This window comes from Tyto alba, unplaced genomic scaffold (assembly GCF_018691265.1).
Source record: "Tyto alba isolate M040663 unplaced genomic scaffold, T.alba_DEE_v4.0 Super-Scaffold_6, whole genome shotgun sequence".
Lineage (NCBI taxonomy): Eukaryota > Metazoa > Chordata > Aves > Strigiformes > Tytonidae > Tyto > Tyto alba.
In genome coordinates this window covers 25,814,778-25,886,376 of record NW_024881327.1, presented here as the reverse complement: position 1 = coordinate 25,886,376, position 71,599 = coordinate 25,814,778, and the positions used below count along the sequence as shown (strand labels likewise).

Genomic DNA, 71,599 nt, shown 5'->3' with positions numbered 1-71,599 from the left:
TAGAAGTACTCAATGATAGAGAAAATTCAAGCTGGTTTTATGCTCTGAGTGCTTCCAGTCTTCTCAAGATGGCATGAAGTTTAGGCCAGAATGTGGTACGTGCAGAAGATGCAAATAGCATTGAGCCAAGAGGTATACTTGACATAAGACACGTGCAATGCATTTGAACAAAAACTTGGTATTCCAGTTTTTCTTCAGTATGTTTAGATTTTAACTAACCTCCCACCATTATCCTATTCTTCCAGAACAGTTGTCAGAGCAGTCATGGCCTCATGTTCTCAGCGTTGCTACAGAAAAGCAAGCAGACATCCCCGGTTTAGGTACCGTAAAGGAGGGATACATTGCTTTTTGTTTCAGTTCCCCTGAAATACCAGTCCTGGCTTTTGATTCATATTCTGAAGTGGATAGACAGGGATCCTATGCTGACTTTCATTAAATTAGTAATAGTAAAGATATCACAAAGTCTTTAGACATGTGAGATGTGACTCAGCTGAATACAGGAGAACAGTGTTGGTGAATCAATCTTGCTTGTGTAAAAACTGCAATACCTCTGAGGGGGAGCTGGGATAATAGCAGGAAAAATTTCTACTCAATATCAACAGCATCAATTTTCATGTTTCTCTCATCATTTTTTCCTGATCCCATAGTTTGTATTTGAGATTGTGTATTCTTTTTATTCAGTCAAATGAAAGATGGACTTTATCAAGTTCCTGAACAACCATCAGGAGGTGTTTTGTTTTGTTTTGTTTTTTTTTTTTTTTTGTTTTTTTTTTTTTTTTAGCAAGACCTGTCAATTTTTCACAGACAAAAGATACCAGCTCTAAAATCATATTAAAATGCTGCTGCCAATAATAAAAGATCACAAGACAGAGGTTTTTTATTGCCTGTTTTCTCTTAATAAAAACATTTTTCAAGATCTGATTTGTCTTTTGTAATTAATGCAAGACTAAGTGAGCTTAAGCAATGAACATTTTAATAGATTGTGGCAGTTCAGTCCACTGGGTTTTCAGCAAGAGTTGTCAAATTGCAGTAAAGTTGTCAAAGTTTTTTTCTCTTTCCCAATTGCTATTAAATGTAAGTGATTGAATGCATAGAAAGTAGAGCTCAAATTTTTGTTTTTTCTTAGGCATAGATAAAATTCAGTGGGTTCCAAATGCACAGTGCATCTACACTAGGCTGCCTCAGCAATGGATTGCCTCTCCAGGCGGTCTCCCACTTTGTGATAAAGATCTTTTTATCTTCAGAATAGTTTCAGAATGAGTTTAAGATAGAAATTTGCTTTAGGGAAACAACTCAAACCTTGCAGGATAGCTGCTATTATAGGTGAGCATGAGACAAAAGAAGAAAAAAAGAAAAATGTTGAAGACCTTTTACAGAACAGTCACTGAGTCCTTCAAACACATGGATTCAGGACTTGATGCTTTTGGAAGTATTTGTGAACAAGACTGAGATTGTCACTCTGATACTTGCAGGGCTTCTTTAGTGCATATACTATCAGTATAGGTAACAGGGGCAGCAGATGCACGTCTCCACAGGGTAGGAGAGCATGCGTCCCCTGCCACGGTGCTGACCTTGGCAGCTGCACTGGTGCTGCTGAGATTGAAGCAGCAGTGCTGGAGCTCACCATCATGAGGGCACTGGCCATTAGAAAAGCAAAGGAGGTGATGTTACTTTTTGCATTGAAAGTAAATGAAAGTGAATCCTGAGAAGCACAGGCTGCCAGGATGATGTGTATTAGCCTTGTTTTTGCTGGAGTCTCATGAAAGAAACCGGTGTTGTCACTGAAAAACATGGCCTTTGCCTCCTGTCATTCCCTGCCTCTTGTTCTCTGGGCTGTCCCATCCTTTGCACTTGTTTCTTTCCTATGGAAACTTCTGCCCTTGCCTTCGTCCCATTTTTTGAGAAGTATGCAAAACCAGAGGATGTGATCAGGTCATCCTGTTTACATCTCTGCACCTACAGGGGAGGAGAGAGCATCAATATATCTTTAAGACTTCTGCTCCTTTCTTATTGACATTGGCTAATAGATCCCAAAATTACAGGGAAGCTGAGTGGGTGGGACAAGCTTGAGAGACAGACAGAGGGAAGGACAAGCAGATTGCTCTCATAGATTTAATCTCTTTATAAAATGAGGTTTACAGTATGAGCTGCTGGCAGAAACTGCACTCCCATAGTTGCTAGGTCAAAGTTGAGATGGTTTAAAAAATCTCCAGTGTAAATGAAGAACGAGGCTTTTCTGGAAGAAGACTTCTACTGTGCTTGCGGTACAGGAATATCAAAAGGAACATGCCGTGCCTGAAGCCATAAAGCTGACATACTTTGGGGGGTCCTTTGCCCCCAAGATCTAAGGGGTTCTGACCTGCAAAGAAAAGACTTGCATAAAACTGCAGGAAGAAGAGAGAGTAAACATGGTGCATGTTTAGAGCAAAGGACAGCACAGATCTGTTGTTTTCATAACTGTTTTTTCCCTTGTTAGTCTTGTGTTTAGTTATTCCCATAACTATAAAGGGAAATGGAAGAGATCTACTGTTTTTTTCCCTGTTAGTGTTTCCCCAACACCACCCTGAGGCAAACTCAAGGGCATTTGAAGAAATTTCACATTTGAAATTAAAGAGTAATTTCTGTGTAAAAAGTGAACAGGAGATACAAATGTTTGAAAGCTATTTCTGTTTTACCTCAATTTAGAACTGCCAGCTTCAGCTTCCCTAGGCACTGTAGCAAGCTGCTGTCCTCAGCCAGCATGTCCACCTCTGTATCTTCACCTTGGCCCTCCCTTTAATCTTATTCAGGCAACAGCATATCATGAGGGAACTTGGAAATCTGGGAATATCCTAGGTCATATTTTGCAGAAATATATATATATTTTTTTTTTTTTTTTGCAACAACTTATTTTGCTGGATTTGTGTTATTCCCTTTTTCTGTTTTGGGGGTCACTTAGGAATGAGACAAGGAAGCAGCTGCTTCCCTTTCACCTAAAGATGTTAGCTGTTCCCTTTGGAAGCAAGCAGAACAATATTGGACATCAGTTTATACTTAATTTGTTTGTTTTATACACATGTTTTCTAATAAAAATGTAAGAGCAGTTCTTTCTACACACTGAAAGAAACGATAAGAACTCATGAAATTGTGTGTTTTAAAATACTATTTACACATAAAAAGGGTATATACCTGCACAAGGCATGTTTTTGGTAGGGGACGCTGGCAAGCCTGTAGAATTAACAGCTCTGGGAATGGGTGACATCCAGGCCTGAGACAAGGAGGGAAAGAAGGCATGGTCCTGCCAACTCCAGGAGGGACTTCAGTGGGGAGCACAGCCCTTGGAGACATTTCCTCCCAGAGGGAATTTGAATTAATATCACCTAACAGGGAGTGGGAACGACTGCAGTAGGAGGGAGGGTTGAAGTCTGGGGTCAATTCAGGGGAGCTGGGTGGTGATTCACCCCCAGGACCTCTTTGGAAGGTATGGTGAAGGCAAAAGGTGAAAGTTGAATAGAGAAAGTGGAGGACAAAAATTTTCCCTATCAAAAGCAGTATTTTGATTCATTGATGATTTTACTGTTCAAGCTGCCAAACTGTATAAAAGGGGGAACAGGAATGACCATCAAATCAAAGACAGTATGAGGATTTGAAAACTTCATTCTTATTGTAGCCAGCGGAGAAAATGGCACAACATGAATCCATTCTAGGGGCAATGATTGTAAATGAGAATGGGAATAGCACAAAGGTAACCTGTTCCTGTCCTAATAAGGTACACTTGTGTGGTCCTAACACCCTTTGGCTCTTTATTTTGTACAATTTGCTGGTTTCTTTCTTAGAACAACTGCATGCTCATAGCCCTGGAGCAGTGCATTAGCAAATATTTTTCAATCTTTGAAGAACAGAGGTTTCCCTTTAATTACATTAATGCTAATCAATAAGCATCTTTGAACTGTTCTATAGCATCATGAAAGTGATGTTACAGTGACCAAGGCAATATTTGCTCTATCAGTTTAGTCCAGCCACTCAGAGCACTCCAAAAAGTAGCTGTTTGTTTTTCTGTGGTTCTTTTTTGTTGTTGTTGTTGTTTTTTTTTGTCTAAGATGAGCTGTGCTTATTCTCAGCAGAAAAGGTCAAGGGACAAACATTTCAAACCGTGTGCCTGGCTTAAATACTTGCAAACACAACTGGACCCACAAACAAACCTTGAAGTGTCCGTGCAGGCATATGTTTGCACATGCAAAGCAGGATGTATATGTAAATAGGAGTTTGCTCACACACACTAACTAGCTGGAGCAGAAAACAGTATAAAAGTGTTGCTTTAATTGTTTTAGAAAATGAAGCAGGATGGTGATATTTGCTTGGGCCACTTCATGCTGTTAGCTATTTCCCACTCTCCTGGGAAAGCACTTGGAAGGCTTTTCTGGTTGGTAGGTACAGCTTGCTGGGTTTGTGTCCAGCTAGAAGAGAAGTGGGACAGGATTTCAGGAGTGAATGACAGAGAGGGTCAAACAGGTCCTTATGGGAAAACCTCCTGGGGACTCTTAGAGAGCTGCTAAGTCTTAAAGCCAAAGTTGGAGTGGGGCTGGAGCAGGACTGAAAGTAAGTATGGGCCAGGATGAAAGCCAAGTCTCTTCAGTTAGGTGATCCTCTAACTCTTCATGGTATATTTTTTGTAAAATATATATATGCACACACACTTGGCACATTATCAGAACACTCAGGAAATCCCAGAATTATGTGTCATTTAGCAAATAAATGACATTTTTGAGAGGTACTTATGGGCGAAAATAAGGCTGTTTATAATGTACTTTACATTGTTGTCGTGGTTTGAGCCTGGTCGGCAGCCAACCACCACGCAGCCACTCTCTCTCCCTTCTATTCTGGCAATAAGAAGGGACAGAGAGCCAGGCCTGGGGTTCAAGATAGGACTGGGATGGGGAAAAAAAATCACCCTTTATGGTCATGAGCAAAAGGCAGACTCGTTAGGGGAAGCAGAAAAGAACATACATTTATTATAGACACTAACAACACGTAGCAGAGTAGGACAGTGAGAAGCATTGCCACATCTTGAGAACACCTTCCCCCCACCCCTCCCTTCTTCCCAGGCTCAGCTCTGCTCCCAATATCTCTACCTCCTCCCCCAGTGGCGCAGGGGCAGGGAATGGGGGGGTGCAGTCAGTGCTGCCGCTTCTTCCATCTTCGGTGGGGGGAGCTCCTGGAACTTCTTCCCCCTGCTCCATTGTCGTCCCCCTCTTACAGGAGGCAGTCCTCCACAAACTTTCTCTGACATGAGTCCCTCCCACAGACCACAGCATTTCCTTACACTGCTCCGTCATGGGTCACCAACTTTCTCCGACTGGATTCTCTCCCACGGCTGCAGCCCTTCCCGAGCTGCTCCAGCGTGGGACTCCCCCGCATGCTGCAATCCTCCCAGCGCTGAATTACAGCAGCGGGGCTGCCTTTTCCCACAAGACCCCAGCCTTCTTCTGGCACAGCAGCTTGATCATCCAGACGAAAAACACAGGCCATAAATCAGTGTCTGCTCCACCGCAGATCTTCATGGGTGGCGGGGGGGGCCGCCCTGCCGTCTCACCACAGGATACAGGGGGGTCTCTGCTCTGGCACACCTCCCCCCTCCTTTCTTCTGTTCCTCCACTGACCTTGGTGTTCACGCAGCTGCAGCAACTCCTCCTCACCAGTCCCACTGCCAGTCACCACGTCCCTTCTTAAATACGTTATTGCAGAGGCGCAGCTGATTGGCTCAGTTTTCGAGCAGAGATGGAGCTGACTTGGAGCTGGGGGAGCTTCGCGAAGCTTCTCACAGGGGGCCGCCCCGATAGCCCCCTCCCCTGCTACCAAAAAACCCCACCACTCACTCAAACCCAGGACAATTTTTTTTAATAAAAGATTCATAGTACAGATAAGAATATGGGATGGGTAGTGGCTTCACATTTGGGTCTTAATTAGGTTTTCTATCCAACTCTAAAAATATTTGTGTAATTTTGTTTTAATTATTCATGACAGAGGAATTATCTATTTTCCCTCATTTACATTTTTCAATACTTTCTGGTACTTAATAATCTAAAAATGCTGTCTTTTTTAGGACCCTATTGTCCTTCTGCTGTTGTGGTATTTGGAAAGCACCCACCATGTATGTGTAGTCAGTGATCTCATCTTAAATTTATTATCAGTATTGTGAGTAAAGGGAATAGATTTTGAACAAAAATAATAGACTTGAAGTGCTATGCACTGAAATAAATATAACTGTTTATTTGAGTGGATCTTGATGCATTCAAGCATCTCAGCAACATTAAGGAAAAATAGTTCTCCAGATATGCAGGTTGTAAAATGTCAGGAGGTGCTAAATTGTTGTCTAAATGAAATGGATTCTCTCTGAAGGTTTGTATTTAAGTGTGAATCTGAAGAAGCTCATGCTTGTATTGCTAGTAGATACCTGCAAGAAAAGGAGCTAATGCTTTTATAGAGCCATTGCAGCATGTCATCAGCAATGCTGTGGGCAACCCAAAAGTAAAAACGTTGCAGGAGAGTTGCCATGGGCTTTCTTTTTCTGTTCTTCTAAGATTTTGTTAGCCCGATGTTAAGCCTTAAGGAAAGAAATCACTTTGCTGCATTCACAATGCAGAGCAAACAATTACGACAGTACTGCACCTTGTTTCAAAATAGTTCTCTGCTAAAAATTTAAGGAAAGCTATCACTACTTTTACATTGCTTCAGCTGATTTCATTTATTTATTTAAGTTTCTCAGTTTCTTACAGTAGCAGAAAGTATTGTTTGTTGGAGCTTTCCTTGATCTGCTTCTTAGTGAACAATTATTGGCATTCCTTGTTCTTATGTTGAGTGAGGAGGATGAAAATGATGGACCACTGAGTACAGATTATTGGACAAGGACCAAATTTTGGAAATGCTGTTGGCTATATTACTTACCGCTCAAGACCAGCCCAGTATAAATGAGTACTGGTGAGTGATGGTGTATTTGCCTATACCCTTGAGCCATCTTCATTTCCGCATTTAACAGATTGCCATTCCAGTCTTCCACATCCTTCTATAGGTTACCTAAAAGTTTTGGGCGTAGTAAGTGTCTCACTTTGAGAAATGCCTACTCTTTTAGAGTATGGCGTTCTGAAATCAGTGACAAAGTACTCTTTGATTTCATTGACTGCAGGGTCAGTTCCTAAGGTAATATTGACTGACATAAGAACTTTCAACATATAAAACCTAGATTGTAGTGTAACACAAGGCAGCTACTCCTATGATATTCTTCTATGCCTTCAATCATACATTATTCCTCAAACACCTACATTGTCAAACAACAAAAATGAATGTGCTTTGGTAAATGGTCAGTGAGGTTTTGTTTTTTTTCATTGAATTACTGTGTACACTAGGTTTTCCTGTTTGATTGTGGCCATCAGACCCTTGGTGTTGAGATCTAGGAACACTATCGAAGCCTTATTGCAAATTTGGAAAGATAAATATATTTTTGGTATTCACTGTGAAAACTTGCAGTCTTTGCTATGAAGATGGTGAGGTACTATAACAAGGGACTATGTATTCCAAAAAAAGGAAACACAAATACGCTTTTAGATTGTAAGCACCTTGGTCAGAAATTTGATTGTTATGAAATTGTTATCAATGTTTCTTTGGTTTTGTTTTGTTTTGTGTTAAAGCTGAAATGTGTACATGGATTATTTTCTGTTAATACTGAATGTTAATAATTACACCACAAATTTGAAAACAATTTTACTGTAAGTATGACAATCCAAGAAAAAATAAAGTAAGATTTAAAAAATATAGATTTGAGCCACTTCAGCACACTTATTTTCCTCCATGTGCTGTATCCCAAACTTCTTAAATAAATTCTTAGACTGGATGACTGAAGGAAGGCAAAATGAACACTCATGGGTCAGAAGAAGACCAAAGTACAAGAATTGGCTATGCTGTATATTTTACAGGGTGTCAGAGCTTCCCCTTGTTTCACATTTACTCAGACTGCAGAAATGTGAGAACTGTTAGACAAGACAACCTCCCACCCTTTGATCTAGATAATGATTATAAAATATTGTAAGTATACCTTGGCATTTACATACATACATCTTTTTTTGACACTGAAATTAAATATACAACATTGTCAAGGAACTATTTGTAGTTTTGAAGATGCCTAGAATACCCATCAGTCTGTTCAAATTCTTTGAGAAACATAATCATTATACAGCATAGAGGATTTCAGCTTGAAATACTCAAAAGAGTGTCAGAGAGACACACACACACACACCCCACTATAAGCAAACACTTCTCTTGCTTGGAGCACAGAGAGACGTCCTGTTTATAGTGTTTGAAGTGAACCATTTTAGAGGTACTGTAGTGGATTTACAGGAAGAGTTGACAGTGCTATTGTTAATCCCACTCATCAGTGTACAGGGATATCCCCTTGGGAAGCAAACCCAACAAGCCTTTGAACCAGAAGACTTTCTTATTTGATGACTTCTTTACAGACCTGATCCTGCTCCCACTGCTCTAATAGGCCAGATTAGCTAAAGACATTGCAAGCATGTTCTCCAAAGAGAAATCTTGCAAATTGTCTATAATCAGAGGGAAAAATCGATTGTAGCTCCTATTATTTTGTGTCCATTGATTTGTCTCTCCTCACTGTGATTGTACACTGGAAACATACCCAGGCTTTTAATCAGAGAATTCAATATTGTTTAAGCACACTTTAAAGGTTAAGTATATGATTAAGTGTTTTCCTGAATCACTCTCTGGAGACAACTCTCTCTTTCCATGAATACAGAGGTAATGAACTCAGCCTGGGTCCCTACATGTAGATGGCTAGAGCTGGCTGCTCCAAGTTCCTTCTCAGTGGATATAACTCTAAAACAAGGTTGGACAGTTTACCATTTCCAGACCCCATGTCTTAAGCTCCATCAGTCAGTGTCTTCCTCTCCAGGTCCAACTTGCAGCATAAAAACCTCATTCAAACTGGCATTAGATTCTGTTGGGTAAGTTCTGCTGCTCATTATGTTACAGGTCTGAAGGTTGCAGCAGGCTTCTTCAGCAGGTGCCTCCTGCCTCCAAGTTTGCCTGACCCCTTGTTTGCTTTCTTATTAAATGTTATCCCTTAGTATTTCGGAGAAAAACAATTGTGGTTGCATTCTCAGCCAGTTCAGAAACTTTCCTGTCTTTGAGAGGGATATGCAAAGGCATAGATTAGATTTTCCTACTTTTTCCTAGATTTTCCTAGATTTTTCCTGCTTATTCTGGTTTTGGCTGGGAAGAGTTAATTTTCTTCATAGTAGCTAGTATGGGGCTATGTTTTGGGTATGTGCTGAAAAGGTGGTGATAACACAAGAATATTTTCGCTGTTGCGGAGCAGTGCTTACACAGAGCCAAGGCCTTTTCTGCTCCTCAACCCACCCCATCCCATCAGCGAGTGGGCTGGGGGTGCACAAGGAATTGGGAGGGGACACAGCTGGGACAGCTCACTCCAACTGACCAAGGGGATATCCCAGACCATATGACATCATGCTCAGCATATAAAGCTGGGGGAAGAAGAAAGAAGCGGGGAGATGTTCGGAGTTATCACATTTGTCTTCCCAAATGACCGTTACGTGTGATGGAGCCCAACTGTCCTGGGCATGGCGGAGCACCTGCCTGCCTATGGGGAATGGTGAATTAATTCCTTGTTTTTCTTTGCTTGCATGCATGACTTTTGCTTTACTTATTAAGCTGGTTTTATCTCAATCCATGAGTTTTCTCACTTTTACCTTTCTGATTCTCTTCTTCATCCCACTGGGGGGAAGTGAGCGAGCAGCTCTGTGGGGCTCAGTTGCTGGCTGGGGTTAAACCATGACACTGCTTTACTTGGGCACAGGGTGTGGTGGTGTAGTAAGAGGTGGGAGGATCTTCAGGTGCTTTTTTCTTTTTTGTGGGGTTGGGAGGTATAATTTCCAGTCCTGCCTTCTCCTCACTCCATATCTTCATCTTCACCTCTGGTTGTGAACTTTTGACTGTTCTTGCTGGGGAAGATTATTCCTTAGAGTGAGTATCAGCTTTTCAGAAGCACTTGAATTTGAATCAGGGGATGTAACAGAGGAAATCTGAAATACTTTTGACTTAGGAATGGTAATTATGGGCAGATGCATAGGCACTCTGGGCTACCAACTCGACATTAGTCTTTTGGTAAGCAAGAAATTAAACCCACTGGCAAGCAAACATGAAATAAGTGGGGCCAAACCCCTTGCTCCTCCCAATCCCTCCACCCCCATCTAACCGGTACCATAGCTGTCAGAGCATAGTGTGTGCTTCAGAGCGAGCTCATAGAGCAGCTCACACTTGGTTGCTGTACGGCAGGGATGCGGTGAAAGAATAGTGGATGGGATTTTCTGCTCTCCTCATCATGGGGTTGAGAGCTGTTGAGGGAACACTGCTCATGCAGCCTTGGCAAAGAGACAAAGACTGGGCCAAATCAAAGAGTTCTGATTTATATCTACTATATTATTCTGACAGCTTTATAAGAAAAAAAGAGAGGGTAGTACCAGAATGATATCATATTGGTAGCTGCACATTAACTTCTGTGAGGTTTTATCTAGAAGCACCTTTGCACATGATATAGAGTAGTTCCAGATGGCGGTAGCACACGTAGCATAAAATGTTAAATGCACTTGTACTATTGGCATTACTTCTTAATATTAATGTTCACCTCAGCTTCGGGTCATCTTTGTAAGTTTCCCTATTGGGCCTCAGGTTTACTCTGCTGGTGTATTGTCCAAACTGGCAGGATTTCTTGGTTTTTGGCATTCTTTGCTTTCTCTTCCTAAACACTGTTAATTCATGGAGCACTTCCACAGTACCACAAGGCTGGGAAACCTGTACTGTAGACCAGAAATTGGGGATGGGATGATGAAAGAACCTTTCTTGTTATGGGTGAGAAAGACTGATGCTTTTTTAAATCGAAAAGAAACTATATTTTAAAATGCCAAACACACATATATGTATACAGATTTCCTTTCAACTACACATAATACAGCGGAATAAAATTAATCTGAACAGGTGCTCAGTTTGAGAAGTCTCTCAGATAAATGGAAGTTTCCTGGAGTAGTTTATATTAAAAGGCCGGTAACATACATCTGTTTCGTTCTCTTACCTGATTCTCCTTCCATATATCAGGTGTGCAGTGATGTGGTGTTAGTCCAATAGGACTCCTCCTCATTTGGACCTATGTAGGCAAGAATGGGACCTCTTTATACTGAGCTGATAAACAGTTTGTTAAACTTCTCAGGAAAATATTTTGACTGATGAGAGAAAATGCCTATAATACAGCACTCAATATGTTCTGTTGGTGTTGCTATCATTTAAAACAGTGGGCTGAACTTTGACAACATAAATTTCTCATATCTTTTCCCAGGAAAGTAAAAATCTTCCTTGATTTCAGTGGTCCAGAATCTGGTCTATGAAGGAAGTACTGTCATTACCAGAGGGCTTAGCCCATTTTCAGATTTATGAGGTTAACTCCCTTACAGTTTGATTTAAAATATTGTTATAATGGGCTGTGTGAAGGTTTCAGGTGATTAATAATTAGAGTAATACTGCTTTTTGCAGTGAAATGACCAACTGTTATTTCCATTCCTCCATAGTTCTTAAGAGTTATTGCCTCTTCCTGGTATAATTTAGAAAACAGTGCTGATTCACTCCACTTTAAAAGCATCTTTAAAGCATGATGGAAAAATGTTACATACCACATCTCCTTTCAGCCAAATTGCCACTGCTGTCCTTTAATATTTAGAAAGCACAACACCAGCAAGAATCCTGCAATCATAGTCTTCTTGCATAGAAACATCATCAGTTGTCTCAAGAGGGAATAAGACTTGATGAAACCGAGAAAAAATGTTATCCCACTATGTTGGTGTTTGTGTGTTTATGATGATAGGAAAGTTTTACTGCTTTAAAACCAATAGCAGGTGGAGCAGTACCATTCTCCTTCTACTTTTGTTTTCTCTCCTGTAAGAATTGAAATATGACAAAAGAAATCAGTAAAGGATTTTTCTGTTTTTCTTTGTATTTGTTCTACATGCACTTGATGCCTGTTTATCAATATCGTACTGAATCCCAAACTCCTGATCACGAGCTGAGCTCCAGCTTTGCTCAAAAGTGAAACAGTTGTGTCTGTATCTGAGAGTCTGGGTTACAGAAGACTGCAAGCATTGCCTAGAATAAGATGTTCAGGACTTGGTGCACTGTTTTCAAGAAAGAAAAAGCATCAACATTTTTAGATAACAGACCATGGTAATATTTCTGGGGTAAACTCTTCAGGGTGTATTCTTTGGTGGCAGCTGGGTGGTGGAAGATGTCCTGGCACAACTGTTTGTCCTTATTCTCCCATCAGCTCCTCACCACTTGCATCTGCCGGTGGAATAACTCCCCTAAAGCCCTTCTCTTTTTATAGTTAACAGAGATGGGCCAGGTTAACTTAATTGATTTAAAGAGGGGATTTTTTCTAACCTGACCCCTTTTGTGAGAAACATATCAGGGAGAAATGCCATGAGCAGCTGAGTGGATAGGACAGAGACTAGTAGAGTTTCAGTGTAGGGATGGGTGCAAGAAATGGAGCTCTAAAAGCCAAGCTGCTATGATGCTAACAAACTCTGTCACTCAGCAGGTCTTATTAGCCTGGGCATGGTGCCATGCAGCCGACGGGACAACGTGCAGTCAGCAGTGGCTCTGGGATCTCTGTAACATGCCCCGCTGTGTAGTGTAGACATCTACTTTGTGTTTTCTTCAGACCATTCATGCCACAACTGTTTTTAAGAGGCTAAAAAAGCCTCAGACTTGACAAGATGCACAGAGTTGAAGTCCAAACCATAATTATTAGCTCATCTAATGTAAACTCACATATATCTCGAGATATTAAATTTAATCCATTTATTTTTTTGCAGGCTGGAACTGGTCCAAAGCCTATTGCAGCCTCTGGACTTATTCCAGCAAATTCAATGGGTTCTGATTCAGGCTTTGAATAAAGCCTTAACTTTATACATTTTTGATTATTGAAAGGACGTTAATCCCCTCCCGCCTCCATGTGTGCTGATACAGAGACCTCATTTTCCATTGGTTAATGCTGGAAGTTGTCACTCTGCAGGAAACATGCAACATTTTAAATCAGTGCAATCAACCAGTGTATTTTTCTAATAGATTTTGTGAGTATGTTATTGGAGACATGTGGCACAGACTCAGGACGCAGTTGACAGAAATTATTTCTAAAACTCAATAAGCTGTGAGTGTAGAAACAGAAATATCATCCTTCAGCTTCAAAATACAGACCTCTGCACTCTGAGTCACAGATGGTGCCCCCAGAGGTGGAGGGTGAGTCATACACTCACAGAGGTGAACCAGCTTCCCTGTCCAGGTACATACTCCCAAAGCTTTGTGAAAAAAAGATCTGTCTGATTGCTAGAGTAAAGCAAAGCAGGCATTTCCCTTACATCATTCACAAAAATAACAAGTGGAAAGCAGAAAGTTTGGTCCAAGGCAAAATGTTTTTGTTTCTGGCAGCAGCAGAAAAGAAAGGGAGATGGGGACATGACAAAGTAAACTCACAAAGCAAGGGTGGCATTTGCCCCATGAGCCTGAGCAAGCAGAAGGAAATATTTCCCTCCACCTTGGGGAAAACTCTGTTCTGTGTCTCTCAGCAACCAAGAGGCAACAAGTATACGCAAGTGAGAGGAGGTTGGCACAGTACCAGCCCCTATATACAATTATTTGAAGAAACTAATGTGAGTGCTGAAGAGAGAGAAATACCCGAGAGCAAGCAATGATGGCAGCTGTGTGCAGAGTTACTTAAGAAATACCCACAAACTTCATTCCCTTTATCATTTCAAAAAGAAAATAGAACTGACACATTGAAAGAAGAGTACAGGGGTTAATCGTTTTACAGATATAAATAACATGAGGTCCAGATCACTTTGCAAATACATCTTCCAACTATGCCTGACATTAGCGTTCCTTTACTCGTGGTAGTGTAATAAGGCAATTCAGTACATCGCCAAGGTATTTTGTGATACACTGTCATCATCAGCCAACTTCTGAAGGGTTGTGTGGTGAGAGGGGAGACTTCACAAACTGATGCACTCACAACGTGCTGAGCTGCTCTCAGAGGAGCGTGCCAGCTCTCAGTGAAGTCAGCAGGTTTCAGTTTTGGTTCCATTCATGGTGTTTTTTCTGTCTCCTCCCCTAGAATTTTAATTCAATACTTGGGGCAAGCTGTAGCTACCAGATAATTACTTCAAGCTTCAGAAAAGCGTATTCTGATGACCTGCCCAGTAACCTAGGAAATCCTGAGCAAACGCTGAGCTTCTAATAAGCCAGTTAAAGAACTATCAGTGCAATTAATGATTTCATTTTAGTTAGGAACTTTAAACATCATAATAAAGAGATTTATTCCTCTCTGCACTGCAGTGGTTTGTGGAGTGTCATAATTCAGAACTAATTCTCAGCATGGACAAATCCCTGCCTCTTCTACATATCTAAAAGCTCCAGAAAATCAGATTGCAGTTAATGCAGCCACCAGCAAGGGAAGAACTGGTGCATCTGTAGCAGAGGTTACTGGTGAGGGAAATGTTTTCTCCTCATAACAGAAGCCATAGTTTCATAGCTTGCTTCCCCAATCTGGGGATGGGACACAGCAGTTTCGATGCCCACTTGCCCTTGCTGTCCCATCCTTCTGGCAAAATAAATGCTCTTCAGAGTTATACAGAGCCTGGTCCTCTGAGACCAGGGCCATAAGAGGTCTTCCACCTCCTAGGTGCAGCTAGGGACAGCTCTGTCCTCACTGCTGCAGGGCTCCTGGTGACCAGTCCACCATTTTAGAGGACCATTTCTAACCTCATAACTCTGGTGCTCGGAAACATTTTGATTAAGAGCCTAAATATATGCACGATCAATATTTACTTCTTTACTGTTATTTACCAATTTCTGTTAATGTATTTATTCTCTTTCTTTTTCTTAAATGGCTGTTTTTGACTTTGTCTTTGAGTCTTTCCAACCTTGCCAGTGTCAATACTGTTGTTAGTGGTACTCACCTCTTCTGAGGCTCTGCTGACACTTCTTTCCAAACAACTCCTCAATGCTGGATATGCAGAGGCTAAAAATCTGCTGGGGTACGAAGTACAACTGGAAAAATTAATGGACAGTGGGAGCTATTAAACATCAAGGAACTTCTGATACGTAAATTTTTCAGGCTAGATTGGTAGTCTGAGAAAGCAACACTGTGTATTTGCCTCTATTTCTGTGTTAGTCACTACTGGCCATGGTCGGAGACAAGATGGGCTTGTGGTCTAACTTGGTACAGCTGCTCTTACAGTCTTGGCCACAGACTCTATTTTTCCTTTTTTGATTTCTTTTTAACTTTAACATCTTGCAAAGCTTCTTGTTTATCTGAATTCTCCCCTTGTGAGACCCGGCGTGTCTGCTTGGCCCGTTCCCTGGTGCCGAACCAGCCTCGCTCCGTGTGCCGAGCCCCTCGATGCTCGTGGTCCCGCGGCGCTCGCTGCTCCGCTGCTCCTCCACCTCAGCCTAAACCAGGCCCGGGGCAGCTTCACCTCCCCACGGCGGCTGAGCCTGAGCTCAGATCTGCTGCCTGCCTCTGTCACCCAGGTCTGGGACAGGAGCTAGGGACAAGGACTGTCACACAGCCCTGACTTGGTCTGTCACACTCACGTGGGTATATATATATATCTATATGTATATCTCCCTATATGTGTATACAAAGCATCCATCATGGCAGAGCCCTAGTCTTGACTGGTAATTACTGCAATAAAAAATAAATGACAAAATACTAAGAGCAAACAATTGTTGGAAACAAACGCAAGTGTAAAGGGAAAATGTCGGGAAATTAAGGAAGTTGTGTGGAAAAAAGTATGTTTGCATACGTAATTGTATATAAAACTACAATAATAAATTGCTTCTGTATGTAGCTTACTCATATGGTTCCCTATGTTTTATTTTTCCATTAATTTATTCTAGACAGTAAATCAAGCTGGTTTTGGCTGTTCATGGATTAGCTAGAGGAGGAAATAATGGATTATGGTAATCTTTCTCTAGAAGAGGTGTCTTGTAAAGTTATCTACATTTCTCCAGAAATGCTACAATGCTCTTCTCTTCTGAGAAAAAAGATCTGTGCTAAGGAATGAAAGCACAGGAGAAACATTGCACAACTTCGCTAGTTTATGGGAATATGTGTGGTCATGTTAATAAAACAACATTCTTGAAATCAAAGTTTAAGGTGACACTGCCAAATTTAAATTATGCCTGTGCCTGCATATTAGATAATTATCAAAGTGTCAGGTAATATATAATATACTAAACAAATGTGTTATGTTTTTTCTCTCTTAAGAGGGAGCTAATCAGACTTCTTTTTGATAAAAAGACCCTTGTGAAAATATGAAATTAAAAGATTAGGAAAACAAACTAGTAAGAACAAATAATGTGACAAAAATATTTTTAAAATAAATGCTAGAGATAGCATTTCAAAACTGTGCTATTGGAACTTGATTTTTTCAAAGTTTTTCTCCAGTAGGAATCATAACAACCTGATAGTGATCAAAGTTTGTAATGAAGCAAATTTAATGCCATGATACGACTTTTTGATCTACGTCACCACACCCTTTAGAAAAATGAGTGACCTTTGCACCTCAAAATCCTTTTGATATGAGTATAAGAAATGAAAAGTCTTCCTAAAATGTTATTTTCTGTTCAAATCAGTTGTCAAATAAAGTAAAAAATCAGCCTAATTATTGTGTTTAGTCACATTCTTCTAGGGTTTTCTTGTATGAATGTTATCAGTGATACTGAAAATACTGCACATCTGATTTTCTTATGGCAGCATACTATACACTTATCACCTTTTTCATAAAATTACGTATTTTTTCAAGCTCTCCTCTCTTTTGATGTAGTACAGGAACATTTTGGATTACAGTCACTGCTTGTTGAACCCATACCCAGCCACCTCAGCTCTAACCAGATGATGCTGGTGGTAGAAGGAGCTGGAAAGGGGCTGTTTGCATTTCTTCACTGCTGCCCTTGTTTTTCACCACTCTCTATTCTCAAAATGGTTTAGAGAAGTCTTGGACCCCGAGGCTGACCAAACCCACCTCAATCTCCTTCTCTCTCAGCTGTGTATCTCCCGACTCAGTCCAGAACTGCAGCAAGCATCTGCTCTGTCTGTGCCACCAGCACAGCTCAACGCCTCAGCTCTGGTTTTGCCACAAAGGCACAAGCATTGACCTGTCTTTCCCTTGACCCATTTTTTCTCTGTCCCTGGTCCAGTAAATGGGAACATGCTTCAGTGTGAAGACAGACAGATGGAGGAAGAGTGTCAGGACGTGGCTGTCTGTTGCAATAGCTTGAAAGCAAGCCAGCACAACTGCATCGTTGCACAAAGTAGTAAACAAGCCCAGCCAGAGTACAGAGTTGAGATAACCTGGGTGTTCAGTGTCAGCTCTCAAGCTGGGGAAAGTCACCATGCAGCAGGAACGTTTGCCATTCTTTCTTTTTTTTTTTTTTTTTTTTTCCTTTCATAAGTTTTGGGGAAAAAAGGGAAAAAGGAAACTCATAAAGAAATGTGAAAGATGAGAACCTGACTGTGTTTTAAATAAATTTTTCTAGTTAACAATTTAGGTCTTCTTAATTTTGTCAAGAAAGAAGAGATTTCTTGGAGAAAATTAAAAAACCTCCAAGAAGAATCTGTTAAAAATTTCCAGCAAAAAGCAGTGTCCTGTTTTGGCTAATTGAAGCTTTTTCATTTATGTTAGCAGCTGCCAGAAGCCCACTTGGAGCAGTGATTTTGCACTGTTAGCCACAGAGAGGTATTTTGGGTGGAAAACGCCCTACTGAGCTACGCTCACTGTCCTGAGTTTCTCCCATAGTGATGCTGAAAGAGAACCTCTGACATGAGCTGATGTATATATGGGTATAGCGTGCTGAAGTTTTTTAACCACCTAATAGTGTGTTTTGGGACAACTGATTTTAACCCAGGCCCCAGGTAGTATCGCTAAACAGAAAGACTTTTTATATATCATATCCAGAGGTACAGATTTTGAACAAATGCTTGCAAAGTCCCTGATTAGTTCTTATGCAATTAGTACAATGACAATTATTTTTTTAATGTTTGAGAAAAAGCAATGCTTGCCAAAATATATCTAATTAATTATTTTTCAAGACTACAAGCTACTGTGCTACCTCTGAATAATGTTGCTCACTACTTAAATCCCTCAGAAGATATTTAGTAAAGTGTTTAGCTGCTACAGCTTTTTTGTGAGTTTTTTAAAAATTATCTTACACCAGTGTAAACCGGGAGAAACCCCACACACTTCAGGTATTTGTTCTGCTGCACCAGTCCTGTGCTTCTGGGATGCCACCTTCAGCAGAATTTGGTGAGAGGAGGGGGAGGCAGGGTTATTGTTTACCAATCCACAGCAGGCATAGACATCCTGACAAATGTAGGATTTTTATTGACCCTTTTGTCTTCAGGATGAGGGCCTCTAAATTTTAATAGTTGTCTGCTGATTGCAGAAGCCTCTATCTCCATCCTTGCTCTACATGATAGCAGCACATCCAGCATCTCCACCAGATGCAGTGTACAACCTCTTTGAACAGTTTCAGATGTTGCTAGCATGATGCACTTGGAGACCACTAGCCCAGTTGCTCCACAGGGAGGGAGGGACTGGCTCAGTAATATCTCCCAGTTCAGAAGCCAGGGCCAGAGAATTTCTGCACGTTTTGGGGTGAATGTGTGCTAGATGTGTAGGATGCCCACTGCCTGTGCGCAGAAAGTAGAATAATGGAAGACACTATAGAGAGGAAGGAAAGAAGCAATAACTGAAGGCAGGCCTTGCAAGATGTTATGGAAGGATTTAATGAAGCTCTGAATCTACTTTATGAAATCTACTCCCCTGCAGGGTCGTGAGCGGGCATGTTAACCTGGCTTCAGAGAGCAAAGGACCTCCCGGTCCCATCACTCTGTGTGTTGCCACCGAGGGGCCCTCTGGGCAGCCTGTGTGCCCCATCAGCTCTGTCCCACCAAATCTGGGCACAGTGGAATCTCACTGTGTTTCTTCCAGAGGCGTCTTTAAATCCCTAGGGTCAGGAGCCGATTTTGGACAGCATGCAAGAGCACTTGAAATGCCTGTGCAGACCCTGCTGCTCGCTTGTGAGAGGTTGAGGAATCTAAGTGAACGGTCAACTTCTAGAGATTTAGGAAACAGTCTGGTATTTAGGCTAGAGTAAAAACAAATGTTCCCTGCAAGAACAGATGAGGATGCTGTGTTTCACTTCCTGGAATTTAGGTCTGGCAAAGACAGAATCCTTTTAATTCATATCATATCAAGGTCTTCTGCACATTCCATCTGAATGGGAGATGCTGGAAGTGGAAAGTTGGCTCTGGTTTTTATGTGTTTCCAAAACAAAGTCCTTTCGGTGATATTCTTAACATAGATTGAACGAGTGAAACAAAAACACTAGAAACTTTTCTTAGAAGCCCACCTTCAGAATACTGACTTTTCTGAGAGACTCCTGACAGATCCCTGTAGATACAGCTTGTTACATACAGTGATGCCCTCACAGATTTTCTGGTTTACCATTTAAGTTTTCCAAAAGTGAAAACCATCATGGGTGGTCACTGTGACTTCAAAGAAAACACACTCATTCTCTTGGTCCAGTTCTTTGCTCACAGCAACTTTGTGGATTTCAACAGTTATCCCTCGTTTACACCAGTGAAGTCACTGCATCTCATCTGCTAAGTGACTGTTGTTTGGGGGTTTTTTTGTTTTGTTTTGTTTTGTTTTGTTTTGTTTTGTTTTGTTTTGTTTTTCCTGTACAACTAGCACTGTACACAAGCTGATCCTTTTAATTTACTTGGTCAAACCCAGTCTCCTGGACTGTAACTCTGACCAGTATTTCATGTATAATATACATAAGTCTAAACTTTTCCAAGCTAATATGAACAGAAATGGTAGGGAGTCTGAACTTGCACCTCTGTAGCCTTGTAGCTGCCTTAGTGACTTGTTAAGTGCATAATTAACGTAAATCTCAGCAAGAGGATGCAAGCCTCTGTCTGTGCTTTCTTCACAGGCTTAGCTGTTCCTTCTACCCTGAATTTTCCCTGCCCCAGGCAAACTCATGCTAATGTGGACCTAATCACTATGTCTGCTGTAATCATCAGCAAAACCACTCCCCATCCAAACAGAGAATTTAAGGACTAGTGTCAATGTATTTCAATAAGCCTGGAGACCTGTCACCACCACTATAAAGACTAGGAGGATGCAGGCTCTGCCTGTACCCTCTGCATGTGGAATTTATCGCACTGTGGTCCAGTTCAGGTTCCAGGTCTCAGCATAATCCCTGCATTCAGGAGACCACAGAGTGTGCCCAGATCTTTCTCAACAAAGCTTGGCTTTGGAGATGCCTGCCAGGCCATAGGACACCTCTGGCGTCAGGGGCACTCCACCAGGTTTTGAGAGTGGGCAAAATTTTAGGTGGTAATGAACACAGGAGTGAGGGGGAGTGGATTTTTACCATTTTATCATTAGTGCTCCCATTTCACTTAACTGCACAGAGGAAACTCAGTTTCTCTTCCCACAAAAGATGTGAACAGTGGCATTGCATCCTGCTGTGGAGGGATCATACATGTGTAATACCGCCCAAACTTACTCTATCTCAGCTCTGCCTCCATTGTTAACCTGAAGAGTGAATCAAAGCATAAATATAAAATTGCTTTTTGGCTGTTTCAGAGCTTCTGTACAACCTCTCTTCCTTCCTCTCTCCTTTCTGTTGTCCCCAGAGCTGAACCCTCCTGATGTTCCAGGGCTGGAGCCACAGGGATGCTTTTTGTCAGGCTCCAAAGTTGCAAAGATATGAGGAAAGAATGGCCTTGGGAGCAGCCTGTGACCCATGTGGTTGGTGGCTGCACATCTTCCATCTGTGTTCTGCCTCAAGAACTGCCAGGTTGCTACTGGGGCATGTCAGCAGCATGTCCTTGAACGTGTTATTGTCCTGTCCTGCCCCTCTGGCCACATCCGCAGCTTCACTGCATGGTGGGACTGGTCCTTGGGTTTCCCCAGCAAATGGTAAAGACCCAAGTCAACACGAGTTAGTCATTACGTTGTCACATCAATGTGTCACATTCAAATTCTGACATCAGGATGACATCCAATTTCTCAGTGATGACTCCTTACCAAAAAAAAAGTCACAGCGCAGGGATATTTTGGATTCACCACCTGCTCTCAGAATCTTAACAGGGTCAGACCAGTCACTCCCAACATGTTTTCGCCTCTGTAGAGATCTGAAAGCTTTTCTCCCTAAAACACACCTCACCACAGCCTGCTTTGGGGTTGACTTTTGTGGTGTCTCTTTTCCGCTGCGGCTCCTGGAGATGCCACAGGAGTTGCAGAGCCGGTGAAGTCATGGAGCTGAGCAGAGGGAGCCCGTGGTGCCTGTGCTTACAGCCACCGCTCATTTTATTTTTGCTTCTGGGTGGGAAGCCAGCAGTTGGTTTTAATCCCAATTTGAATGTGCCTCAGAGTCTGGCTCTTTTCTTGTGTAACACTGCTCTGCTGAGATATTCTGGGACACTTTTACTAACCATGGCAGAGATGCATTCCTGGAGACTTGAGCGAGGGTGTTTTTCAGTGCAGGGCCACATGTTTGAGTGATTCCAGCTGGGAAACCCACTCTCTCTGGTGGTCTGATGGAGCCCAGGTTTACTGACCTTCATAAAACTGTGCCACCCACTGCAGTAAGACCCCCCTCCATGCCACACACATCCTCCTTTGCACTGTGTACCCCAGTGACCTGAGGCTTTGCACTTGCTTCTCCTGGGTTTGGGCAGGCAGAGCAGTTTAAAGGCAAAGATGGCAGCCAGGACAAGGGAGGAAAGGAAGCCACCCATGAATGACAGCAGGCTTCACTCAGGCTCCAGTTCACGCTTTGAGAGATCCAGCATGTTTTTTTGGAAGAGAATTTGTTGCATCCTTAATTCCAAATAATCCTCCCTGCTGAAATGGGCTGCAAATATCCTCTACTGTGATTCTGTTTCTCTCCTACTCTTCAGAATAACTGAGGGGTGATACACAAGGTGACTGCTTACTCTAGCTCCTCCTGTCCCCCTTGTCCTATTCAGATGTTAATGATGGTTTAAACCAATGTTTGTGATTCACAGGCCTAAAGCAAAACCAGGCAGAAGGTCTGTAGACAGTACAGGAGCTAGCTATTTTTATCTTTCCTTCTTTCCTAAGTCAATACTGGGATAGGCAGCAATGAAAAAGCCCAACATACGGAGAAGGAATTTGAAGCCGAGAGAGCTTCAGAAGCTGTCAGAATGAGCAGCCCCACGGGGCAAAGGGCAGAGGAGAGGCACTGGCAGGTGCTAAGTGGGCTGGGGGACCATTTGTCTCCCAGAAAAAAAAAAGCACTCGACTCTTCAGATATTTACAATGGCTTCTGTCCACTCAAACTGTCTAACTACCTATATATTTTAACCTCCTGCAAGCAGACCTGCGTGCCTCCAACTTTCCTGTTAACGGCAGAGGCTACAGCTATACTTCCGAGTGCTGTTTTGATCAGCGCCCAGCTGTACAGCTGCTGATGTTTCTGGAGTAAAGCGTTTCCTCAAACCCTTCATCTTGTCAAGTTGACTAAACCCTACTATGTTTTGGAAAAGGATAATCGGAGCAGGCTTCATGGATTCGTTCAGACCACCAGAGACTCTGCTTGCAGGTTTCTTAATGAGAGCTTCCCAACAAAGTTTCATAGAGGCATGGATTTAAATAATACCTTTTTCTTATAGCAGAATAAAGCACACTGGGAGAAAAAATAACTGAGAAGAGAAAATATAAGTTCGGTGATGGATAGGAATTTCAAGAATTTATTTGGATTTACTTTGGCTCTACAGATGTTTTCTCCCATCACAGAGAGAGAGGGAAAGGAAATTCTGTATTCTCTTGACAATGAGGAGAGCATGTTTCTATTCTCTTTGACTATGAAAATAGAAAAGAGGGATGAAATGGCCTGTTCACATTTTGCTTCTTACATCCCTCCAAGGCACGGGCGCAGGGTGGAGGAAGGATGGTGGATAACCTAATCACAGCGGGAGGTTGGTGCATGACCTGTGTCTCACTGCTCCCTAACTCTACAAACCTGCTCAACCATCGGCTTAAAAGGTTGCTCTGTGAAAGAGTCAGCTTCACCATGATGTCTTTTTTTCATGGATTCAGCAAGGAGTCCCCTAGCAAAAAGAAGGCTGACAGGACTTGATATTCCTGTACTTTTGAAATTACTTTTGACAACTCCTACATCCCAACCCCGCTTAAAAAGAGCAGAACACATTTTCGAAGTCCATGTTCTTCATACACCACAAGGAATCAAAGGCAGCTGATTCTTTTTCCCCCTCTCTTTTCCTACACACCCTAAAGAAAGGTCTGACTAACCTGCGGTGAAAGTCTGGGACGACTCAAGAGAATGACAAACATCCTTGTGATTTCATTGTGGTAGAATGCCAGACTTGGGCAAAATTGGCTGCCATCTTCTTACCAATTGCAATCAAATTATGGTGAAACAGTTCCTATTAGAAACATGGGCCCAACAAATGAAGTGGTATCAGACACAGAAACTATTAAAGGACATTTTGTAATCTGATTCATGGGAGCTAGAAAAATGTCTAGCAATTTATGAGTCTTCAGTTTTTCAGTGTTCCTTTAGGGACTCCTTTCGAAGTTAGCTTCCCAGGAATACTAAGCAACTGCCTTCTGAAAATTATTCCTTCTCAGTGAGTTGAGTTTAGCAGTCAGATAACAAGGTCTGCACCATGAAAAAAATTGTTGACAAGTAAGGTATAAATTCAGATTCATTGCAATGCCTGTGTTGTGGCTAGAACAGTGAAATTCATGACTTCACCAGCAAGAGAAAGCTTGCTACTGCCACAGCAGCAATTGTATCATTTTGATGGATTTGTTTTGTTTGTTTATTATTTGGACAATGCCCTGCAAAATGATAAGTTTCTGTACATAACATATTTTAAACACAGTAGGTTATCAAGGGTTAACTTGGTTAGTGGAACCAAAGTGAAAGTTTTAAAATGCTGCTGCCATGGAGAACAAATGCCTTCAAAGTGCCTATAGCATATGTTATTTAAAAGAGCACTGAAACAATGTTCTGGTTTGAATTATTTTTCTTCACAGTACTTCTCTAACTTTATTGCCAAAGAAAAGACTTCCAGAGCCAATTTTTAATCTTAATTATACCAGATTCAATCTGGAATACTTCCCTTGAAGTTAGAGTTACACCAGATTCACATAAAGCAGAATCTGGCCCAGTTTCCACATTAGACTCTTTCTCAAAAGATAATTTAGTTTAAAAAACAGAATATCTGACTAAACCAGCCAGCAGTCCGAGGACCAGAAGCTACTTACATGCTGCTGTATCCCCTGTTCTTGAGCCACTTCAGAGCTCCCCTGCCTGAGCTAAACCCAAACTGTAGCTTCTCATCCATGGCTGCAGGGACGGGACTTATACCTGCATTTTTCTCTAATCTTACTTTCTCATTTCTTCCTCTGCAAACACCTTGCTCAAGTGAAGTGCAAATAACTGAGTACTCTAAAGGACTGTCAACAGTGGACAGGCAAATAAACATGTAACTGAGGCAGAAAGTGCTCCCTGCAGAATTAGATGAGGTACAGACTGAAACCTGGTGACCTCAGACGAAAGGAAAAGCCCAAATAGTCTTTTGTAGAAGTGACAGAAAAGAGAGTAACAGTTTCCCTTGACTTTTCAGTGTGTCAGCTCCTCCTGTCTCCCAACTAAAGAAAGAAAACTGAATGTGTGGACTTCAGTCACTGGTGCTCTTGGAATGGCTCTAGGTGTGATTGGTGCCTGCTTGATTTCTTCTATCACAGATTAGGGTCACAGAACCAACCTCAGTCTTGTGTTTGAGTACGGGAAACACACAGCGCTGCCAGGACAGCTTGATTCACACCTCCTGCCAACGCACCTCCAGCACAATCTTGGTAAATAAAAGTAAAATGAACGGCTGAATCCAATGACCAAGAGGAATGACTAGATTTGTTTCCAGGTCTGGAGCTTTTTGCTGACTCTGTCAACATGGATGCTGATTCTTGCAATTCTTAATGGTGGAGGGGCTGACTGGTTTTGGAAAGTATTGGGTGAAACTTGTAACTTCCACTGTCTCCATACAAACCCCAGTTCTGCAAGCTTTTAGAAGACATTGATGGCTTTCCCTCCTCTTCATCCTTGGGATTCAAGAGAACCATGCTCAGAACCTCTCCATGCCACAGAAACAGAGGGATAGTGTTTTGTTTGTGATGGTATTTTGGAGCATGAATCATACAGGGACGAGAGGGATCCTTTTAGAAAGCAAATTATAATCCAGAAACCTTGGCTCCAGTTATTCTACAGCAAATCATCCCAAAGTGACGTACTGTGAATCACTAAGCATCTGGTGTGGGATGAAGCGGGAAAATGACATCCCATGTCTGAAGCACGGACAGTTCAAGGCAGTCAGCAAATAGACGTGTTGGGTCTCTCCCGAGCTTGGCACTTTGTGATGCTCAGCCTCTCTTGGCTCTTCTGTGCCCACATGTGGGATGCGTGATGGACGCGGTCAGCCCAGGCACGTGCGGGGACCGGGCTGGCCCATGGCCACCGTGTCAAGGGTGTCGGTGACCACTATGACCGGGGTGGCCTCCACACCGGCCAGCTCCCCCGTGCAGAGCTGAGGGCTGGGTCCCTGCGCACAGCAGCCCGAGGGGGCAAAGCTGGTACTAATAGTAAATAGACGCAGAACCAAAGCAGCCCGGTCTGGCTGTGGTTTTGTCCTGCTGTAAGCCATTAATTGCCGCAGCTTGAAAGAACAAAGGCAGAGATAATGGGCTAGGGAGTTATGAGCCGAAATCAAACCTGGGCTGAATCGGCAGAGGAGATCCTTTGATTTTTGAGGGAAAACTCCTTCGTGGCGCGGGAGGAACCGCGCTCTCTGCTTTCCTCGCAGCACGCCACATCCCCCGAGCCGCCGAGCCCGGCCCACGGCAGCTCCGGGACCGGGCAGGGCTGGCCCCGCAGGGGTGAAGCTCCTCAGCTTCTCGGGGTTGGGAGGCCGGCCCCGCTTCGCCCTCCTCCCCCACGGCCGGCCGATCCCCCCGTTCAGAGCGGAGGCAGCCGGGGCTGGCGGGGCGTGCGGGGCCGGGCCGGCCGCTGCCGCGGGCTCCGGTGCCCTCTAGTGTCACGGGCGGCGGCGGGGCTGCCCGGGCATCCCTCGGCCGGTGGCCAAGGGCATCTCGGGGGGGCTCCCGCAGCCAGGGAGGCCCTGCCTCCCCCCTGCCTGCCCCCCCCCCCCGCATCGCTGCGGTGGCCGGGCCCGGGGCTCCGCGCCCCGCCGGGCTGGGGGAGCCGGGGCAGAGCGAAGCGCGGAGTAAGGCGCTGGTGAGGGGCTAGCTGGAGGAGCACCCCGTTTTCCCCTTGCCTTCTAGGCTGCTTTACCTTCACCCCTAACCTGGGTTCGGGCCGCTCCTGGACCAGAGCGGCCTGTGTATCCTGCCCCAGTCAAAAAGTCAGGGCGGGAGCAGAAGGAAAAACAAAGCCTGTTTTTCAAATAATAAGGCTTCCACGGCTGTTTTGGCATCTTTTAATGCCAAGAGCCAAATGCAACAATGAAAGCAAAACAGCTCGACGTTGTGGCAGCAGCGGCCTCAGTAGGAAAACGACAGGCACGGGGAGCTACCTTAACCAACCATGTGGGGAATCAAAATAAAGGCTGGGGAGGGCACGCTGTGCAACGTTAATTTCTTTTGTCTGGTTCCCTGTTCTCCCGGTGACACGGGATCCCTGCTATTCAGAGCCAAATTCTGTTGAGCAAACAAAACGAGAGAATCTGGTGTTGTGGAAAGAGGGAAAGAAAAAAAAAAACGCCCCCAAACCTGGTAGGACTGTAAATGCACACAGAACATTTACATGTACACATGGGCAGCGCACACCTCCCCAGGGAGCCTGGGGGCTTGGCGGTCCCCTCACTTGCTCCCCTTCTGACTCAGGGAGGCCTCACCGCCCTGTTCTGCTCCCTCCACGATAGATGTGAGCGCAGATTTATTGAGACAAGCGATGAGAGGCTGCTCCGCTTTCTCCCTCTCTCAGGGGTTGGTGGGGTCTCTGCTCCGGGCTGTAGCTGCTCTTCACCGCGCAGGGGTCCCTGCTCCGAAAGGCAAAAAGGGTGAGGAGGCTCCGGCTGACCCCCCGCACCCTGCACCGCCGAAACGCGGGTAACGGTAATCAAACCCAGACCTGCCTTCCCACCGAGACAAAAGGCTGCTGCCCCACGGCGGGGCTTCCCGCGGGGCCCGAGCCGGCCCCCCCCCCCCCCCCCCCCCCGCAGGACTCTGCTCAGACCCCACATGAGCCACCTCTTAGGCTGCCTAATAGCCTTAGCCAGCTAAACGCTGCCCGGCTCACCCTTGGGAGAAAGCCGCAGGAAAGGGCTCATTACTTGCAGCAAATTGGGACTCCTCCTGGGGAGGGGGGATGCTGAGTGGGGCAGCTTGTACGCTCCCAGCCCCCCTGGAAGCATCCGAGAGCGGAGCGAGTCGCTCTGCAAAAACCCTCCCCGTCGGTGCCCGCTGCCCGAACACTGCGGGCCCGGGGAGGGGGGTGGTGGTGGTGGTGGGGGGGGGCAGGTTGGGAGCATAAACAGGCGAGAGCGGCTCTAACCCGGGCTCTGCAGTTTTATTTAAGATGTGCAGCTTCCATCTGTTGCCACATAAACACACGCTAGCGGGATGCCTTATGCTCCAGCCCTTCGGGGGAGGGGAGAGGAGAGGGGGCCGCGGTGGTAAAGATCCCAACCCCCCCAGCCTGTCCTCTCGCTAACCCCGAATCTCCCGCGCCTTCCCTGGACGGGACCCCCTCTGCGCCGCACGGGGCGGGGGGTAGAGTTCCGTAGCCGTCCTGGAGGGTTTATTTTAACTCCCACCTCCTCTGCGCGGGACCCATATAGGCACCGCCGGCACTTTGGGGGCCGGGAGGTGGGGATCGGCCCCCCGGGCTGCCCGGCCCTGGCCGGGGAAGGGGGAAGCCACGTCGAGGAAAGTGTCTCGGCTCCCCCGGAGGGGCCCTGGGCGACGGGACACCCCGCGGGGGCCGTCGGACTCCACGCCCGCAGCGCCAGCCCGGCCTGGCAGGCAGTTTTGCCAGTCCCCCAATTTGCAATTTTGATTTTTCGCTGGGTCTTGTGAGATCCCACGTGGAAGCCGTTAACGACCGCTCGATAATGATCGTGACAAAGGCATTATTCAAATGAGGCAGGTAATTGCAACCAGAAGGCGCCTCCTCCCCTTTCCTTTTGCTCCTTTTTTCTTGCAAGAGTAACTCTCGCATTACATCCCACCCTGACGGTACTTCGCCAGGAATCACCTCCACCGCCCCGCACGTTAAACCAGATACGTTCCCGCGGGTAAATCACGGCCCGAACGCGGCAGGGCCGGGCGGGATCGCCTCGGAGCTCACGGGCGGTTGCTGCCGCCGGGCTGAACCGCACATCTTCGTGGGGCTTAAATCTGCCAGATCCCGCAGCTCCAACTCAAGTCGTAATAGCACTTTCCCCCTCCACAAATTGAGGGATTCTCCCTGCTGGGTGCGCTCTCCCCCCCCAGCCTCGGGTAAAGAGTTCCAGGGTGCGGTGTTTCTTGTGTGTGTGGTGTTTTTTTTTTTGTTTTGTTTTGCGTTTTTTTTTTTTTTTTTTTAATGAGTTACTGTTTTTTTCTTTTTTTTTTTTTTTTCCCATGTTTTTGACTCACTGGGAGCCTGTTGTTTATTCACAAGCATTACGGTATCCTGTTAGCATTCCGACCAGGGGCTGCTCACAGATCTGACTCCGATGATTTCCTGGAGGAACATGTGGAAGCAATAGCGGGGTTGCGCACCCACCCGAGCCGAGGATGCACTAGCGGCGGGCGTGCAAAAGGGGCCGGGAGCACCGCCGGGGACCCTGCCAGCCCAGCCAGGGGCACCTCAGCCTGAGCGCGCTTTCCACGGGAGTCCGTTCTCGTTTGTGCCCCCACTCCCTTCGGGGCATCTTCGCTTCCGAAGCTTAATTCTCCTTCGCTCAGGACAGGGAAAAACCACCGGATCCCGGCGCTTGACTTTGAGAACAGACTTTTCTTTTGTTTAATACTAAAAGGAACTAAAAAAAAAAAGGGGTGCGGGAGGGGGGGGGGGGGGAAGGGAGGAGCCCCGGGGCGCAGCTCTCGGGCCGGTGCCCGGCGGAGGAGCCGGGCGGGCTGGCAGGGCCGGCCCCACCGCCCCTTTCCTGGGGCTGCACTGCCCCCTCTCCCGCGGCCGCCGCATCGCTCCAGCTCCCCCCCGGCCGCCCCTTATCGCCGGCGATACGGCGGCGGCCGACAAAGCAGAGATCCCCGGTGCTGGCTCCCCGGCGGGGATCCAAGCTCCGTCTGGGGAGCGTGTTCAGACGGGGCGGACTGGGACGTGCAGCTGCCCTCGGGCTCCACGGGCACCCCCGGCCCCCGCCGTGCCCCCGGCTTGGTCGGTGCCGGGGTTGGTTTGCGCCAGGCAGAGCAAAGGCAGAGGGGAAGAGCGGAGCTTTCCCGGTCCCGTCGAGCAGCGGGGTTCGGGGGGGCCGGGTCCTGGCGAAGGTTACCTTTCGTTGTGTCTTTCATTCATAAAGGTTAGCGATTCATCTCTCCCCCTCTCTCTCAGTGCCTCCTGCTCCTGGCTGGCTCACGGCCGTCCATCCAGCTCGCTAGCCCAAGCCCAAGCTCAGTGGGGTACAAAGGACACGAGGAAGCCGCAAACTCGTTGCCAGATCAAACTCCCCATCCATAAACTCACACTGGGTGACCGTGGACACTGAGCCCGGCGCCCGACCCACCGTCCTGGAGGGTCTGAGGAGGTCTTGATGAAATTGGGAACACTCGGAGTTTTCATGAAAGTTTTTTGGGTTGGGTTGGTTTTTTTTGTTTTGTTTTTTGGTTGGGATTTTTTTTTTCATTTTCTCCCCCTGCAGTGCAAAACTCCCCGCTTCCCCCTTTCCTCCCCCTCGCCCCTGCCATATGGCTAACCTCCCCCCTCCCCTGCAAGGCTGGTGAAATCTGGAGGCAGAGACTGGCCCCCCTGCCTGCGTAAGAGCCTCCCGCCGGCGCGCCCGCCTCCGGCCGCGGGGCTGGGGGCGCCGGCCGAGCCAGGGCGGCTCTTATTCTGAAGGGGCCGGAGGGGGGCTTCATTTCCTGACAGCTATTTACTTAAGGCAAATGATTAGTTTTGGAAGGATGGACTATAACATTGAATCAATTACGGGACGCGATTTGTGAGACCATTACAGTCGGATCGGGAGGGAGGGCGAGCGGGAGGGAAAGAGCGCGGCTGAGCGGGGAAAGTCACAAAAAACGTGGACATATTTTGGATATTTTACAATCTGCAGGATTGGGGCTGCGGATTATAAAGGAGAAGGTAAGAGGTGAGCGGCTGTTTCCCCACCGTTTTCTTTTTTTTCACCTTTTCTCCCCCCCCCCCTTTTTTTTTTTTTTTTTTAATATATTTTCTCTCCCCCCCTCCCCTTTATTTATTTATTGTTGGTTTGTTGGGTTTTGTTTTGTTCCTTTCCCCCCGATGCTCTGAGCCGGGCGGGGGGCAGGCGGCGGGGGGCGGCGGGCGCTGGCGGCCCCCGCGGAGGGGAGCGCGGAGCCGGCGCTCCGCGGGCCGTCGGGGCGCGGCGGCGGAGCAGCGCGGGCAACGCTAATGACAAACACATTGGGATGGCGGGGGCCACCGCGCCGCATTCCTGCCGCGGGGGCGGGAGAGACCCGCCGGGGCTCCGGGGGCAGCGGCGGGGCTCGCCCGGGGGGAGGCAGGGGGGGACGCGCAGCGACAAAGTAAGCGGCACCCCCCTCTTTTCGCATCCTTTGCTTCCTTCAGCGCGCTGCTCTCCCGTCCCTTCCCCCACTCTTTGTTTTTCACCACCTTCTCCTCTTCAGATCCCCCTTCCCACTTCAATCCCCCTGAGCGGGTAGCCCAAAATGCCCCGAGATCCCGGGCGGGGGCACAAACAGCCCCCACCCCCCCCCCACCCCTGGCAACCAGATCTCCATCCCTGCGCGCCCCATCTTTTATTTTACACGTCTCAGCGGAAGAGAAGATGCTGAATTTAGGCAGGACTGGTACCTGGAGACTTTCCAGCTCGCAGCCCCCTCCCGCAACGGGAGCGCCAGCCCTGCCGCACGTCCCGCCGGACTGCTGGAGCCCACCGACTCCTACCCCGGGGGAGGGCAACGTCTTCGCGGCCACCGTTTGGATTTTGTCAAGCGCGGAGGTTGTAAAACTTGCCAGCCTTTGCCAGGCTGGAGTCCCCTGGAAAAGTCCTGGGAGCAAGTAGGAAATGGCTTTTTGGCTGTCCGTGGCATTGCTCAACATTTTTGGACGCGGATCCCGCAGCCCAGGAGCCGTTCCAGAGAACAGGACTTGGACAAGGTTTTTCTGGAGCCAGCAACGACAGATCTAGGGAGGCAGCAGCAGACCCGGAGCGCAGCCGCCAGCCCCCGGGGCTTGCCCGCACCCCGGCGCGGAGGCGGCTGCGGGGCAGAGGCGGGGGGCGATGCCCTGGCCCCCTCCCGCGCCGGGGCCACGTTTCCAGCGACCCTCGACGACATTTTCGTCGCGTCTCTTGTCAATGTTCCAGATCCCTGGAGCTCCTCCGGGGCCCAAGGCTGCACGCCCGGGGCGGACAAGGCATCGCCTCGGCCCGGATGGGGACCGACGGACCCGTCCGTAGGGCTGTAGGCACATCGCTCTCCCTCGGTCCCACAGCTCCGAGCCGGGGCACAACGTCTGTCCCCCGCCGAGACCCCCGTCTTCCCCTCCGGACCCCGCGCCCTCGCGGTCCGGGTCTCTCCCGAGGGAGAGGGCTGGAGAAGCACCGGGTCGCAGCGCCAGCAGAATTAGCCAGCCCCAGAGGGAAGCACAGCTTCACTTTGCCCCTCTCCGTGTCCCCTACATCGCTTCTCTTTTTCCTGGCTACCTCTCATACCAAAGGGAAAAAAAAAAAAAAAAAATTCGCTCCAGCTTGGCAAAGGCTTTCCTATTGTTTCCCACACAAACAGCGAAGTGGCTGGGAGTTGCCATCTCTGCTAGGTTTGCTCAGTGTCCCGGGCAGCCTTTGATCAGCAGCGGCTGTAGCCGTCGGGCTGCGCCGAGGGGCCGCGGAGCGCGGGGGGAGCCGCGGCACCGCCGCTTCCCCGCTCCCCGGGGGGCTGCTCCCGGGCTCCCCGCGGGCGGGCAGGGTCTGGCGAGCTCCCGCAGCCTGATGGGGGGGCTGGAGGGTGTGAAGGAACCCCCCTCGCCATCCCCACGCCAGTCCCCGGATGGCGTGCCGCTGTCGCCCCGACGGGGAGCACCGGGAGAAAGGGGGCGGCTTGTTACGCCCTCGGCATCTCCCAGGGCCGATACAGAGCCCAGCTGGGGTCCCAGCTCGGCTATCCTAACTCCGTGTCCCTGGATGGGGCAAGAGATGGGATCAAAGCAAGGAGACGGGCATCAAAGGTTCCTCTGTCATCGGCTGATCAAAATCTGAACTGCGGAGATCCGACTTTTAACTCCGGGTCTAGAAGTGCCAGGGAAAGATCTCCCAGCAAGAGACTTCGGGTTTAGCCTCTAGTTAACAAAGAGCATTTTAGAAAGGCCCTCAGATAAACAGTGGTTTAGCCAACCTCAAAGCTTGGAGAAAAAAAAAAAAAAAAAAAAGAGTTGAAGAAAAATGAGACGGCACAATGCATTGGGACTTAGGAGTCCATCAGCAAACCAGCTCTCCCAGCCTGCAGGCGCTCTCCTGCTGCTTTAAAATGAGCCCCCTTGTTCTGGTACTCCTCTTGAGGCACTGAGGGGCAGGAGGTGTGCCAGTCCGGCTGCCATCGGGCACTGGGGCCATCTTTGCTGTTGTTTGCTCCTTGATGTATGGGCAATCTTCATGCAGCTGTGAGAGTAATATCTAGGTATTAGGTTTCAAGAAAGCAGGAAGTAATAAATATTTTAATAAAATACCTCTCTGCTGTACTACAGTATCAAGCTAGGATTCGATTACAATGTATATAGACAAAAAAATCTTGTGTACCCCAGACCTTGCTGTTTATTTACCCGTTGGTCTAAAACGAAGGGTGATGTGTATAACCTTATACAATTCTTGCCTTGCTTGCATCTTTGGATCATCATGGCCACAGTGGCAGTAATTCTGCATGTGAACTCTGAAAATTGTAATGGAAGATGATTGATTTGCTTGTTTTAAAAACTAGGGAATGACTTCTGAGAGGTTATTTTTCATGGTGGTGGCAAGAATTGCTGATAATTTAAAAAAACTCAAGCAAGTAAGCAAACAATCCTTTCTCTCCCTCTTGCCTTGCTCTCCTGCTTGACTCATCTCTTTCAAGCCAATAAAGCTTTGCATGGGCACCCAAGGGAAAAGGCTGCAACAGCTAGTCCTCCTAGGTCTTGTGGTCAACAGAGGTGGATTGGTTTTTCCACGCAACGCTTCTGAGCACTTGAGTTGAGATCTGAGGTGTTCTTTGATTTGATCCTGAGAACTTAAGTGAGATGTATTCCTTGGAAGTGTCAGTCTTTTTGTCTGTTTGCTGAGACAGTCTGGAAAATCCTCATTGGACTGAGTGGGGAAATTTAGACTGCAAATTTCTGCCCACCTTTAACTTCTAGACTGGTGGAATCTGTTCTTGAGGGTTAAGCTGGAGAACTGGGGCTGACAGCAAGGCTCATCGGGTAGCAGCCATCACTGTGTGTCCTGCAGAGCCCGAAGCACTCTGCAGGAGCCCAGCACTGGGCTGGTCTTGGTGTGTAGTTATTCCTGTGTAAAGGCTACGCTGGATGCAAACATTTGTAAAGGGATGTGGAACAAGCCTCATTTGAGGAGGATATTTATGCCAGTCTTTTTCATTGAAGGAATTTTCTTTTGTTGTCTGAGCCTTTCCCCAGGGACACCTTCAGACCCACCTGTTAGTGCTGCAGGGCAGCTCTGCTCTTGCAGAGAGTAGAGTTTGCAATTTGGGAACTGAGAACCAAGGAATGTTTCAGGAGGTCCTGTCCGAACATTTACGTTTAGCTAGTGACATATATCACAAGGAGGAAATGTTCCCCTCCTTCTTGGGTTGGCCTTAGTTCTTCCTGGAAAAGATCAGTCTTCCCAGAAAGACAGGCTGCCACTCTGACAAAATCACCACTGAAATTATCCAGCCCTCACAAAACAAGGATAATCACATCATTATGTGCCAAGATTTGCAATCCAACTACTGTCCTATCACTCACACAGATACAGAGCAATAGGGAGCAGTTTTTTGTTTTCGTTTTTTTTTTTTTTTTTTTTTTTAAATCGGTGAGCTCGCATGAATTTAAAATATAAGAAATTTGAATTTTAAATTGATCCTGGAGACCCTGTTTAGATTCCATCTGCTACGTTGGAGACTAGCGTTGCCTTCTGCTCGATGAGACATTTGGCTCATCAATGTGGATCAACATTGCCATCCTGTGGCTAAGAGGGTGAACTGTAGTAACTGGGTAGCTGGCAGGAAATCGGTCTGGTAGTCTCCAGACTTCTGGTAGACGGGCTAGTTTTCTGTCTTGAGAGAGGTCTTTCTTTGATTTACAGCAGTATGAAACAACACATGACGTTGGCTCTTCTTGGTCCACCACAGCGCTTTCTCTCTAGATCATGTAGAGCTATCACCTAGGAATATTATAATTTTCTCAACATGTATTTCCACTGGCTTTTCTGGATATTGATTTTACTTTGTCTTCTGTGGTGTAGTCAATGAAACCCTTCTTGGTAGGAATCCAGCTCTTGGCAGTGTGTGTTTGGAAGACTGACTCCTCACTGATAACAGTTCTTCAGATGTTATTTTCCTGATTTTTTTATCACTAAAGAACACAAGAGAGATACCAGGATTCCAGACAGATCCTTTCAAAACCCAGTGGTTAAAGGCAATTTTACCATGGGCAATCAGCCTCCCCTGCAGAGAGTCTGGCAAAGCCCTCATGGCATCATCTAGCTTTCACTATACATGCCCATGTTTCTATTTTCGCTAGGAATGTTTAAGGTATGCAAGGAATTAAGGTTGGCTCAAACTTACATTGTATGTGTGCTGTGAATACTGTATAAATCTACTGGCTTCAGCGAGGTTACACAAATGTATAGTTTGAACGAGTGGTGTTAGGAGCTGAACCCAATGTATTTATTCAGGGCTGAGATTTGGGTGGTTTAGGACAAAGAGGACAGCTCTGCCATAAGGAAAGTAAAAAAAGCCAGTTAACTGCATGCAAAAAATTAGGTGATCATAAATAAACAAAACCACAATAAGTGTACCGGCTTGGTGGCGTGGGAATGAGTAAACTCTCTTGCCCAGAAGTGTGAAATTGTACCTGTGTTAAACCTTGGCTGCAGTACTGACGTGCGAGGATATGCTCGTGATGGGACTCTAGCATGCCTAAGTCAGATGCATGCTGTAACTAAAGCCAGTTCAAATAGATTTTGAATAGAGATGATGGTGAATCCTTCCTACATTATTTTGTCTTTCACAGTGAGGAAGTGTTGCTCTGGGTCCTGATGAGATTAACGGGTCATTGAGGAAAGATCAAAGCTCTGGGTTGTGAAAGATAATGCAAATTTAGTTAAGTCCTTGTGTTTTTGAACAGAAGATTGAGGGACTCAGCTCTTACTGATTTCTGTGACAGCCCAACCAAGATAGCACATTCAAAGTAGCACCCTGGAAATGCCATTGCCTGTACTTACACTAGTGTATAGTCATGGGGCTTCAGTCCTCACTTACACAGACAGCTCTGCAGCAGTGCAAGTCCACTTCAGCAGAGCTCCTGCAGACTGGTGTACAAGAGATGAACTAGGTTTGGTTTTTCTCCTTCTGTGCTGCATCACTTGCACCGAATAGACTGAAAAAAACAACACAAAAGGGGGAGACATCTGCCTTTTCTCTCTGAAAAGGAAATTTGGCAGACAGTGGGGTAACATTGTCTTGTGGATTTTGGGAGTCTAGGAGTCAGATCAGTTGAAGATTAACAGTGGGTTACTTTATCAGAAAAAATTACAGAATATAAATATGATAAAAATGAGTAAGGAGACTGAAACCAAGGGACTTCTTTGATATCTGAGATTCTGTTATCAACGGGAGACAGATACATAAACACATGGCAATTATTGCTAATTGAAGAATCAGGCAAAAATGCCTTGTCTCTGCTGGAATGTTGTCAGTTGAATTTCCAAAGTTATTTGTACATGTTTTTGAGGCTGGTTGTTTGTAAATGTTCTAATCCTGCTTCTGAGACCTTTATGTTTGATTCGAGTATCAAATAGTTTTTGCTTTGCAAAGACACACTGTCTGCTCTGCATGTTGCGGGACTAAAGTGGGACTGGTTCAGAAACACTCCACGGCAGGTTGTAAGCATTTAACTCCCATATGGCACTGGCAGAGTCGCATTAACTAGATGCACCTACGTGCTTTCCTATTTCAGCATCAGGAACTGAATACCAGAGGGTGACTAGAAAATCTCCAGAACCTTTGAAAAGTAGTCCCTGTCTTGGCACATCATCCTTTATTTTACTCCCTGGTCTTCAGATTAGGGGCTCTTCCGTGCAGTCTTTTTTTTTAATATATGTTGGTTTTGGGCCAAATCCAGATACTATCAAAATAACCAACAAAACCTCCATTGATTTCAACAGGAGCAGGGTTTGTAGGAACTTCTCCTTTGGAAATTATCTAGCAGGCTGCTTGAGGGTTTTAAGTAGAAATGTCATTAGATGGCACAAAAATTACATAGATGCTTATTGCCTTTGTTGCCTCTTCAAGACTGGTGCTTTAGGATTATGTGTTTGAAAGCTGAAATTATTGCATGTGATCTATGACTCTCCACACTACTGGGGAGAAGAGATGCTCTGCGAATGTCAGTGCTGGCCTACAGTCTGTCATGGATTTATTTTGTTCGAAAATTTCGGCATATGTTTTAAATAGCACGTCTCTCGATCAAGGGAATTCTTGCTAAATAAGCAATAAGCACTATTGTATTGCATTGTATTCAGTAAGCTATATATATACATATGTACAATGGCAAAACAAAAATATCACTCAGGATTGTACTATTTGTAATAAAAGTAGATTTAAAATATGCGTTTTCTCCCATAAAAGCTGCTTGCAGCTAAAAGGTCAGAACTTACTGCATAAAACCATTGCGCCCACCCCGATGCCCGTGAGGGTACTGCCTCTGTGCAGGGGGGTTTCTGTGGGCTCAGACCCGGAGGCTGCAGCGGACATCCGAGCCGCTTGCAGGCTGAAAGTGGTTGTGCCAGGACTTGGCTCTTTACATGGCCAGTGGAGAGCAGGGGTTATGGTGCCTTAGCTGCACTCCCCATGCCAGTGCTGTGGCCCCACGTATCTCGTGGGAGGTGGTGGCGTGAGTCTCAGTGGGATGCGGGTGTGAGCTGGGGTCCCTGGGCTGTGGCACCTTGCGGAGTGCTGGGAAGTTGTGCCAGGGCACTGCAGGAGAGGGGGTCCTGCAAACTCTCATACCTTTGGCAGTCTGTTAACTGTCTCTTTCTTGCCTTTTCCTTTCTGTTTCAGTTGTTGGTAGCTATGGGTACTTCCCCACGGATGTTCCTGATCCTGGGATGTTTCCTCACAGGTAACAGTCCTCAGTTCTCTAAGCCTCTCCATCACTATTCCTTCGTAAATTCATATTTAAGCTTGCTTTCATTGTGCCCATGACGACAAATGCCAAATAATTGCCAGCTGACTACAGACTCAATTTTCTGCCCTTCCCTTTGGTAGGCTAAGACCTACCGAGAAGTCAATACTTTTGCTAGCCTGCGCTGGCTACCTTGGCAGCCCTACGGCTGCTGTAACCTCCCCACCCCGGGCTGCCTGCCTGCGCAGGGAAAGTGAGCCTGCCTACCTCCGCTGTCCCAGTCCTGCCCCACTGGGGTTTCTCCAGCCGCGTGGTGCAGGCGAGGCTGCCTGTGTGGGCTCCCCACGTCCTCCCACGCCGCACCACCTAACCGCGCTCGCCGGGGCTGCCTGCCGAGCCTCCCAACATCTGCCGAGCGAATGGTGCTGGGAGGGGAGGGCAGGGTTTGCCACGGGGTGCCAAATATAGAAAGGGCCCGTAGACCGAGAAAACACGTGCAGGAGTGAGAAACTGGTTTCAAAGACGGTCTGGATTCCTGCTGCCAATTTACTGCACAGAACCCACTTTCATGCCATGGGCCTAAGTGCTTGTTTATTGTGGACTACCCTATCTGTTTTGTACAGGTGATTTGATAGACTGAAACAGCAAATCTCTTTCCCTGGTGAATTCCCTGTTTGTCTAGGGTGTGGGTCCTCTAATTTTCCTTTTGGGAGTTGGACCTGCACTAGCCCACCTACAAATTACCTAGGCTTGCAAATCTGAGCCTGTAACTGGAGATTGCATCTGAAAACCAGTGCCATCTACAACATCTAGTTCAGTGAATTACAGTTTTATTTGGCTATAAACCTTCTGTACATTTTGGCTAGAGGTAGACCTGATGCACACATTTTTGGTCTAAGCCCCTGCTCCGGCCCTTTGCGGAAATGGAAGCCAGATGTAAAATGCAGGTGTTGGTTTTGGGAAGTGGTTTCTAACTTTCAGTTGTGAGCTTTCTGGAAAGCCTACAGAACTGCTGGTTTCCTCACCATTGCTATAAGGACCTGTAAAATGTCCATGACCCAGCAGCCAGGGTGTGGGATTCACTGGTCTAGTGCCATGCTCACATTTGGGGCTGGGAAGCTGAGGTGTGGATTGGGAGCCATCTCTAACTTCACCTCTGTCTTCCACCTCTTGATTTGACAAATAGAAGTCAGCAAGCAAACGCTTAACATTTCAAAGGGAAGCCCTTTGCCATCCTGGGCAAAGCTCTGGCTTTTGACAAGGACAAATTTCCTGGGACATCATCATGTCTGAAATGGTTAGAAAAACAGCTGCTCTGGATCCACTCTGCTTTCTCTTGCATCCCTGTTCTGAGGCTGTTCTGTGTGTTCATATGTTATTTATTCATGTCTTTTTGCAGGACCGTTCCTAACATTTTGCCAGCTTCCTCTGCCGACTATTGTTCCCAATAGGAATGAAATGGTGGTACAGCTGAATTCCAATTTCACGCTCAAATGCTCTGGAGACAGCGAAGTGAGCTGGCAGTACCCAGTGACAGAGGGAAGCCACAGGATAGACATTAGACATGAAGAAAACAACAGTGGCCTCTTCGTGACAGTGCTCGAAGTAGAAAATGCCTCAGCCGCTCATACGGGCTTGTATGTTTGCTATTATAACCATACTCAAGTGGAGGATGGGGAAGTGGAAGGGAAGGACATCTACGTCTATGTGCCTGGTAAGTGGGGGGTGCTACAGCTGTACCTGGAGGTTTGGATGGGAGATCTGAACCATGGATGTTCAGAAGAGGTGTATTGCTGGTGGCAATTTGCTGTCAGAAGAAGAAAAATGACCCCAGGGCCATTTCCTAATGCATGAATCAAGACCAGTCCCTGTGAGTCTATGTTCCTCTTTCTTTCTATCGATTTTCACTTTTTTTTGGTAAGAGTTTTACTTACCAAGAAGAGGGGTGAATTGGCAGCTTCAGAGCTGAGGTCTTCCAACCACCAGGGACTGGGCAGTAGGCCTTGCTGGCCAGGTCAGCTCAGCTGCAGGAGCATGTCCAGCCTTCAGGTTTGCCTGGCCTCCAGATGGGGATTAATGTCAACGCCAGTCCTTTCAGGGATGACTTGTTTTGGGATGTCTACTGACCAAACCAGTGCCATGTCTGGCACTAAAGCCATAGCCAGATGAGAAAGTCCATATGTCATTCTTAAACTGAATTGGGCTTGAACTGAGAACTGGAAAAATGTGTGGGAAGTGTAAAGCAATGGAGAAGTCTTGGGGGTGGCTGTCACAAGGGAGGGTGAAACGAGAAGGGTTATTGCTGGCCAGTCTGATGCAAGATTAAAAATATGGTGCTACCATGCAGTGCCCTGTAATTTTCAAACTAAACACAACTTTCCCAGGCCTTGTACTGCCTTTCTCTGTAGTGGTGGAAAACCTGTTGGACCCAGAAGAAATGGCATCCCTTCTCTTCAGAAGTACCTATTCCCAGCTTTGCTCTCCCACCCCCTTGTTCCAACTGGAAATCTGTTTAAAGGCTTTTCATGCTATCCATGGGATGAAGATCTTTATTGTCATAGCTGAGATAGGCACTAGAGGCTGAACCACAACCAACTGCCTTTGTAAAGCCCTGTCTGGATGTTTCCTCAGCGTTGGCTGGGGTTCAGGGGATGAGTGGCACAACTGCAGGGCCGGGAAAGATCAAGCCAGTAGATTTGCAGTAAATATTTAGAACAGGAAACAAAAGAGAGAAGAGACTGCAAATCATCCTGCAAAACTGCAGTATGTTGTGAGGGAGATGATGTCTGCATCTGCAAGGAAGACTGCGGAAGGGGAAAAAGTCAGGAAGCAATAACAGGACTTGTTTTAATGGCTATTTTGCAATGGCGTTCAGTTTTTGCAGTTTACGATGTGTGATTTGAGGACACTGATTCTTCCAAGACTTTCTCCATTTCCCACAGCAAATGTAAAGCGTTCATGTTCATTCTAGAAACAAGATGTTTCAGCAGGGGCTGCAGGCTTTGTCACACGTATCTTGATTTCCAAACAGCTTTAGCCAAATCACCAAAAGTTGTTGTTGGTGTTAAGCAGTCTTGTAACTCACTCAGTGAAGGAGGCAAGAGATGGAAGATTTCTTCAAGAGGGCTTTTTGGTTTGCTTTTTAAAAGCCTCTAGACATCAGCCTACCAGATTTGCAGGGCAGAGACACCCTGTAATTTTTTCCACTCGCTAACCATCAAGATGTCATAAATGCAGAAACATATCCTTTTCTCCAAATTATAGAGAATATTTCTGTTTCCACTATAAACTTTGTCTTTACAATTGTTTTTCCTGCAATGAATTAGGAGGGCAATGGGTGGCAGCAACCCACTTTAGCCAAGGAGGATTATGTTGAGACTTCACACAATATCCTATTTTCACTAACAGCACACAAAAAAAACAAACTAGGTGAATCCTGTTTCTGTTTTAAATTACAGTGGGAAAATGAATACATGGAGTTGGCAGCATCATTGGGATGGAGCGCTGTGTTTGGAATACTGCTACAAAGAGCCTGCCAGTGCAGCAGAAAGTCTATTGTTGGAGGGATTTGGATCGCTATTTATTAAATTTTATTATAAAGCTTTGCACAGAAGTTTCAGGCTAGCAGGGATTATTTGTTTATTCCGAATGGCCAAATGGAGATAATTTGAAGGCTATGCTTTTTAAGTTGGCTATGTTATGCAATTATCTTTTAAACTCAGACTTTGGATTGGCTGGGTAGGAAAGTTGGCATGTGTTTTGTTGACTTTAAAAGAAATAAAACTACCAGGTGTTTGTTTGCTTTTTTTCTGGTTGAATACCATTATTTTGAAAGCCACATGCTGTGACCATAATTAACTATGTCTCGTAACTGTAATGTTGGACATGTTAGAAATGCATGGAGATAAGTACCTTGAACTATTTTTGACGAAATGTGGCTTTAATGGTGTTCAACATAAACAACATGGAACAGATTTCTACTTTTTCACATGGAAAGTGCTTGGATTTTTTTTTTATTTTTATTTTTTTTCCTTGCTTATATATTGGTTAGGAGACAGCTACTATTTATTACCAAGGGGGGGGTGGGGGTGGGTGGGCAGGAAATCTAACTGAAGAAGATGGGCGATTTGTTCCAATAAAAGAGAGGATCTTTAATAACTTTTTTGGTGCAGTGAATGTTACACTTAATTGAAAAATCTTGTGTCATAAAAATAGAATGTGCAAGTCTAAATTCTTCCCTGAGATCTTTGCTGTACATATATCTTGATAGAGCTGCCTATGATAAAGTTAATTCATCTCTACTTTAGTTCCCAGAAATTACATGAATGTTTTCACACCCAGAAGTGATTTTCTTGCTTTTTTTTTGACACTTTTGCTCTCACTGTAGGAATATGTCAGAACCAGGTCTAAGGGGAATAATGATACTTAGCATTTTTTGTGTGTGTGGGATCTTTTGTGTCTTTCATTCTGCAACCTGAATTGTCACAAAGTCCAAGTCCTTTCCTGTTTTGTGCTTAGGTCAAATGTCTCACTACATATCACATCAAATAGCAAAAATGAGATACTGCGTGCAATTACCATGTCCTGCCTGCAGTCTCTGAAAAAAGTGGGGTAATGAGCTGTACTAGTTTCAGTTATGATCTATAAGTGGTCATTGATATCCAGTTCTTGTACATGGACTTACTACAAACAAGACAGTGTAAAATTACCTCTTGTTTTTTACAGACCCAGACATGCCTTTTGTTCCTTCTATACCAGAAGACCAGTTCATCTTAGTAGAAGAAGGTGATCCCACCGTTATCCCTTGTCGGACAAGTCACCCAAATGCGCAAGTGACTTTAATCAACAGTTTAGACAAGGCTGTCTACGCTTTCTATGACAGCAAACAAGGCTTCATAGGGAATTTCCCTGCAGGCTCATATACATGCAAGACAATGGTTAAAGGTGTGGAGTTCAAGTCTGACGAGTTCCTCATCTATATTTTAAGAGGTATTTAATTTTGCTCATTAAAAATAAAAATAAGTAATAATGTTCAGCCCAATTCTTTCCTCACACTGTAAGACCCATATTAGCACCAGCATTACAGGGTTATATCAGATATTTCACCAGTGATGAGCTCCTTGCTCCTCTGTCAGTATTGCCAGGTACTTAGTTGCTGGTTTAGCTAGCAGGTACACACAATTGTGATTAGAATAAAGTGTCCTTAACTTTATCTCCTCTCCCAAACCGTTGCAAGGAAAGTCTTCCATAATCCATATATTTTCATCCTGTTTGCTGAAACATAATTTAGAGGATGGATGTTTCCCAGTGGCTTCAAACTGTTGGTCTTTGGGTAGTCTGAAAGATAGCATAATTAAAATATTTTGAAAACAACGATTTTATTGGCCATAAAGGGATTCTCAAAGACAGTCACTGATTAGAAAAATGGGAAATTTCTTTTATACTGTGTGCCTTTTCACAGGGGCATTTGAGATAGGAATTTCTAATTGAAATTTTATGCATGGATCTTTTCTTTGTGGGATTGAACTCAATGTCTGTATACTTCATGTTTTAAATACAAATCATTTAAATCAGTATAAATCAGCAGCACTTTCACTGAGTTTTCTAGGTAATTCCTCAGTAGAGGAAGTGAAACGTAAATCTCCCCCTGAATTTTCACCATGTGAAAATTGCATACTTTTAAAACTAAATCTGCGCTCTCTCTCTTCTCTTAGCTACTTCACAGCTGCCTGTTGAAATTGAAGCTCTTAAAACTGTCTACAAAACAGGCGAGACCATCGTAGTAACTTGTGTGGTCTTTGACAATGAGGTGGTTAATTTACAGTGGAATTATCCTGGGAAAGTGGTAAATATATCTCTTTTTTTTTTTTTTTTTTTTTGTCTGAATGTTTGTAGTTCCTTATTGAGGTAGAAGGTGGGGTTGTAAAATATTCTGCTCTTCTCTAAATGAAGACAGCTGAGGAGAGATAACAAAGTAATTTATTTTACATTTAGATTACCACAAACAACAGTCAGTCCCAAAAGTTAGAGTTTGCTGTTAGCAAGTACAAAAAACATGAGTGGAAAATGAGGTATGGCTAGGAGTTCATCCTCTGAGGGAGGAATGCTGTCTCTCAGGTCTTGTGCTGGTTCAAAAAAATAACTGTTGTGGAAATAGAAAGGTCTAGGAATGTGTTGAACATCTGCATAGAGCTCTGCTGCTGAAGGTCTGAACCTCTAAAATGGATCTCTTAAACCCTGGCTTCTTGGGCATAATAAAAGATGATGAAGAATCAAGTCCATAGTCTATTGTTCCTCATTATGCAGGTGTAAATTAAAATGACTCTTACAGTCAGTGTAATTACTCACTAATGAGAACCATATAGTAAGAAAACCTTAACACTTTCGGAGAACTTCAGAAATTTTCAGGCTGATGTAACATCCTTCTGCAGTGAAAATTTTTATTCAGTGATACTTGTTTAGAGCCAGTCCTGGTCAATGGAGAATTTCAGACTATCCCATGTAAAACATCTGGTCACAGGAGGAATGGAATAGTTGAAGTGTACCTAGTTGTGACCCCAAACCCCAGCTTTTATTTAAGAAGAAAAATTATTTGAGAAGTTTTTGTTGCATTTTCCATGTTACATATCATAATCTCTGCTATACACCACCTTTCAAAACTAGCCCCAGCATATATTTTTTTGTTTACTCTCAGGAGTCTTCTCCTTGACAATAAATTACTCTTGTTTTGAGAGCAGGTAGAACCCATGTAACTAGCAACTGGTTACTTTTTGTCTGCTGGAGGGGGTAAAAAAATTGACCCTACTTCATGGGAACTGAACAAAAGTCAAGTGGCTTTTATGTCTGAGAAGGTAGTGCATAAACAGTAAAATGCTCTTTCAGGCTGCTCACCCAAATTTTGAATGGTATTTTTTTAAGTGAACAAAATATGAGCTCTCAATCTCATCATCCTTCTGTGCCTGCCACCAAAAGGGTGTATTTTTATAGACACACCTTTTGTGCCTGTGGCTGAAAAATAAATCCCTGACTGAGTAAACAGGTCTTCTGCCATAGAGTTTAGAAGGTTGCTCTCACTCCAGAGGCTTCATAGATTCTTAATATTGTGGTTTCAGTTCAGCTGCTTAAGTAAGAATTTTTCTTCCTTCTTCAAATTACAGAAAGAAAAAGGTCTGATAAAGCTTGATGATATCAAGGTCCCATCACAGAAGCTGGTTTACACTCTGACCATTCCTGAGGCATCAGTGAAAGACACAGGGGATTATGAATGTACGGCTCGTCATGCAACCAAGGAAGTTAAGGAAAATAAGAAAGTAGTCATTACAGTTCATGGTACAGTCTGATTTTAGTGTCCAAAAATTATTAACTCATTGGAAAACACCGTCTTGAAAAATGCTGCACAGAGTTGTTTATGGAAGGCTTTTTCGTTTACAGAAAAAGGCTTTGTTCACCTGGAGCCTCAGTTTAGCCCTCTAGAAGCTGTCAATCTACACGAAGTCAAAAACTTTGTTGTTGATGTGCAGGCATACCCAGCACCAAAAATGTACTGGTTGAAGGATAACGTGACTCTGATAGAAAATCTTACTGAGATTGTTACTAGCTCCAACAGAGTCCAGGAAACAAGGTAAAAATGTTCTTCTGACCCTTACTTTGCCATGTTGACTTAAATTTTTCCCCCAGAAACCTGGGCACTGCTCCTGCTCTCTCTTTCCAATTCCATTTGTTGCTTCTTCCTCAGTGGCATTTAAAAATATTTTCTTTGTTTTCTACCCTGAAGGGCGATGCCTAATCTGTGTCTTCTTATTCCCTTCATAACATCAACCTCTCCAAACCATAGAAATCTTGGTTTCTGAGCACTAAGCCTCTTCAGTCCCTCCAACATGTCTCTACACCAATAATTTCTAGCTATTTCCAGTAATATAAGGGGCTTTGTCAGATCCCTGCAGGATATGACTATGTCCACTTGCTTCTCAGTTGTATGTTGGTAGTTATTTACTGCTTGAGTAATGACTTTAGTTAAAGGCATGCTAGAAATGTTAAATGTCACTACATTATAATCTTTACATACCCAGATTACATGTTGCACCAAAGTGAATTTTTCTTATGCCTGCTTTAAAAACAAAACCAAACACTCTCATTTCTGCAGGTTTCAGAGTATATTAAAATTGATCCGGGCCAAGGAAGAAGACAGTGGATACTATACTTTGGTTGCTGAAAATGAAGATGAGATTAAAAGATACACCTTCTCCTTGCTAATACAAGGTAAGGAGCCCCAAAGCCTTGCCCACCAGAACTGATGGCACACAGCAAAGACTTGATCCACTTACAGATTGGACTGCCTGGAGTATGGAGATAAGAAAGGCGTGAACTGGGGTGTCCGGAGGAGTGCGTGCATGTTGAGTCCTTGGAGCTCTCTTACCCTGATCCTGGCTTTCACTTCTGCACTGGCCTTGAGCCAAAAAGAAACTTTATCCTCCCGCCTAAATTATTCCAGCTGACAGCAGGGACGATAGCTCATTTAGTATGACATGAGGACGTGGCATAACCACAGCACTTCCTCTTCGTGGCTCTAGCCTAGGGTCTGCTCTGTCCTACAGGAGACCAGGATCTCCTGGATGAGTCTGGGTCTCTAGCTGTTGCTAAGCTGTTGGCCAAACAACACCCGTCCTGCTTTATTTAAAATTTCACGCTGTTGTTTTTTTTTTTTTTTTGGTAGACCCTGACAAATATTTTAACAAATTCCTGACTCCTTCTCAGTTCCAGCCCTGATCTTAGACCTTGTGGACGATCACCACGGCTCTGCAGGTGGGCAGACAGTGAGGTGCTTGGCGGAGGGGACACCGCTTCCTGATGTGGAATGGCTGGTTTGCAAGGACATTAAAAAGTAAGAAGTGCAGGTGTTTTCTTATCTAAAATGCAACTTGTTCTGTCCTCGGTTAGCTTGACATTATTAGTTACCATACTGCGTTTTCCTCATCAAGGGCCAGTAAGCTCCAGATAATTTTTTTTCTTTTCAGAAGCATGTTACTTATATTTCAAGAGAGGTTGTCAGTGCCCTTCCTATTGTATCCTGTAGAAGGGGAAAAAAATGCATCAATTCAGGAGGTTTCTCTCATAAAAGCTTAGTGTTCAGTAAGCGAACTCAGCAGATTTCACAGTCCTGGTTTGAGTAAAGATTTCAAAAAGCAGCTGTCCTCCATTCAGAGAGTTCTTATCATTTCACAGATAGCTCAGTCTGCCTCATGAACGTTCCTGTGTGCTTCTAAATTTTCACTAGTAATTATTTCTCCCCTGATTATAATTTTCACCTTCAAAATATAGACGTGGAGTAATTACTCTGATTTTTGCTTGTTATAGACTGGGTCTTTCTGTGGCTACAGGGAGGCTGGGTTTTCCCTAGCAGGTTACCCACCAGGGAGAGGGAGACCATGCATGGAAGAAGGCTGGGAGCCTTTAGCACCTCCCAGCTGTGTTCTGCTCTCATTGTGCTGAAACCTCTTACTGGCTGGTGGGACGATTGTCCTCCTAGCCCTGCCCCAGGGTGCCTTGTACAGCACTAAGGATTCAGGGAGAAACAGAGATTCAGCCAGTACTATAACTCTATGGGGTAGATAGTGGTACCAAGGTCTATCTATACCAGCTCTGCTGGGCTGCATTGTCAGGCCAACAAAGTGGCAACAGTAAGTGAGGATCAGAAGGCAAATTATTCTGAGGGAAGAAAGATGCAGCCTTACACATTTCTGGTGTTTGAAAGGATCATCGTCATAAGAAAGTTATAGGGAAAGGTGATTCTTGTTCTGTTCACTCTTCTTTATCCATACCTACTCCAAACACCCATTTCTCCTGTTTGCAGGTGCAGCAATGACACCTCATGGACTCTTTTGACTAACAATATCTCTGATATACACATGGAAGCCCACCTGGATGAGAAAAACATGGTGGAAAGCCAGGTGACCTTCCAGAAGGTAGAGGAAACCCTGGCAGTGCGATGTGTGGCAAGGAATGACCTTGGTGCTGTTACTCGGGAACTGAAGCTTGTGGCTCCCAGTGAGTTTGCTTTGTCCTTCTGTGAAATTACAGCAGCCAGTTTGACCCCTCTAACAAACCCCCAGTTCATAGCTAAAAATATGAAATGTTGCAGATAAAAATGAATGAAAATATATTTTTTAGCACCCTGGGACATCTGAGGATGAGGCATTCTACAGCTCTTTACAGTGCATCTGTTTTTTGCTTATTATGTGGTTCCATGATTCATTTTATCATTTTATGGCTGCTGGCTATGGGATGTTCTTCTAGACAATCACTGCATTTAGTTTTGAAACAGGACGGCAGAGCAGCTCTGGGCTTGGAAAGACTTTACAGTCACCAGCCTCAGGAACTGCTCCTGACACATCTTCAGGACACGAGAACTGTGGTGGCAGGGTGTTTTATGTGTGTGTCATGTTCCTTGTGGCTCAGGAGGAAAATATGGTCATCTTTTTACTCCACAGCCCTGCGATCAGAATTGACGGTGGCTGCTGCAGTCTTAGTGCTGTTAGTGATAGTGATAATTTCACTGATTGTCCTGGTCATCATATGGAAACAGGTAATGTAGAAAAGTATTTCAGTTTGGATGCTGATCCCTGCTGGGTTTTGATCTGCTCTGAAGTCGGGCGCAGGACTAATGGTTGGTTTTGCATTCAACGTGCTTTGCAGAAACCGAGGTATGAGATAAGATGGAGAGTCATTGAGTCTATCAGTCCTGATGGCCACGAATACATTTATGTGGACCCAATGCAACTGCCTTATGACTCCAGATGGGAGTTTCCTCGAGACGGGTTAGTGCTTGGTAAGTTTCCTCTTAGGGACTAATCTCATCCTTCTCTGGGTTCAAGGATGATTAAAGACAACTCTGAGCTCTCTGCTATGAGGATCTGCGATGCAAGTTATGACAATGAAGTCCAGAGCCTCTCTCTACCTGTCTGTTCTCCTCAGTTCTCCTTCTGCATCCTCTTCTCCTGCAGTGGTGTCACCCTTGAGCTCCTTGTGTTAGTGTCTCCCATGCCCTTGTTCCAGCTCTCCCCCCAGTACCCCGTGTGCCATGCCCACCTCCACATGACTTAGGGGGCCTCTCACAGCATTAAATGCCCTCTCCAACACTCACTTCTGCCAAGGCTCCCACGAGAAGCGCATCAGCATTTTTTATTTGAAAGACATTTATATACTTATATGCAGAGGCCATGGGAAATCTGCAAGCAGTTATGTAGTTTTATTAAAAATATTTTTTAAATTATTAATCCATGCTGTGCACATATCAGTGCTGAGTAACTGTATAACTTATTTCTGTGGCTACTGTCCTTCTTCCTTTCCTTTCCTCTTTCTTGTTTTTTTATTCCTCTACTGGAGTTCATACAGAATTCAGTTGCAATTACTTCTTCAAGGCTGGCCCAATCTGTCTTTTATATCAATTGAGAATGTAATGATTATAGAAAATTTTCATGTTCTATCCAGATAGTGCTTTAAATATATTAGGCTTCCCTCTCTTGGAGTTATCTGTGTAACTAGTTGTATCACAAGATATGCGAGAAGAGGATGAAATATGTTTTTTGTTTGATATACTTTAAGAAATATACTCCCATGGTGTAGCTCTCCTTCCCCATCACAGAGAAAGAGTTGATGTTAATTCTTGAAAGAAAAGGCACAAAAATTTATGGTTCAGGAACTATGTCATTTAATTAAATTCGTGTTGTTAATTGAAAACTAGAGGAGGGTGGATATTTAATGGAATTATTTTATTACAACCCAGACTTTAATTACATGCCTAAATAGGATTTGTCAGATCTGAGTTGTTAACAGACCACCACTGTGACTTTGTCTCCCTCTGACTCATGAGCACTAGCCTACTTCAATGCTCCACTGTTTACAAGTATATTCAGGAGAGTCAGTGCTTTAAAAACTAATGCTACATGTCCTTTTAGTGGTCTGGATTGCACAAACGTTCTTATTGACAAGGTCAGCATTTACCTGCTGGCAGTTTTGCCATATGCAATGCTTGCTGGTGGGGACCTCTTTTGCTTCCGGGGCTGATAATACTGGTTTGTGCAGGTTTTCTCTTATCGAAGTGGGTGGTGACAGCAAAGTAATTACACCTTTAGCTTGGGGAAGCTCTGTAGCAGGATACAAACCCATTTTGGCTCAGCCAGACAAGCATTTACCATGCTAGTTGTGTGAGCCAGCTGGCATTTATTTGTTTTTCTAGCTAGTAGTGCCTGGAGTGCAGTGCTGTGTTAAATGCCAACAACTCTGAACACTGGCTGGCTGGAGCTTCAATTGATAAATTTGGGTTACACTGTAAATTTCCCTTTGCTATCACCCTCCACAGTGTATGTAGTGTGCTGCTGTTTAAAGCGCTCAGCAGCAAGCCCAAGACTGGGAGATGTGTAACAGAATGAGAAATGAGGTAATCCTGGGAGCTGTTTGAACGCCACTGCCTTCTCCTGGCTCTGCTGAGAAGTGGTGAGGTCCTAGCAGGACCTGGACCTCGTCCTTCAGCTGAGATGGCAGAGGGCAGGGCCTTTTGGGGAACGGGGTCTGAGTGCTGCCGGTTCTCAGGTTCTTGGGGTGGCTGTAGAAAAGTGACAGAAGTTCTCCCATTACTTCCCAGCAAGATATCTATTTGTCCCAGTGGCCTTAATGAAATGCTGGTCTCACTCATCCCCACTTGCAAAATGCAAGTTAAGATTCAAGTTACATAGCATTTAGGGATGTGGTACCTAATTTCTCGTGAGTCAAGAAACTGGATGTAGATTTTAAAGCTTGTCACTTGTTTGACTTCTGATATAGATCAAGAGAGTTATGGTTTAATTTGGGGTGGGCTGAACATCCCTGTTCAATTTTAGCCAAAGATGCATCAGTTGAGAAGGTTGTGTCTGGAACAAATTCACAGACATCACTTTTGTATTTGTGTCCCCCTGAGCAGAAATACAGCACCCCTCCGACAGGCTCAGGGGATAAGCTCTATGGATGGGTACAGAGGCTGAAATAGCTCTCGCCCCCAGACACTGTTCCTTTGTTAGTTTGAGGAGTCTTGAGCTGTGTCCGCACAGTCCCTCTGTGGCAGGGAAACAGCGTGGCTCCTCTGGTGAGCAGATCACAGCGGCGCATTTATACCAAGAAAAGTAAACACACGTTATGGTCTTGGGCTCCACTGAAGACCTCGACATCAAGAATGTGATGGCATTACAGATGCCTCCAATCCTTGAGCAGTCAGCTCCCACCTGGCTCCAAATATCAAGTGTAAAACACATGGGGCTTGGGCTATGTCTGTGGAGAGGGGTGAAAAGGGGAAATAGCAGTGATTGCTCCCCGCCATTCCGGAAGCACTCTCACCGTCTCCACATGCACCCCGGCTCAGCAGAGGTGATGGAGGAGGAGATGTGTGCCTCATGCTCAGCTGACAATATGGTTTGGGGAGGAATTGGCTTGTGAAGACAAGAAGATCAAGGACCATCAGCAAATGCCATCACATTCTGAAGGGCTGCATCCTGCCATATGGCTCCCAGACCTTCGGTCTGAAAAGTTTCAGGAGCCAAATTTCAGACTCAGGTTGTTTGAATTAGTCTGAAATTTAGTGGGAAGCTTTCTCACATCCTGATTGGGAAGAATAACCTTTGGAGCACAGGAATCTTGAAAAGAAATCACATAGTTTTTATGTGCGTGACAAACTACGCTGTCATAGTCTTGGAGAGGTTCTTCAGTGGTAACTCAGCTAAGTGTTCATCAACCATTTCTTGTGGTTGTTAATGATGTAGATATCATTTGGCTGGACATTTTCTTTTAAAAGCATATATACAATGTAAGTGAGGGCTGTAGCTAGAGGATAACAGAAACACATGGCATTGCATGCCAGGTAACACCTTCAGAAGTGTAAAAGGTGGCAAGTTCAAACTGTAAATGAGTGTCAAAGATAATGCTCTGTATCTCCATAGTAAAAGTCACTACTTATTCTTTCTGTGCTGGAAGTTAAAAAGTAATATAAATAAAATAGAGAGCTTGTCAAGAATATGAAAATATCCTGGCATCTGGAGTTCAGTTTGTTCACTGAATAAGCATTGCCTTGATGAACTTGCTCTTCAATATGGAAACTATGAAATATAGTATTTTGGAGTATGTTTGTACAGTTCAGATTTCTCTAAAATCTCATCCAATCTGTACACAATTCTTCTGCACACTGTATCCATATCAGGAGACAGGATATGATAATCCAAAATTTTTGTCTGAATTGATTTGTGGGAAGAGTAAAGTGTGTATAAACATTAGCCATTTCATTACAGCACTTGGAAATTTGCAATAAAATTTATTCAAGCATATGAAACACATTTGTACATTAAACTTCAGAGAAGTTTTGCCTCATATGTGATCAACATGTATTTCAACTTCTGGCAGATCACTGATGGTCCTGCTATTTCTAAATGTGCTGCTGATATGCTTCAGTCTATCTTATTGCTGGATGTATCCATCATTGATATAACAGTCTGAAACTACAGATAAGGAGTCCAATTAGCTAAGGGGTCCAATTCAGATTTTTAAGTAAAGGACACAACTGTACCGTAGTGAGGTGCTGACTGAGGCAGAGAGGTCAACCTAAAGGTAGGAGAATTAACAATTAAAAAGGATAAAGTGATGGTGGCAGGGCACAGTAGGGGTTGAATTTGAATGAGTTGAGCTCCCACATGCAGATGTGCTCCTGGTGTATGTTTGCTTCTTTATATTTAAGAATTGTACTTAATGGCAACATTTCATATTTGTCTTTTCTGCTTAACAACAGTAGTAACAATAATACCAGTAACTAAGGGAGTGTGCTCTTTCTACACATTAATCACAACCTGTAGAGGAATTGCAACAGGAAAGGAGGCAAATTGCTGTTACTTTATGAAATAAATAATGCTCTCCCTTGTGTTCAGGTCGAATCCTTGGTTCTGGTGCATTTGGAAAAGTAGTTGAAGGGACTGCATACGGATTGAGTCGCTCTCAACCAGTGATGAAAGTAGCTGTGAAAATGCTGAAACGTAAGTTGTTGTGGTTCCATTTGCCAAGGTAGGTAGGGCATCTTTCCACAGGATTAATTAAACGTTGCTTGTGTATAGTTAGATTCTCCATATCTGAAGTTGAAAATGAACTGTGGAGTAACCGAAATTTAAAATTATACTTTAGATTGCTTCATGATGTTTCAAGACTGAAAGTATGCAGGCTTCTGAAAGCATCCAAAGTTTGGTTTTAGCTGTATGGACCATAGCAGCCACAATAACTCAGCAAGTTCAGGAAAAGATAAAATAACCATGAATGTTTGTGAACAAATGAAAGCTACACAACAAAGGAGAAATAGGCAGGTCTTGTGTGAGAATCTCAAGTTCACTGAAGATTTCCTGGCTCATGATAGCTGAGAATCTGATTCTGGAGGAAACATGAGGAGCTTGTTTGTGTTCAAACAAGCAGCTTGTGAAGTGTCTCTGTGCCACTTGGGCAATCCACTGAACCCCTGGAGAGGGACAAACAGACTGGGTCAGCTACTGAGCTGCATCAAGCGAGTCCTTTATTAGTGATTTGCGACTCATCTCAAAATCTTAAGTAAGCCCCTTGTCAAGTAAAGGACACAGTCTTCTTCAAGAAACCATGGTAGCAATGCTCTAATGAGACAAGCAAAGAAAACCTGTTATTGTGAATAAGGCAATTGCTCTCACTGAGTAGCTGGTGTGTTTTTTCAACAGCTACAGCCAGATCCAGTGAAAAACAGGCTCTCATGTCTGAACTGAAGATAATGACACATCTTGGTCCCCACCTGAATATTGTGAATCTACTTGGAGCTTGTACAAAATCAGGTAGGTTTGGTTGACAAAATGGGGGTTTGCTGTGGAGCCATCATTTGCTGGCACACAAATTTCAAGTAAAGGATTTAACAATAAATATAAACAAATAAAAGGTTTCACAAACCTACTTGATATTTAGTAGTAGTTGCAGTCATAATTTAGTAAATAAAAATGTATTAACCAGCAATACTTTTTATGTTTATACTCTATTTTCTACTATTTTTTAAGTACCTTGGTTTTGTTTTTCTTTTTATTTTTTGGTCTATGTTTTTGAAAGATGCCACTCATCAATGCATTATTTTGCTTTATTTTATCAGGTCCTATTTACATCATCACTGAATACTGCTTTTATGGTGATTTGGTGAACTATCTGCATAAGAACAGGGATAATTTCCTGACTCGACACCCAGAGAAGCCAAAGAAAGATTTGGATATCTTTGGGATGAACCCAGCTGATGAAAGCACAAGAAGGTGGGAAAAAAGGAAAAAAAAATTATGACCCACAACTTAAGGAAATGTCATTACTAACCCATACTCCATTTCTCTCATTCATTGGTTTAGAGCCCTCCCTAATTCTTCTCATTAGACTTTTGTTTATCAGGCTTCATAGGTCTGGGAAAGTTTCAGCACTTTTTGTTCAATCTTCCTGACGTATGCCCTAGACACATATTTCCCCTTTGTAGAGATGCCTGCAGTCCCAGGGCCACCGTGGGTTCTACATAGACATCCTGAAGTCTCAAAGAACATTTTTATTCATAAAGCATGGCCTAGTGTTCCTCTTATTTTTTTTCCTCTACCCACCCAAGTTTTAAAAGCAAAGTGCAGCTACCTGGCTTTCTCATTTTCCTGCCTGGGGAATTTCCACTGTCTAAATTTCCTTCCCTTCAAACAACCTGGCAGAGTTTGTTCTCCAAGCTCATGTACTCTCCTTTATCTACTAATAGTTTAGCCAGTCTCATTAGTTTCCTTATGGTTAATTTTCATCCCATAGATTTTTCCAGCTGGTGGTGGAGGAAGCTTGTCATTATACATTCAGCAATAAAGCAATGTCACAAAATTAGCCAGGACTTAGAAGGTGAACAGAGATTCCTTCAAAAAATCACTTTGGCAAATAGATCAACCGACTCAGTATCTCAGTATAGCTAGGGCTGTTCATCTGAGCATGGGTTAGTTTTGCAGGACTGGATTTGATGCAGACTGTCTGGGTGAATAAATTACATCTGTCATTTGGAATACCTTGAACTAAAAACCCTGGGTAGTAATACTTGAATTTGGGGGGATTTTGCGAAGTTAGATGATGTATGTTTACATACCTAACTATTGACAAAATGGTGTTTGAAGCACTTGTGTTTGACTATAGTGATACATGATAACAGCTGCTTATATGTGATAATACATGGTTATGTTATAATACATGATCTTTATGAATTCCCTGTCAAGAAGCTAGCTCTTATATTTCACAGCAGTGCAACTGTACACTGTAACAGAACTGTTGGACCTACAGGATGCTGTGGCAGGGAAGTCATGTGGGCAATCCTAGCTGATTTACTTGTCATTTTTTTCCAATTTCAGTTATGTGATATTATCATTTGAAAACACTGGAGAATACATGGACATGAAACAAGCTGATACCACTCAGTATGTGCCAATGCTGGAAAGGAAGGAAGGATCTAAATACTCTGATATTCAGAGATCTGTGTATGATCGGCCTGCTTCATATAAGAAGAAATCTATGTCAGGTAGTGTAGAATTGTCCCTTCTGCATACTTCATTAATACAAACAGTCCTTGCATAAATGCATATCTTATTTTTGACCTCTCTGTGGACATAAACTACTCAGCTGTGTTCTGCAAGCATGTGAGTATAAGCTATAAAATAAAAGCTTGTGCTTACGTTCTTCATTATGCTCTGCGGATACGGGTGCACACTTGTGAAGCAGAAGGGGTCCAGTTCTGTATTTGCTTCTGGGCTGAAGTGCTGAGCAGCTGTGCTCTGCAGTGGGCTGTAGGTACTCTTCGGGGGCAGTGATTTTATCAGTCTTGTAGTTTGCAAGATTTTGAGCAATAGCAATAAACAATAATAATAGTATTTTATATTGCTCTGTTTCCACTTACGTTTCACATTAACTGACACTTACCAAATGCAGAACACTCCCAAATACTTTCCTGAATTGTGTAATGAAGATAATGAATGCATCCCATTCCCCGGCCCTGTTCTCAGAAAGCAAATATGTTTTGCTTTAAAAATAGGCACCACCACTTCTGCCTCTAGCCCTTAGAAACTGAACCATATCCAGTCCCAGATTTACATGGCAGACTAACGTACACATATTGTGCTCTAGGACAGTCGGGGTAAATGAATCACTGAATTTTGACTGTATTTTGCTGACATATTTTGTAAAAAAATAAGAACTGTTGCCATGGAATTCCTGACCCTACTTGCTGGTATTGGATTAATCCCAGTGAATATTTGCTGGGAAACGTAACAGTGTTCAGCAAAAGTAAACAGATAAGAATGTACACGCATGCACAAAAACCTAATGAAGGTACCACGTCTAAATAACTGTTTTTGTACCACATGCTGAGTATTGTAAACAACCTTTATAACACTTCAGTGAGCCTTTTTAACTTCACTTTTTTCCTGCAGTTCTCGGAGGAAAAAAGTATAGACAGGAGCAAAATTAAAACCTATATTTAGTATTGGATGTTTTTAAGAATGCAGTATGTGTCAGTGACTGATGCAGACATTAAAAGTGGTTAGTTATTATGAAAAGACTGGTTTGGTCATGGTACTTTACTAAAATCATCAGCTCAGAATCATGATAGGTAGGGGGAAATGGATGCTGCTTTCACACTCCACAGCACAAATGCATTTTTCTCTCTTTTTTGATAGAATCAGAAGTCAAAAACCTTCTTTCAGATGACAGTTCAGAGGGCCTCAGTCTACTGGATTTGCTGAGCTTCACCTACCAGGTTGCACGGGGAATGGAATTCTTGGCTTCTAAAAATGTAAGTAAATAAAAAATCAGGTAAAATGGAAGAAAGTGTAAAAACACCTTCATCCGCAACTATGGGTTTCAGTTGAGATTCTGAAAACACAACACAATATAATATTCTTTTGGGAGTTGTAGACAGATTTCTCACTTACCTGGCCACTGAGATCACCATGGTTGGAAAAATCGAAGCAGTAGTCAGTCCTTTTCTCCCATTGCAGCCCATGATCTTCTTGGAGTCAGGGTGCCCAAGGTGGTGGTGGATCTAGTCAGGGTCTGGGTGGATGGCCCATACAGCCACCGACCAATATGGTCAGAAGCACAGACATACCATTAGTACATGATAGGTAAAAGGGGAAAGAGTGGCATCATTTTTGTCTTCTCCCCACCGCAATGCATCCACACGAGCCCTTGCTGGTTCTGAGGGCTGGTGCCTCCCTTCCCCTGCTCAGTAGAAGGTCTTGTTAAGACTGTGCCCAGAAAGTCAACAGATCTTTTTCAGGGAAATGGTCCTCGTGGAATTAGCACGTCCTTGAACAACTTAATTTCTCCCTATACAGTGTGTGCACCGTGACTTGGCAGCTCGTAATGTCCTCCTGGCTCAAGGAAAAATCGTGAAGATCTGTGACTTTGGGCTGGCTAGAGACATCATGCATGATTCCAACTATGTCTCCAAGGGCAGCGTATGTGCTTCTTAATCTCCTGAGCTCTGCTTTAACTGAAATGAGAAGCGTCAGTTTTAAATGCTGTTTAATGGTCTTGCCATTCAGTATTGAATACACTAATTGACCATTGGGATGAATGCTCCTGAGAACAATTCTGTTTCAGTTCATTAATTTCTTTAACTTTCCTAATTCTGTTTTAAAGCCAAAAAGTACTTGGCCACACTTAGTACTTCACAAGCTTACATTTTAATTGACAAGTTTTGTGACTGGATAAATTATTAAGAAACTGTCACTATGATATGGAGAGAAGTGACACATCAATCAATGACATATCAGATCTAGACCAGCAGTGTCAGCTTTTGTAGCATACCTTCAATCAGCCTGGTCATTTGCTAGTGACAAAATGAATACAGTTATGGCTTAAGTAGTTTTTGTGGGGAGCAAATAGCAGCACTACTTATAACCCTGGTACCTCTGTGTTATATGGAATTAAAAATAAACACTTGCAAGTTAATGCAACTTTTCTTATTAGAGAGAAATTAATCCTGGCTATCAAACAACAATTGTAGTGGGAAGCATTTCTTTAATCACTAATCTGTGTGGTTTGGCGTTTCTTTTTGCTACAGACTTTCCTTCCAGTAAAATGGATGGCACCTGAAAGTATTTTTGACAATCTGTACACAACATTAAGCGATGTCTGGTCTTATGGCATTCTGCTGTGGGAAATATTTTCTCTTGGTATGTACTGTGAACACTTTCTTATGTGTAGTGATTAAGCTTTTTCAGTTCAAGCTGTTCTATGTAAAGTATTTCAAATTCTACAGTAAAAATATATGTGTGAAATCAACTGTTACTTATTCTTGTGTATGGGGTTTCAGATCTCAACATTAGGTGTGAAGTGAAATGTCCATACTCCCCCAAAGTTCTGTTTAGATTATTTTTTTGCAAGATACTTTTTTTTTTTTTTTTTTTTTTTTTTTTTTTTTTTAATTCACTAGAAGACTGAAAGCACTGAGTGAAAAGCTTTTGTGGAAAAGTATTTGTGTGCTGGGCCAGGATGGACTATCTGGCTAATATGAGAAGGAACATGCTTCCCCTTTGCAACGGGATGCCTGGGGCTGCAGCCCAACCCAGTGGCTGGTTTGAAACAGTCTCTTCACATATGTTTCAAAAGAGCCTGTCTTAGTCCCATTACATAATGAAAACAAATGTCAATCTTCTGGGATGATGATTTCTCATTTCCAGGTCAGCACTGTTCACACAGTTGGTTTATGGCAGTGTAAAGTGGTTATGACAATGTATAGCAGTTACAGACAATGTACAGTTCCCAGCTGGGAACAGCCTGGCTCTTTCCTCAGCCTAATTAATTAGCCTCTGGACGGGTGGCTGGCCTGCTTTAGTAAGTGTGCATTGCCCAGATTTACTCTCAGAAGAATTAATCATGCCTGTATGGTACCTACTATTGCCCCACAGCAATCCCAAGCTTAATGTTATTTTCTAGAATAAGTTGTCATATAGCTGCTTCTCAGAAAACAGCAGCTGCACCACTATTTATGGTACTGATTACCGTAATCTCTGGGCATTGTAGGATCCTATAAATATCCATTCCCCATCATCCCTGGGAGACATGGCAGTGCTGTTGGATAGCTCTGGAACTGAGGCACAGCTAAGCCTGTGTTTCACTGCCCTGCCTGTAAAGAAGGTTCTGAAGCCCAGTTTTAGGTGAAAATCCTGCTTTTGAAAGGGCTGAGGTTTCTGGATTAATATTATAGTATGTCTTCTCCACCTGGGAAAGATGGTCTTTCTTGGAAAGCAAAATATTTCCTCAGCAGCATTTGGTGAGAAGGTCAACTTTGACATCTTGCTGCAACACTGACTTCATCTTGAATAGTTCTTTAACACATCAGTGGCAACTGAGCATGAGTGCAAAGATGTCTGCACGCTGTGGTCCCAGTTGATCGTTTCACTGTGTCAGCTCAAGGGCCAAGTCCCAACTTTCTGCCAGCCCATGGACCTGGCATGTTAGCTCTTGTCTAGAGCTAGCTGCCCAGGTGGGGAAGACTTGGGTATGGTGGGGACTGGCTCACACTAAGGCTTTGCCCTTACAGCCAGGATGAGGTGAGTAATTCAGGCCACGTCACTCAGCTGTTGTGCAGGTGCCAAAGGCAATAAAACCAGACAGAGCAAGTGATTTGCCTAAGGTCACACAGGAAGTCAGTGGCAGAGCAGAGCCATGCCCTCAGATCTGCCAAATGCAGGCTGAGGACCTGATCCAGGTATCATCCAACCTCTGTGCCCAGTCAATACATTCTACAAACACTGCAAAGGGATTTTTTTTCTCAGTAGTACCTACTTCAATCTCTCCTAGCCAGCGTTTCAGATCAGGGCTTAATGTGATCAAGACAGTAGCTCCGATGTGAAACATTGGCTAGGAAAGATTAATTCTGATGGCATGTCAAATTATGGCATTAACACTTTTTGACATGAACATCAAGACACTATTTGGGAACTCTGCATGGATAGTCAAGTACAGAGTGGTATTATTTCTTCTCTTTTATCTGCAGGTGGCACACCATATCCTGGCATGATGGTTGATTCTTCTTTCTACAATAAGATCAAGAGTGGATACCGAATGGCCAAACCCGATCATGCTACCAATGAAGTGTATGTATGCATTTGGCTTTTCCAGATCTGGCCAGTCTCTAGACAATTTTGGCTTTAGTTTCTGTTTGGTTACTCATTTTCCTTTACCAGTTGGTTAAATTGGTTCCCATCCTATCTGCAGGTATGAGATCATGGTGAAGTGCTGGAACAGTGAACCAGAGAAAAGACCTTCTTTTTACCATTTGAGTGAAATTGTGGAGAGCTTGCTGCCTGGAGAGTACAAAAAGGTTTGTGCTTTGGAATTTTCTCCATGTTTTCTATATATTGTTTTAGAGGAAATTACGTGTTGTTCCAGATGTCATAGCCACAAGCACTGAACTGGCATGTCCTAACCTATGTGAATTATCTGATTTGGACAGGGACATTGCATGTTTGGTTTCTACATGCAAGTTTACTGAGAGAAGCAGTTCTGCAGGTTTAGCTGGGAAGCAGAATTCTCTATTTCTAATGAAATCCTACCAACTCAGTTTTTCAATCGGAGAATGGATTTTATATGTTTTCATGGGATTTTCTAGGCAGTGAAAGAATTCTAGAAAAGGGACTACTTGGTCCAGGTGTATAATCTCCCTATCTCCCTCCCTCTTCGGACTGTGACACCAGCAAGTTTTCCCCCTCATACTTCTGATACTGCTGGACAAGCTCTGACTGATCCATCATTCAGTGTTTCATTTTCCCACATACCTTCACTCCCGTCTCCCTCTCTCTACCCCTCTTTCACAACCATTTGCCTGATCTGTGCTGCCACACTCACTCCTGAATTGTCTAAAACGTACATGTCACATCTCCCTTTAAACCATGTGAAGATGTTGGGCTTCTCTACCCAGCATTGCTGTCTCAGAGGGCAGAATATTTGCTGGGTTAATGAATCACAGCTACTCATCTGAAGAAAGGCAGCCTTAGTGAACAGCATCTAACGAGGGGTTTGAAATGACTATTTTCAGAGCTATGAGAAGATTCACCTGGACTTCCTGAAAAGTGATCACCCAGCTGTCACACGCATGAGAGGGGACTGTGACAATGCTTACATTGGTGTCACCTACAAGAATGAAGACAAGCTAAAGGACAGGGAGAGTGGATTTGATGAGCAGAGGCTGAGTGCTGACAGCGGGTACATCATCCCCCTGCCTGACATTGACCCTGTTTCTGAAGATGAGCTTGGCAAAAGGAACAGGCACAGGTAGGTGTGATTTACAGACCACGGAGCCCGTAGTCACCATTCAGGGTCATGTTTGACAATGTGCGTTAACACTTTTTAGCATCCTACCATGCAAATGGTTTCCCTGGCTCTGTTGAAACTACTTATTGGAATGGTCCCATGTAAATATGGTAGTATGAATGGCCACAGCATTTTCAATAAGAAAACACTAAGTTTGCCCCTTTTGTGACCGCCAGGGGAAGGGCAGTGCTGGTAGGGTGCTCCTCTGTGTTACTGGGACTCCCTTGCCCAAGTCACAGTGGCTGTCTGATGGATCTGTGGGCACATTTTGCAACACATCTTGCCCTTACAGCTCAATGCCTTGGAGCTACATATGACATCTCAAGGGATTGATTTGTTCTGTGTGAGACCAACTCCAAAATTTTGGAGAAATTGTTTTTAGTATCTTCCATGGTATTCATTTCATTGACAGCATGGTATCCAGGACTTTTTACTCATCTCTTGTCAATTTGGAAGATCAATTGCCACACAGCACAGCACTGTGTAACCCTTACTGTGAATGATGGGGGTTTAATTCAGCACTTTATTAATAGTATATAGAATTAGCAACCTATAAACCTTTTTTTTTTTTTTTTTTAATAGTTTTGTGTATTTTTCAAGAGACGGATAAATGAAGTCTCTAAGCAGCACTATCCAGATTAAGATTTATTACCTCTCTCCATTGTTCTTATCTTATTGTCTGTTATTGCTATCTTACTTTCACTTGACATCCCTAGATTTACCTAAGTGACCTATTGTCACAGTGGTGTCATAAAGCTATTTCTCTAATGAGTCTCTGGCAGAAAGTGCTTGGAGGAATATATGAACAACCCGTTCCTATGAATTCCAAGGTTGTTTATCACTCTTGAGATAGAAGATGTGTTATGCCTAAGAAACAGGTGGTTCAGAGTCATGTAAGATTGAGCCATGGGTCAGAAACCATGTGTGGAGGTAGTGTTCAATTCTGCTAGAGACTGGAGTACTTACCCAGCCACATTTTCCATGTATTTTTTCTCTGAGATATTTGTCTCTTCCAGTTCCCAGACATCTGAAGAAAGTGCTATTGAAACTGGTTCCAGTAGCTCTACTTTCATCAAGAGAGAGGACGAGACCATTGAGGACATTGACATGATGGATGACATTGGGATTGACTCCTCAGATCTGGTGGAGGACAGCTTCCTGTAACCCCACGGACACCTTCCAGCTCTGAACACAGGGAAGCTTGCCGTGTCATCTACAGACTTCTGCTCCACAGAGAAAACCACTTTATTGCAATGTCAAGGATGTGAAGAGGAGGTGGATTTGTACAGAGAAACTCCCAGTGATGGGCAGAGGAATAAGCCTGAATATGTATGAAAGAGACATGTTGAAGATGGATTTTTTTAGTGTTGCTTCTTGCAGTACTTCAGTAGCATCTCAGTATTGTTTGCCATTCGAACTGGCAGGAGGACGAAGGAAAAGGCCACAAACAGACCAGTTTTGTGTTTCAAGGGCATTCATATGACTTTGATGGATTGAATTTCCACTGCAGCAATACTTCACCATTGTAATTATGTAAATAACTGTCTACTCAAGGATCTTTTGAGGTGCACATTGAACATATGCCATGGATTTTAGAAGAGGTCGCTCATGAGTTTTGTGTACTTCCTCCCTCAATCTCCATGTCAGCTGCTGTTGAACTATCATGTGAATTGAAGAACATGCAAAAACCACTTTTGGACCAAAAAGGTCTAAAACCACAAGGGACTGACCGGTATTACAAAACATGATACTTTTTACCATTAGTGCAAGTAAAGGGGAATAATAATAATAATAATAATTAAAAACCAGTCTATAATAGGTGTTAGAAACCTAGTAAGTCTTTATTAACTATAGAAAATAGCTGTTTTCAAGATAATACTACTACTGTTTTCAGTAACACTAAATGTATATTTTACAATTCATTGTCCTTCAGTAAAAGCACAGTCACAAGAAACTTCTTTAAGTACAAGGAAAAAAAATATGACCTGAAAATTTTTATGAAACAATCATTTTTTTGGCTCTATGCAATATGGTAACTGCTCTGGTTGCTGAAACTACTTTAACATGGAGAAAAATTTAAGATTTTGTTTTCTATCAAGAGCTGAATAGTTTTTCTAAAAAGACATGCTAGAAGAAATTATTATCCTCTGATTAGGTGAGGTTCTAAAAATTTAAATTAAAAAAAAAAAAAAAGTATGCCTGATTTCCAAGATGCTGGAGAATGGAAGATTATGATGAACCACCAGCAACATGCCTTTATTGGTGTTTCATGGGTACTCAAAAGAAATCTTATCCTGGGGTGAGCTGTGAAGAATCGATTTGATATTTGAACTGTTCAAGGAACAAAGACATCTCTCCCAGCCTGGAAATTGAATTTAAATAAGCAGAAATAATTCTGCAGCAAATATTCTTGTCTTAATTTTCAGGTTTAAACAGGAGCAGAAAACTATTATCTTTGCAGACTGTACCTACAAACGATAACTGCTTCCAACAGTGTTTTTTGGAAGAAAGTGCATGAAAATGAACCTGCTCTCAGTCTGCAATGGTTGTTTTGTTTTTTGACACCACTTATATGATCATAGTATTATGATTACCGCTATCACTGTACAATGTGTTATTGAGATATGATGCTTTGGAAGACTTACATGTGAAAAAAGGTACATCACTGCGAAGGGCCGCATTCTTCCTGGTGCTCAGCTTTCAAACTTAACTTTAATTCAGTGAGATGAGTGCCTTGCAAGGCCTTGTTCAGCCTCTGGCACAACACAACCAATGCAAACGCAGTGCAAACTCATCCTGTGTTGCAGTATTTTTCCTAGAACGTGTGAAAGACGGACCAGCAGTGACCGACAGAACATGCTACCATGTTAAACTACAGTTTAACTTGAAATGACCCTAAGAAAAGCTACACAAGTCCCCTTGACTTCACTTGTGGACAATTGTGAATCAAATGAAAGCAAATTTAATCTTGTCAGTGTTAGAGGCAAATAATTATGGGTCTGGGTTTCAAAATGTCACCTGGCTGAGGCCACGTACAAGCGTACTGCAGATGTGAAAAGAGGACCTGAAGCGAGGCACCCACATTTTCAACCCTGATGGAGGCTGACAATCAGAAGCAACCATGAGTGATGGCACATCCTCCATTTCTTGCAGTCAACTGATCAAGACTGAATGTCTTCCTGGGAGCTGTGCTTTAGCCAAACACATGTCACTGAGCTCTGTATGGGGACAACTGTGAAACATAAAGACTCTCAATATAGCCAGGACAGATGAGATGGTGTAAAGTCTCCCTCCATTTATGAACTATGAATTGAGAAAACACAAATTGTCTATTGGATATCCCAGATATCTGAATGGCCACTTGAGACCACACATGCCTTAATTTGCATGTGTAGTCATTACAACTACACATTCAAATTAGGCAAGCAATTTCACCTGCATTTTTGCACATGGCTTAGTGTTCTTCAGGGTTTGAAAATCAGTCCCAGCATGTTTTATTATACCAGTTACTGGAATCTGAGGACATTTTTATGCCATCTCCCCTTCCCCTCACCAGTTTCATTCTGCATCTTGCAGCACATCTTGGGGCTAGACCCAAATGGTAGGAGTGAACCAGAGCTGGCTCATTTTTCTGATGCATGGTAATGTTGATTCTCCATCCTGTCATGAGTATCATGTACATGAACTGCATCTGTGGCAGTGGTCTAAAAAAACCCAGCTCACTGTAGGCTTGGAATCAGATAAGCTGGCCTGGAAACTGGAATGAGAAGCAGAGAAAAAGAGTGGATTTACTAGAGAGGGAGAAATGTGAGATGATGATTCGTTTAGTTTTACAATATTATCAGTATTACAGACTTTTTCTTTTATGGCTTAATTCTTGAGAAGCCACTGGAAGAGATATTCCCAAACCTCTCACTACAGTAATTGTATAATGACAATCAGCATTAGCCTACGAAACACAGTTTTTGATTTGGAACGACCAATCGATTCCTTACAGCGTGGTCTGCAACTTGTACAAAATGGTCCTATTACATGATGAAGGACGTGAGATATGGTGATGTTATACATCAATATGTATATAAGTATTTTTATATAGACTTCTAGAATACTGCCAAAACATTTATGACAGCTATATCACTGCCTTTGTTTATATTTTTTTTACTGTGATATATTCCACAGGCACGTTAACTGTTGCACTTTGAATGTCCAAAAGTTATATTTTAGAATAATAAAAAAGGAAGTGTTTCCAAAATGGTGGCTGTTGTGAAATGTTTGAAGAAAGGCAAACTGGCCTGAGTGATGGTAGACACAAAATGTATTTCAAAAATGCCCCTGTTGATATTTTGTCTTTGAAAAAAATCCTGTAAATTAAGATCTCTATATTTCAATAAATGATATATAATTTAAGGATATGTGAGGGTCTATACTCACTTATTGAAAGATGGTTATAAAGAATCAGTCTTACTTGTTTTTTTTTTTTTTTTCCTCAAAAATATTTTTGGTTAACTGAGTGCTCTGCAAAGCCATCAGGCAGCAATGACAAGCAGGTCTCTGAGCCCTTCCAGTGGGCATAGTGGGGAAGTGCCTGCAGCAAGTGACCTGGATAGTGAGTGACATCTGTGGGGAGCCATGTTGTCCCCCAAAACATGGCAAGTACGGTGCTCCAGTGACTGCTGCCAGGAGCAAAGCATGTGCCCCGAGATGGTCACTGGGCTTCCCGCATGAGATTCAAACCCTTCTCAACCTTGGCACTGCGTATGCTGGGGGGGTTGGTGCCTGCTGGTGGGCACACAGAGAGGGAAGGGGGCACATGGGTTGCAAATGGACATGCTGTACCGTGTGTCTGCGATGTGTGCTCTCTGCTGTTTCCAGCACCGGTGTATAATAAAGGGGTTTATGGTAAGTTTGGTTTTAACAAGGGACTAGAAGTGACTTGTGCCAGTTTTTAGCCTAAAACTTTTGATGATTTCAGAGGATTAGATGGCCCTACCTTGAAATGGCCATGGTTTCTCTGCCTCTGGCTGAGGGGTTATTTTAAAGCTGTGCCGAGCTCACTTTCTTTATGAATCAAACTAGATTTTGTCCTATGGTTCTGTGCTCCTGCAGTAATTGATTTCACACACCGGTTGTAACTGAATGTGAATTTGAGAAGAATTGCAAGATTTCAACCTGAAAATAGAGTTAAACTTGTCAGCTGCACTTCCTGCACTGGAGCCTGTCCTGATTTGCAAGGCTGGACGTGGGAAAGCCCTGTGAACAAGCAGGCCGGTAACCTGTCTATGGAGGGGTCACTGTTGTTAAAACATGCCTGGGGATGAACTCTCCACCTAAAATCTCCTTCTCCTTCACCTCTTCCTCACAAAGCAAAACACCTCCCCACTTCAAACAGGGTGCAGCAGCTTGGGCCCTTGCCTAAGATAAGAGTTAGAGCAGGTTCCCTCTCCTTCGTGTCCTTGCTGAAGAGGAGTCTTTATTCTGCGACACTGTCTGGAAACACAACACTTCCTGCCACCCCAGGGGTTTGGGAAAGAGCCATGACAGTGCCTGTGTCCTCACGTCTGTCCTGCTTGGCCCTGCACCTGCTCTTCGGGAAGTTCAGCAGCTGTGTTAGATGTAAGGACTGATGGACTTGTTATTCCTGCTGTACACAGTAAAGGGCGGTGATATCAAAATCCCTCTCTGTTCAAAAGCAAGCAGCTGGGTGCAGATCTCAGATGCAATTCTCCATCCTCTTCCTCCCCTTTGCAGAGTGGGAACGCAGTGTCTCATGTGCAAGGTACAGCTGTGTGTGCCTGTGAGCATGTGTGTCCATGTTGGGGCACATGGACAGTGAGTGTTGCACCCTCTCACTGAAGTATATCCATTTTGGGCAAAAGCCTAACCCCTCATTACACTGATAACCATAGTCTGGGTGGTCGGCGGGAGTCCTGCTCTTCGTCTTGCTCCATGTCTCAAGGCCTCTGCAAGTATTTGGCTGGAAATGTACTGAGGGACTTCACTGGCACACAGCAAAGGTAGTCTGGCCAGGATAGAGGAGGTAGGGGAGAGCAGCACTGTGCCCAGAGCAGCAGAGATGGGCAGGCTCCTGGCCAGGATGGGAAGGGAAAGGTAGGGAATCACTTTTCATGTGGGCCCTATGCAGGAGACTTCAGTTTATGCAGGTAAACATACACTTGGCCATGCTTCTGGATTGCTATGAGTGGAGAAAAAGGGTTCATCAGGAAGAAGCAAGTCATCCAGCTGCTCCAAGATGCTCCTGGTGGCTCTGGGAACCTGAGACACCGTGCCCTTGCAACTGTCTCAGCAAGACGCTGTGTCCCACCACCTTATCCCCATCATTAGAGGTTGTGTGGCATGGGAGTTGTGTGCTGGCATAATCCCCGGGAAAGATCAGAGGAAAACAAAGGAAAGCCTGTTGTATGCTCAAAAACAAAGAAGAAGGAAAGTCACCTCATGGACCTGGGCTGGCCCATGAAGCCAGCAGCTGAAGCAGAGTCCATATGCTGTGGGAGTCCTACCACTGATGCCTACAACAAGGTGATGGGTTGGGCTCAGCATTCGTGGGCTTGTCCACCTGGGCCCATCTCTGTCCTGCACCTGTTGGCACAGCAAGCTCTCATGAGACCAAAACACAGCGGGTGGCAGAGGAGGCACTGGCCCCTTCCTCCGCTGGCATAGATGTTCAGTGATTCTCAAAGGGAAAACTCATCTGACTTCCAACCTCAATTCATCCCCATCCATATAACTGGAGGTAAGGATCTGGGACACCTTTAAAAATTCATTTTTTTCCTTACATTTGTTAATACTTTTACTGAAATAGAGTCAAACTTTTGTTTTCTGAGTTGGCCACAAGATGGAAGCATCAGACAAAAATCTGTTAATCCCTTTTCTCTTTTGTTTTTACTTTTTTTTTTCCACAGCAGCACAGATGTGTTGTCACTGCAGGGGCAGAGCAGCTGGAGCCTTTACAGCCATAGGAGATAAAAGAATACATATAGTGTCCATCAGCTCCAAATGTTTTGTTTGGAAGAACTTTGAACCTGTTATGATAACCATAGTTTTCTGTAAGATGAGACCTGTGGTAGACACACCTTCTTAAGCATGAAATATGTACTCAAGTCTACTCTTACCAAAGAGAAAACTGAAACAGCATCATGGAAGTCAGGGAAGTTACCTGGGATTTCTCTGGGCCACAGTTATCCATTTTGTGTTACAGCATACAGCCCAAATTCTGCAAAACTGGAAATTTCACTGGTAACTGCCATGATATCTCTGATGGTGCTGATCTTTGCCTTTTGCCTCAAAAAATTTACTCCTAGTGGACAGAAGGAGGTATTTAGAATAAAATATGACTTTAAATATGGTAAGAAGTGAGACCTTAGATATCCCAAACTCAGCTGAGACTGTGTCCTTCTCCTCTGCGTTCATTCTTTTGCTGTTTTAGTATTGTGATGATGTTAGATGAGGAGCCAGAAGCCCTCCTGAGCTGAAGGCCAGATTCACGTGCCTTTGTGGTATTAAAAAAAAAAAAAGAGTTGGGAACAGTCTAATGTACATAGCTAGACACCAAAACTCTAACCCCCAGAAGACATACAGGTTCAAGGGTTAGTTCGAGTTTGTAAACTGTTCCAAATTCTGCAGCAATCTGATGTATCAGATGTTGCTGCATCCACCCTGTCATTAGCACCGCTGTGCTCTGCCAGCAGCAGCATCACCTGCTTTATTCATAAAAGTGATGCAACCTTTGTAAGAATGGGGATGTGATTTATTAGACCAGCTGACACAGCTGAAAAAAGCAAGAAGTAACTCATGTCAGGAGGTAGGGCTTGGGCATCTAAAAACTGGGCTGTGTTTTCCAACTCTACTAACTGGCCTCATAAAAGATATCTTCTGCATATTACTTCTGGGTGGCTGAGACAACAGCCATTCTGTTGCCAGCAGTAACAGTGCCAGCTGATGGCCAAGTCTTAGAAATGCTTATTTAAAGGCAGCTCTAGGCTTTGAAATTGGAGCCACCTTGGCGAAGGTAAGCCAAGCATGTGTGTGCTCCTGGTGACAGCTCTACAAAAGAGTGGCTCCCACCAGCAAGTGTATTTGGGTGCATTTGTATTTATACCAAGTGCATTTGTGAGCTCATTGCCTGATTGCTTTCAAAGGTAGAGTTTTGTTTTGCTCACAATCTATTTGACATGCAAAATGATGGGTGCTTTGGTAGGTAAAAATGCTGCTATATTGGTGTGGGAATGATGTCAATGCTTTAAAGCCAATCTTCAATTATATAAAAAAAGAGCCTACTGTCGTCCCTGGAATGCTGCATGATACAGACCAGAGGGTTTTCCCAAATTAATTCCCATTTGAACCAGAGCCTGTCATCTAGAAAAAAAAAAGCAGTCTTTTCTCATCTCTGTGAATCCTTGTGTAAATATCAGGTTTTGCAGCTGCTTACATGTGAGACAAGTGTTATTAGTTCAACACTCTGGGCATGCACCAAACCAAGACTTATATTTCTACACTGTTCGCTCAGAGGAACTCAGAAACCCATTAACCATAATTTCTAGTCTGATCAGCTGGACGATCAGGGGAGTAGGATTTCATCAACATATTTCAATCACTTTCGGTGTAGCTTCTGGTGCTGCCTTTGGCAGTTTTGGTTATGTGTGTACAATAGTCTGATGCTCTGTGTATGAAATGGGAGTTCCTCTGGCTGGAAGTTAGTGGAGATGGACTGGCCTAAAAGAGGAAAGGTGCCGATAGCCAAAAAAAAAAAATCATGTAAAGTTTCTATCCATTAAGAAAATGCAGGTGAATTTAGTTAAATGTGAGTGTTTTCCCTCATTGGCCCAAGACCTTCTTGTGCTTTTCCAAGCTGTGCCTCCCTGTTCGATGGCTCAGCGATTTTGCTCTGAGCAGAGCAGGAGGGGTATCACTGCTGACCCGTCTAGCACTTCGGTCATATCTGCCTGTGAGTGGCTTTTATGTATGCAAAACTAGGAATGGACAAAGGGCCCTCTATGCCAATCCCAGCTACAACATAATGTAGCAACATGGAGGCTTGGGACGCTCTTCTGGCTGCAAACACAGGGGATTGTCCATGCTCTGTTACAGCTGGTGGCTGGTTGGGAGATGCTCTTCCTGCCTGCAAGTCTTAGCACAAGTGGTGAGATGATGCTGGAGCATTGCTTGTTCTGCTTTTGTTCTGCTGTCTTGCTAAGATTGCACGGTTCGTTCAAAGGTGCATTTGACCTGGCTGTTTTCCCTCGCACCCACCCTTTTCAGCTTTCCCCCCAGAGACACAGTCTGGGAGCTCCACCGCATCCCTGCCCTGCTTCAGACTCAGATGGAACCAGTCATTGTCAAAGGCCAGGGTCGAAGGGGTACGGCGCAGCTCCAAGCCGCTCCCGAGAGTCCGCATAGCTAACGTGTTTCCACAGCTCCTCCCTGGATCCTCGGCTGTTCCCCTGGCAGTGAGAAACCCTCAGAATTAAATACCGTGAAAAAGCGTTGTTGAAAATGTTCAAGAGAAGCTGCATTTTGAGAGAAAATGCGTTTGAAAATGTCAGCATTCTGTAAAAGAAGAAGAAAAAAAAAATGGTGCGAATATATGTTGCTTTACTGTCAAAAACTGAGCAGCCCAAACCTGTCCTGAGCTGCCAAAAATTAAAAACTTTATTTTTTGGCTTGAATATTTTGGTATTCAAATTTTCTCCTGAAAATGCCATGTTCGTTATGGAGAATGTAGAAAGCAAGTTTTCAGGTTTTTTCCCCTGGTTGAAATCCACATCTACCTACTCCCGCCTGAAAAGGACCCCCCCTTCCCATCCTGCATGTTATGACATCTTGTGCTGAGACCGACTGCTACAAGGACCTTTCATAGGAACAGCTGTTAGAATTTGCCTTGTAATTCCGGGGAAGTAGTTATCAGGATTTCTTATCCTGACAGCTTCCAAAAAAAATGCCAGCAGAGGATCGGGGGGGCGAGAGCTGCCCCCACGGGGGTGCCGCTCTGGCTGCGGGCAGGGGCCTGGCAGCGCCTGCCTGGGCATGAAAGATGCATTTTGTTCCCCTGCTCTGCCCTGTGGCAGTCGGCTCTGGGAGCCGGTGAGAGCCTCCTTTCCCGGGAGCATCTCTGACGCAAGGGCTCACACGTGTGAGCGAGAGAACACAGCGGTGCTTGTGTGCCTGCCCGCCCGCTGCCCGCCCACGGGACGCTCACCTTTATGTCCCCAGGAGCAACCGCGAAGGAGGAGGCTGAGCCCCACCATGGCCTTGCGACTTCACACCGGTCAGAGACGTTGCCACTGCTGCCCGGGTTTTGCCAGCCACGTGGGCAGGGCTTGTAAAAGACATCACCTCTGCCTGCGAACCTGCTTCACGTTAACCTTGAGACCACCTCAGCTAGGCGAGCTCTGCCGCGCCAGCGCTGGGTTTTGTTACAACGCTGCTCATGTTTGTCTTCTTCTGCACCAAAGACTGAGCAGGGCGC

The 71,599-nt window shown here is 44.2% G+C and overlaps 1 protein-coding gene across 2 annotated transcripts; it reads left to right on the top strand.

Moving 5' to 3' along the window:
- Positions 1-30,272: 30,272 nt before the first annotated feature.
- PDGFRA (platelet derived growth factor receptor alpha) lies at positions 30,273-65,528 on the top strand. 2 transcript variants are annotated; one of them, XM_032998981.2, is made up of 23 exons: positions 30,273-30,504; positions 37,674-37,734; positions 39,137-39,451; positions 42,463-42,726; positions 43,452-43,582; positions 44,895-45,066; positions 45,169-45,358; positions 45,881-45,996; positions 46,492-46,618; positions 47,588-47,781; positions 48,225-48,319; positions 48,430-48,562; positions 52,677-52,781; positions 53,481-53,591; positions 53,897-54,050; positions 55,152-55,318; positions 56,472-56,587; positions 57,132-57,254; positions 57,863-57,974; positions 59,801-59,900; positions 60,022-60,127; positions 60,842-61,077; positions 62,133-65,528. In XM_032998981.2, the coding sequence occupies exons 2-23, from the start codon at positions 37,686-37,688 to the stop codon at positions 62,278-62,280; spliced, it is 3,264 nt and encodes a 1,087-aa protein (XP_032854872.1). In that variant the 5' UTR covers positions 30,273-30,504; positions 37,674-37,685; the 3' UTR covers positions 62,281-65,528. The 2 variants fall into 2 exon arrangements, with proteins under 2 accessions (XP_032854872.1, XP_032854873.1); XM_032998982.2 differs by having other exon boundaries at positions 30,273-30,511.
- Positions 65,529-71,599: the final 6,071 nt, after the last annotated feature.

Excerpts from the sequence above, each read along its gene's own strand:
- PDGFRA (XM_032998981.2), top strand. The coding sequence starts at position 37,686 with ATGGGTACTTCCCCACGGATGTTCCTGATCCTGGGATGTTTCCTCACA. Across the intron at positions 42,727-43,451 it reads CCTCATCTATATTTTAAGAG|CTACTTCACAGCTGCCTGTT; the intron begins GTATTTAATTTT and ends CTCTTCTCTTAG. Across the intron at positions 52,782-53,480 it reads AGCTGTGAAAATGCTGAAAC|CTACAGCCAGATCCAGTGAA; the intron begins GTAAGTTGTTGT and ends TTTTTTCAACAG.